The sequence below is a fragment of the Nicotiana tabacum genome, chromosome 7 (assembly GCF_000715075.1).
Source record: "Nicotiana tabacum cultivar K326 chromosome 7, ASM71507v2, whole genome shotgun sequence".
Taxonomy (NCBI): Eukaryota; Viridiplantae; Streptophyta; class Magnoliopsida; order Solanales; family Solanaceae; genus Nicotiana; species Nicotiana tabacum.
This window is the reverse complement of record NC_134086.1, coordinates 14,171,817-14,243,700: the sequence shown is the minus strand read 5'-3', so window position 1 is coordinate 14,243,700 and position 71,884 is coordinate 14,171,817. Positions and strand designations below refer to the sequence as shown.

Sequence of the window (71,884 nt, the reverse complement as noted above, 5' to 3'; positions counted from 1 at the left end):
GAAACCCCGGACTACACATCATTGTGCTATATTGAGGTGACGCACCCGCTAGATGAAGAGTGTGGGGTTGTGCACCATTGGGGATTGTGACTTAGTCCATCCCGAATGGCTGTTTTACCGCGTATTTGATTGAAAATTGTTTGCTATCATCATGTTTTGGGCTGAATGTCATATTTGGGTCTCGTGCCAACTATTTGGACCCTTAGGGGATTTTTACTGATATTTCCTCACTGTTTTGACATTATACTTGTACTTAGTCATGCTATATTCTACTGCTTTCATAACTCAGCCATGTTTACTCTGTTTTAACACATTAAATGATATTTTGGGTTGAGCATCATGTCTTATTGTTGCCCGAGTGCTTTATGAGATTCCGATTGAGTAAGGCCGAGGGCCTATGTTGTGAGGATATACTGATTTATGATTATGAGTTCGAGGGCCTGAGATTTGTACGCCACGAGGTAGCTTGTTGATATGAGGCCGAGAGCCTATTGATTATGCCACAAGATGGCTTAATATTGCGCTTGGGCCGTAAGGGGCCACTCCCGGAGTCTACACACCCCCAGTGAGTGCGAGTACCCATTGTGATATGAGATATAGCCCGAGGAGCTGGTATTTTTCCATGATATTGCCCGAGGGGCAGATTCTATTGACATTGTGCCCGAGGGGCAGATTTTTATGTGTTTATCTGTTCTAGCTGCTTTTCATTTAATTGTTTAACTGTTAAAAAGGTGCTTTAAAGAAACTTATTCTGAACTAAGATGTCTTTATATGTTTTCACTGTTTCATTGCTTTTACTGGTTTTATACGGCTTCTTTATAGCATGTTGATGTGCTTTTACGTGATTTCTTATCGCTCAGCCTTCATTTATTGTTATTACTCACTGAGTTGGAGTACTCACTCTACTCCCTGAACCCTGTGTGCATATTCAGGCGCTTTAGGTCCCACTAGCGAGTGTTGATTCTTCCAGCTCAGGCAGATTCGGAGATTCACTAGGTAGCTGCTCGGCGTTCGCAGCCCAGTGCTTCTCCCTTATCTTATTTTCTCTTATTTTAGCTCTATAATAGACTATGTAGACTCTTTTTGCTCTTAATCGATTTGTAGATGCTCATGACTGGTGACACCCCAATGTTGGGCTATGTCTATTCCGCAAATTGCATTATTCACCTTTATTTTGGGATTACTATTATGCTAAAGACTTAATTTGTATTATTTTAATGGCTTAAAATGAATTGGGTGTGTGTCGGCTGGCCTTGTCTTCACAAGAGGCGCCATCATGACCGGGTCTGGGTTTAGGGTCGTGATAGCTCTTGAACCGCATCTACGGTTGTGCAGATACGTCCAAGCTCCCGCACCTGCAATCTTCATGCCTAGCTCCTTTTCTCGTTTCTGCGATGGCATTGCTGCATTTGCGGCTCCGCACCTGCACTCAACACTCCGCAGGTGCGGTCATACTAGAACCAGAAAATCTTCAACAATGTAACATGGAATGAAAATGATCCGAACCTCGTCTGAAATTCACCCGAGTCACTCGGGACCCCGTCCAAATATACCAACAAGTCCCATAACATAGCACGGACCTACTCAAGGCCTCAAAACACACATAACATCATCGAAATGATGAATCACACCTCAATTCAAAATCATTGAACTTTGAAGCTTCAACTTCCACAACCGATGCCGAAACCTATCAAATTGCTTCCGTTTGACCACAAATTTTGCACATAAGTCATATTTGACATTACGGACCTGCTCCAACTTCTAGAATCAGAAATCGACCCTGATATCAAAAAGTCCACTTCCGGTCAAACTTTCTAAAATTCTAACTTTTGTCATTTCAAGCCAAATTCTACTACAGACTTCCAAATCACAATCCGAATGCGCTCCTAAGTCCAAAATCCCTCAACGGAGCTAATGGAACCATCAAAAATCCAATCCGAGGTCAAATTTTAAAAAGTCAAACTTGGTCACACCTTTCAAATTTAAAGCTTCTAGCTGAGAATCATTCTTCCAAATCAATTTCGAATAACCTGAAAATCAAAACCGACGATCCACATACATCATACGGAGCTACTCATGCCCTCAAACAATCAAGCGAAATGCAAATGCTCAAAACGACCAGTCAGGTCGTTACACTTTTACTCTAAAAACAATTTGTATATGTTTATTATATTATGAATATGATAACTTTAGTTAATAAATTTTTTCTTTTCAATAACTTATTTAATAATGGTAATGTTCGTAGGACAATCAACCAATGCGGCGTTTAAATGTACTAAAGATTTCGATTGCACAATTAACTGCATATGAATCCCAAAATGTGACTTGACTACTCATGAGTGCATCTGTGCAATACCTCCAACAGCTAATAATGGAGCAGAAAGAGTTCACAAGACATATCGAGATTGATTTATGTTTGTTATTGTGCAAATTGAACCATGGTTTTTGTTTCTTTCCTTTTCATAAAAAATAAGGTTCAATAAAGGCCCCTTAATTTCATATTGATATGTTGGAAAGGAAATATTTCAAAATATTTTCTTGTTCTTTTTTCAATAATGTTGTAATTATATTTTTTCTGAGCCGAGTATTTCTTGGAAACAACCTTTCTATCTTCCATTTAGGGAAGTAATCTAGCTTTCTTCTCTATATTCCATTTATGAGGAGGTTGTCCCCAGAAAAAACAGCGACAACGTCCTCCAATTAATTAGGTCACTATTTGAACATTAAGTACAAGATCATCGTTGACCCAATTAGATCTCTTATTATCCCCTTTAAATCTTGAAAAAGAAAAAAAATAGAAGCTTAGTAATTGGTACTTCTTTTTGGGTTTTTTTTTGGTAAAAATAGCACGGTATAGCCAGTTTTCGGACTGGTCATTCAAAAATAGCCAGCGTTTACCAAGTCAATGAAAATTAGCCACTATTTTGCTGCAGCAGAGACCAGTCCAGCAAAATATACTGAAGTTCGGTGCACCTGTGTATGAACTCCAGCATATTATGTTGGACCGGTATACTTTACTGGCCCTAGTATAATATACTGGAGACTGGAGTACCGGTGCTCCAAACTCCAGTATATTATGCTGGACCGGTATACTTGCTAGAACTCCAGTATATTATGCTAGAGTTCTAGTGTACTTATGATAGAACTACATCATATTATGCTGGAGTTCCAGCATACTTATCTTAGAACTCCAGTATAATATGCTAGAGTTCAAGTATACTTATGCTGGAACTCCAGCATAATATACTGACGTATTTTCCGGGTTTTGAATAGTGTTTTCGTTCAGATTTATCTTTATATGAAAAGTGTCTACTTTTGAAACTGGACTATTTTTGAACGACCAGTTGTAAATCTGGCTATTTTTGAATTTCTCCCTTTTTTTGCACTACATAGCCCAAAAAAAGTTATAATGTTGTCACACCAAATATAGATAATGTTGTTTTGTATTTCTTCTGGTGATTTTTTGTATTTCATAAGGGGAGAAGAAAAATCGCATTTCCGGTGATTTTTTTTAAATATTGACACTAAATATCACACCAATACATACTAAAAGAATATGATAATTAATACTTTCTCTTCTCCCCTTATGAAGAATAGATCTAAATAACCGCCCATCCAAGGGTTTAGACTAAAACATGTAAAATATGTGTATAATCCATATGAAATGCGATTGAAATGCGATCATGGACTCCCTCATGTTTCATGAAATGTTTAAAAGAGTGCTACTGTAAACGTTGATTTATTTACAAGAGTTCGTAATGTGAATTGAACTCTGACTTTTGTTTACTGATCTTTTTGAATTTGTTACTAGCACAATGCAATTTATTCTCAATTAACCTCTACCCGATTATGTTTTAGAGATTTGAAGCACCTCTATTTTGAGAGCTCCTAATTAACCTTAAAAGACGAGTTATTTAGTATTTAAAAGAAGCGATCAAAAGTTGTCAACGGTATCTAAAGGGCATAAAATTGAAAATTTATATAACTTTGTATACATGGATTCATACTGTTGAAGCAATAGAATAAATAATTCACAAAAATGTAGAACCTATATGCAGATCACAGGTTCGAGTCATGGAAGAAGCCAATTACATTAGAGTAGGTTATTTATATTACATGCCCTTCATCGAACTGTGCGTGAACACGAAATACTTTGAGTATCGGAATACCTTTTTTAAGAAAGTAGCTCAGCTAGCTATTGTTACTTGCTATAAGGTGACTCAAAATTTAGAGGTAAAATAAGGTTGCATATATTGCTTCAATCAGAAAGGCTGTCCCTCCCACATACCATTATGAGTTAAGAAACCATGCTTTTATGCATAATCAATCCTTAATTTACGGACAAGAGGTTAGTCAGACGGTCAACACCCCATCTACAACCCCAGGGTCATGGGTTCGAGTTACCAAAGGAACAATAATTTTGACAAAGGAGAATCAAAGGGGAGGAGAATAAAAAAGAAGACCTCAATTCACGCATGTTTGTCGTACCATCATAAATCTGTTGATGCTTCTAACAGGCACAACAGAACCATCACAATCGCTTGAAAAATTTGAGAAATTAGTATATATATTTATATTCCATAGCTATATGCTAACTTCAAACTAACTTTTTATATTCCATAGCTAGTTCCAATTTCAGACCTTTGAGGTAAAGTTTTCAAATTTCAACCCAAAGATCTGAAGTTGTAAACTAATTGAAGTTAGACTTTAACAATTCCAACTTCAGACCTGAAGGACTGAAGTTTCAAACTTCATACCCTGAATTTTCATGGTCAGTCCCTGAAAACTTCAGCCTAAAGGTCTGAAGTTGTATTCTAGTTGAGAATCGAAATTAGACCCTTTGGCAATTCCAACTTCAGACCTGAAGGACTGAAGTTTGAAATTTCATACCCTAAATTTTCAACTTCAGTTCCACAGGTATGAGTTTGATTTTATGGAAGCTAAACTTTAAAAAGTTTACGAAGTTGGCTATCATATAAATAGGAATAGAGAAATGGCTATTTGTGCAGTTCCTTGGGTAAAATTCAAAAATGGCCACCTTTACCATCATAGTCACTTGAAAATTTTGAGTAATTAACTATATATTTTTATTTATTCCTAAAGCTCATAATTTGGTACATGAATTATGAATGGAGGAAGCTTTTGTAGCTATATGTTAACTTCAAACTCGAAAGGGTGAAGTTAGACTTAGCTAGTTCCCAACTTCACACTTTTGAGGTGAAGTTTTCAAATTTCAGCCCAAAGGTCTGAAGTTAGACTTTAACAATTCCAACTTCAAACCTGAAGGACTGAAATTTCAAACTTCATACCCGAGATTTTCAACGTCATCCCCTGAAAACTTCAGCCTAAAGGTCTGAAGTTGTATTCTAATTTAGAACTGAAATTAGACCCTTTGGCAATTCCAACTTCAGACCTTAAGGACTAAAGTTTGAAACTTCATACCCCAAATTTTCAACTTCAGTTCCACAGGTATGAGTTTGATTCTATGACGGCTAAACTTTAAAAAGTTTACGAAGTTGGCTATCATTTTAATAGGAATAGAGAAATGGCTATTTGTGCACTTCCCTGGGTAAAATTAAAAAATAGCCACCTTTCATCTACGTAATTGAAAAATAACCATGGTATATTTGACCATCTTAATTTTATTAGAAATGAATTTGAATTTAAATTACCTGTCAAATATCAAGGAAAATTAAGTGACTCACTTTCCAAAATAGTTCTTACAAGAGAAGATTATGTTACCTTAGTCTCTTAGCTTTAATTTCTTTAATTTTCTACACTATTATGGGAAGGTAAGTTGTTTGACTTTTTTCATATTAGAATTTATTTTGTTACTATATCTCCATCAATTGAAAGTTTGGTGCATGTCTTTTTCTTTCCTATAGGCTATAAATACATTGTTAAAGCAACAATTAAGACATCAACATAACAATCATATAGTTATTGTAGTGCTACCAAAATACTTCGAAGAGAATGGAGAAGGCAATACTCCTTAAGATTTTTTTGGTCTCTTTTGTGCTTATTTTGTTAGGTACGCAATTTAGATCAACTTATCTATATTATATATATTACGTAAAAGTTCATATTCAACCAGGTTATAGCCACACTTTGTTTACAGATTTGAGGCAATGCACTTTTTTGTCAGAAGTGCTTTCAAAAAAGTACTTATTTTGATCAAGCTTCCAAAATACGCTTATTTTGAAAAGTATATTTTGTCAGACTTTAATATAAATAATTTTTTTATCTGAAAAATTAGCACTTTTAACTTCCCAAAAAATTGACGAAACATGCTATTAGTAATTAAAAGATATCGCTCATACTTCAAAGATCAAGTGTCTAGTTTTATTTTTGCATTATATTAGCCAAAATGTTATAAATATATAGATACTAAATTTCTTTTCTTCTACAAATAATTATTTTTTTTTTGAGTATTGATGGTATGTATTGTACTACATGTATTTTCTTTTTCTAGCAAATTGTACCCTAAAAAGTATAGCAATTTGTGTCTTTTTATATGTTGAAATATGATAACCCTAGTTAATTTTTTTCTTTTTAATAACTTAATATTCAACAATGTCATTGTTGCTAGGACATTCAAGCAATGGGATATTTTTTTGCTCTAACGATGCCGATTGCGCTGGAATTATGAAATGCATAGACACCGCAGATCCCAAATGCGACCTAACTACAAAAGCGTGCTTCTGTCCAAAATCTCCAGCAGCTAATAATGGAGCAAAAAGAGTTCAGAAGACTGACCAAAACTGATTTATATGTTTTGTATTTTTCATTTGGTAATAAGGATCAATATAATAAAAGTCCCTAGCTTATTTCCATTTTTTTTGTTTCCCATCCGGTGTCCGGTTCCCGCATTGGAGCCCGACTGTATATGGATTCGGGCTACGTAGGGCCACATTCGGGGGGGAGAGGGGGGGAAGCGCTCCCTACCAAGGATTTTTCCATACCTAGGGCTCGAAGTCGAGACCTCTGGTTAAGGGAAGAACAGTCTTATCCACTGCACCACATCCTTTGGTGGCGCTTATTTCCATTTTGATATATGATGGAAAGGGATATTTTCCCTTAGAATTTATTACTTGCATAATGCATTTTTCCTTCTATGAATTTCTTCGAGCCAATTATGTTTAAGGGATTTAAGGAACTTAATTTTTAAAGAATTCCTATTTGAGGACTAAATTAAATTTGACTTTTTTTGGTTTCCCACATTGAAGACCGATTATATCCGAATTCACCCTGCATAGGCCCCATTCAGGGAGAAGCGCTCCCTACCAAGGACTTTCCATATTCAGGGCTCGAACTCGAGACCTCTGGTTAAGAGAAATGCAGCCTCATTCGCTGCACCACATCCTTTGGTGGTAAATTAAACAGGATTCAATAGATCGAATGGACACATATGATTCAAGAAATGATAGCTTTGACTTTCTCTAAGTATTATTGCATTTGGGGTTTTCGCACCACATGTGTTCTTTGAATTTGATTAATCACGAGTTGAGAGTCACTTTTCAAGTCGATGTGTAACACCGAGTCCCTTGGCTAATTCAAGCTTCAAACCACAACTTCATACTCTGTGATGTTTTAACTTCAACACCACACTGGAGGGGGTAATTTGTGTGGTGTCCAATTTTTCGCTTAAATTGATTATGGAAGGACATGGTTCTTCTAAGTGTTCCTTAACCTACTATTGCAAAAAATAGTAAATGCGGAAAGTAAAGAACACAAGTATTTTATGTGGAAAACACATGGCTCAAAAGGTGAAAAAATAACGATCTACTTCCTAGTAGGATTTTTCCAAGCTCTTCACTAAATCACTGAGTCAAAAATTGCATTTATAAAACACTTTTGTAAACCTAGGACTAACTCTAATCTCGTTATAGCAAACAGCATCTAACTGTTGCGACAACTTCAAGTTAACTCTAACTTGAATACTCTGAGTACCTATTACAATTGCCCCTAGATAAAGCTGAAAGGTACAATATGTAAACACTTACTATAATTGAACTAGAATAAAAGACAACACTTGGAATTGATTCTTCTATCTGGTTCACGTAGCTTCAGGTTTGCACACTTGAATCACACACGAACTGCTTGCAAAAAGCCTTGTTATTTTGCTCTCAATTCACGTTTAACTTCTGCATTTTTGTGCATACCTGTAAAGTGAGAACATCCTGCAATTTATAGAGGTTGTAGATGAAGTCTAGTTGATTTCAACTTCTAACTCCTTCCCTATCTTGGATAGTGTTCTCTTTGATTAAGGAGTCCTTCTCCTTATCAATTATGCAACCTTTTCGATCAAGAGATATCAATTATACCAAGTTAAGCTTATCTCTGTCACGTGCATTCTATATGCTCGAATCTACCCGTTTCTATGCACCACAAGGGATGGACCTGGTTCATGTCTGAGCTTCCTTTGTCAATCTTCAAAATTAACCTTCACTTGGGCCAACACTTTGCTTCATTTTTAGTGATAGAGTGACATTTCTCCACTTCTTGGGATAGTGCGGAAAGCATTATTTCGAGTTCAGAACCTTTAATATTAGATGACCCGTCTGTATAGAGGATCCAGGTTCCGGGAATATGAGTCCTAGAAGCGCTTCTTTTTTCGGCCTCAGGTAGTATACACGTACAGAAGTCAGCTACAAAATCCGCTAAAACATGTGACTTGATGGCAGTATGGAGTTGATATATGATATGGTGATCACTAAGTTTCAACTAACCATTTGGCAAGCCGCCCCGAGAACTCCGGTTTATGGAGCCCCGAGAGCAGTTGCTCGTAACAGCAAATACTATCCAAGTCTTCAGGTAGCGAGAAAGAATCAAATATCTTTTCACCAAATATCAAAAGTTTTAACTTTTTAATTTTTTTTGTTAGTTTTATTGTTCTATAATTAAATCAGTGATAGAAATGTTGTATGATGATTAATAGCATACGCTTAGATTAATGAGAAAATATCACTTTATACCCATTAAGTCAAAACTATTTACCCTTTAATACTCAAGCTTAAGCTATTTATTTTTCCTACCTATGCAGCCTAAATTATTTACCCGACCCACCCATTTTTTCATTTGAAGTACAGAATGTTAAAAACATTCGACTTTTTTTTGCAAGATTTTTTGGTAGTGGACTTGAATGGATCTATTTCTTCTCTACCAGATCGATCTTCATTAAGATGGTCAACCCAAGCTATTGATCTACCTCCTTTCCTTATTATTTTTGTGTGTGTATGAAGACCCATAATTGTTGAGCTTGAAGCTTCTAAATTTGAAATTTTATTTTGAAGATTTATTGTTTGATTTGATGTGGGTGCTATATAATATTGCTTATAGTACCTTCGAGTAAGTTTCCCAAATCTGAATTTTTATGTGTGTTTGAATATCCACTATTGTTGGCTTGAAGTTCAATTTTTATTTTTGAAGATATCTTATTTGATCCAAAGTGGATGTTATTAAATATTGCTTATATTACCTTCTGAAAGTTTATACTGAAATTTGATCACATTTGAAGTTGATTTGAGATGATTGAGATCGAATTTTTCCGCTGAAAATCGAAGAAGAACACAGTTACCTAATAGTATACTGTTATGGTATACAATATGTTGTAGGAGTATGTAGCTATATTGTAACAATATACTATTATAGTATACAATGTACTACAACGTTATACTATTGAAGAAGAACACAGTTACCTAACAATATACCATTACAATATACAATATACTGTAGGAGTATATAGCTATAATGCAACTGTATACTATTATAGTATATAATATACTGTAACGGTATATTGTAATAATGTGCAATATACTACAACAGTATGCTGTAATAATATATGATATACCATTATAGTATACTATTTTAATGTAATAGTGTAATGTTGAATGAAAAACATAAAATATCATTTTCATATATTGTATGCTATTTTGGTATATAATATATAATTCAATAATATATAGTTTATTACAATAATGTATTATTATAATATACAATATGATGTTATAATTTATTACATGGCAATCACGTGTTGATTCTTAAAATATGATTATGTAATTTATGGTGCTCAGCAGCAGTCAGTGTGATATTCAGTGAATTAGATCAAGTGACAACTGATATTATTTTAATTTAATAATAAAATTTAAAAAATGAGAAAAAAGACAAAAGGTATATTATACTAGTTATATAAAAAAAGGTAAACAGAAATTAGATTATGAAGAGAAAAGAATATAAAAAAAGAAGTTAAATGAAATTAGAAAAGGAAAAATAAAAAAAATAAGAAGAAAACGAGAAAAAAGAAAAGGAGAAAAGAAAGAAAAAAGGAAAAAGGAAAAGAAACATAGAAATAAAAAAGAATTGGAGAAAAAAGAGAAAATTTGCCATAAAAACTGCTATGGGTAAAAAATGTAATTAGTTTGTGGGTAGAAAAATAAATGGATAGACAAGGGTAAATAGTTCTATTTTTATGGATAGTTGTGTCATTCTCCCTAGATTAATCATAGTGGGCTCTATATGTGCAAGTTTTTATTTTATAATAATTTGTTATTTGATTTTTGTTTCAATGTACATTAACAAAAAAAATAAGGATTTATTTTAATAAAAGTTCTAATATAATTCTTTTGTAAAACTAATGCTGTAGGTGGTCGTTGCTAAAATGGGAGGAAATGTTTTTAATAGTAGAACAAAGGAAGTTGTGTACTAATAATAACAACTTAATGTGCTCAAACAAATAAGATAACTATCTTTTATGATTAATTTTCTTTAATATTAATCGCGAATCGCTCGAGCTGTGACACTAGTTAAAAGTTTTAGTTGTTAATCTAGTTGGCTGAACATTATTCTTCTTTTTACAGATAGGCATGAGCATAGGGATAAAATAACAAAATTATTCAATACTTACTAAAGGAGGTTTCTGATTGCATATTTCAACAATAAATGAGTTTATATACTAGAAATGAACTTGAATTTAGATTACTTAGCAAAGGCAAAGGCAAAGGCAAATTAATAAGTAACTCACTTCCCAAATATTCCCTGCTAGAAAAGATTGTCTTACCTTTGTCTTATATTTAATTTCCTTAATTAGATACACTATTTATGGAAGCCCATAAAGTTGTTTGATTTTTTCACTATTTCTGCATCAATTAAAAGCTTAGTCGTTGGTGCAGTTCTTTTGCTTCCTATAAATACATTGCTAAATGCAACAATTAAAATTGCAAAAAGATATCTATATTATATTAAAAGGAGAGTAGTATGCATTGTGGTTAAGCCAAGTGGCAAGCTAAAATGAAACAACTTGGCAATTTTAGGACAACATTAATAACTAGAAATTATATATAGAAACATAATTAATGGAAGTAGTTTAATGAATCTTATACTAATCTAAATAGATCTTAGACAAATCTAATTTATATATCTTTAATTAAATTTATATGTATATTTGTATCTATATCTATATCTATATCTATATTTATAATTATATATTGATCTACTCATAGATTTTTTTCTATATTAGCTAGAAATATGGAGGTAAAAAATTAATTAAATCTATAATAGAAAAAAATAAAAATATATAAAGACGTAAATTGAGATAACCTATAACTATTTATACTTTGGAGTAAGTTAAATTATAAAATAAAACTATTACTTAAGATATTAAGGATTTATTGAGTTTAAAAATTAAATAATTTCAAGCAGCAAAATAAGATCTTACATAAAGTATACAAATTATTTATAAGGTAAGAGAAAAATTAAATAATTAACAAAAGATATTTTAATAACAAGAATAATAAATTGATATTAATACTAATAAATAGTGCAAACGAATATTTTATACATAATTATTACTAAAACATTTAGATATAATGTGTTTGAACAATTAAGAAAATATTTTTCTATGATTATATTTGAATTAAGTTCAGTTAGTTTAAATTTGAAAGCATAACATAATTTTTTGAAAATATAGTCCAATTAAGAAAATAGAATGATAAAAATTATTTGAATTTGAGATGAGAAAGTTTTTAAAGTTTTATCTATATTATATTAGAATGAGTGTGGTAAAAATAGATACTAAATTCAAACAGGCTAATAAAAATTCACGTGACAATGTAATAATATTAGGTATTGAATAATATAAAATAAAAAATAAAGAATAAATAGAGAAAAAAATAAAATTCAGATTTTTTATCATAGAAAAAGGGTAAAACTTATTTAAATTTGAGATGAGAAAGCTTTTATATTATAAGAAAAAAGTCATAATATAAGTCCACATAACTCAAGTCTAATAGTTAAAATAAAAAACTAAAACAATTGAACAACAAAAATAAATTAGAGATAATGTAAGGACATTTATAAATCATAAGTTTAAAAAATAAAATAAAATAAATATACAATACTTAAAAATATTATTAAATTTTAAATAATTTAAAATTTTTGAGTAATGTTTTTAAAACAAAATAAATATTTATTTCATAATTAAAAAATTATATATTTATCTTATATTATTAAAGAAAAGTAGTCGATAATGATATTAAATAAATTTACAAGTTAACGAAAAGCCACATAAAACGTAGTAAGATTATATATTAGATTAAAAAAATAGTAAAATTATATTAAATTATTAGAAATTAAAAGAAAAAAACTATTTGAATTTGAGATTAGAAAGTTCTTAAAAACTATGATGTAAATGCTCAAATTATGGATAATACCACGAAATTGAATCTTACTTATGAAAAATAAAACAATAATAAAAAATCAAAATTTTAAATTACAAAATAAATTTCTAATATAGGTAATTTTACAAAAATTAAATTTGTATCTTAAACTAAAAAAGAAAGAAAATTTATGTAAAGAAATAAAATGACAGTGAAAATATTATTACAACATTTAGATATAATATGTTCAAACAATTAAGAAAATATTTTTTATCGATTAATATCTGAATCGAGTGCATTTAGTTTGAGTTTGAATGCATAGCATAATTTTTTAAAAATGCAGTCCATTTTAGAAAATAGAATGATAAGAATTATTTGAATTTGAGATAAGATTATTTTTTTAAAAAAATATTACGTAAAGAACTAAAATGACAGTAAAAATATTACTACAATATTTAGAAGTAATGTGTTCAAACAATTAAGAAATTTTTTTCTATGATTAAATAAAATTTTAAAAATACAAAATAAATTTCTAATATTGGTAATCTTACTAATGAAAATTAAAAATTAAATTGTATCTTATAGCTAAAAAAGAAAGAAAATTTAACTGCATCTAATACAAAATTAATTATAAGAAGAACTCAATACATTTGGAACATGATAATCAAATAACTTATGTATTAATATTTTAGACTAATTAAAAGTTACAATTTAAAACAAAATATGACATTATTTTGGCTCTAGGTAAAACATTAATATAAAAACTAATTAACATTTGTAGTAGGGAAGAAAATGTACATAAAAAAAATAGAGGTTGTGTGAGGATACTTATACTTTAAATTAATTTAAAAATATATAAAATAAAATAATTAAATTATATTTAAAATATTATTGATAAATTTAAATAATTAAAATATTATGATTAAATATTAAATAATACAATAACTATAAGAAAAGAACAAAAAAAAGATTTATGTAAAAGTGATGTGATGAATAAGATATATTTGACTTCCAGATAAAAATAAAGTGATGATAAGAATTTTGTTAAGATAATATTATCTAATGTGCTCGAACAAGATATATCACAATATGGCATGTTTAGTATTCTTTAATATCGACAGCGGAACGAAATACAAGTACCAAAATCAAGGGGTTAGGTTGCTACAAATATATATTAAAAAGATTGGTTGTTTACTACGAGATTTGAACAATAATTTCATATCATATTTCATAATTAAATTCTCATGTTATATAATTTTTATCTGAGAGGTTTATATTTTAAGATTATTTGTACATGATTCAAATAACCTACATCGCAATTTGAAATGATTTGTCCGCGCATCGCACGGGTACTGATACTAGTTAATAATAATAGTCATATAGTTACAATAGTGCTACCACAAAAACTTGGACGAGAATGGAGAAGGCAACATTTCTAAAGATTTTCTTGGTCTCCTTTTTGCTTTTTTGTTAGGTAAGCAATTTCAATCTACAAGCCAAATTGTTATGATAAATACATAGATATAGTTATCTTTTCTTCTATGAATACAGTTTTTTTTAATATTAATGCTTAATATTGCACAAATACATGGTAAAAGAACTTGGTAATTAACATATTTTTACCTAAAAACTTGTGTTCGAGTAAAGTTTAGCAATGTGTGAAAAGGAGGGGATCTTCACACAAATACGTTTCAGATTCACTATTTACTTTTCTTAGCCGGTATATATAGATTATACCCTGATTATACATATATTATACATGAATTATACATAGATTATACACTCACCAATTATTTTTAGCTTCTTGATGATTTTTTCTTTTCATTAACTTATTCAACAATGTCAATGGTGTTAGGACAAGGAAGCAATGGGGCGTTTGTATGAAGGGGTTCCAATATGTTCCTTGACTACACATAAGTGCACATGTTTTAAACCTCCATCAGCTAATAATGGACCAAAAACTGTTCACAAGACATATCAAGAATGATTTTATGTTTGTTACTGTGCAAATTGAACCATGAATTAGACATAGTTTGACTCGAGCTCAAGTGTTAAATAGCTGCCACCTTTAGTTCATGTGTCTAAATGAAAAATCTTGGCAAGTTTGAACGGTCGTATATGTATTTAACCTTTTCTTTTTTCATTAGTAATAAGGTTCACTAAAGGTCCCTTATTTTCATTTTGATGTTGGAAGAGTGTTTTGCCCCTTTAAATTTGTTACTTGCACAATGCATTTTACCTGAATTGGATCTCTAATTTTAGAGAACTCTTATTCTCTTAAGAGACAAACTATTTAGTATTAAAATAAATGGGACTGAACAACGCGTCGGAGCAGATACAGATGATTCAAATGGTCAACCTCAGCTAGTTTGGAATTGAGCGGCGCTATCATTGGTTATTGATTAACTCTTTCAAACATATATGTAGCCACCCATGACCTTGGCTTTTTAGAGAATCCCGCTCCTGTGTCGTAGGACTTAGCACATTGGAAAGTTGACTATGGGATGATGCAAGGATGCCATGACACAGTGATGTAGTTAATTAATCAGGAGGAAAATGGGAGGGATAATGCATGATTATATAAAAGACAACATCTGAAATTTTTGCTAATTTCATATGCATTGATGTATACATTTGCAACACCTTAAGCAAATGTCTATGTTATAGCTTTAAGTTCCAATATACAACAACAACAACGATCCCAGGGAATCCCACAAAGTGGAATCTGGGGAGGGTAGTATGTACACAAACCTTACCCTTATCCTGTGAAGGTAGAAAAACTGTTTTCGAGAGACCCTCGGCCCAAAAAAAGCATAGTCAAGTTCCAGTATGGTGGACTTATTATTCCTATGATTGAGATAAGCCTGCAATTTCCTTGAGTGGCTTCCACATGAACTTTCTCCTGTACATGCCATAAATAGAATTGTCATGTACAACAAACAACAACAACAAAGTCAGTATAATCCCACAAGTGGGGTCTAGGGAAGGTGGTAAGTACGCAAACCTTATCCCTACAATGAATGTAGAGAGGTTGTTTTCAGTAAACCCTCGGCACGAGGAAAGATGAAAATAGAGCAGTAGTAACAAGCAATAACGAAAACAAGAAAACTAGAATTGTCATGCGGTGAATCAAAATATAAAAGAGCTCCTATACATACAAAAATAAACATGAACATTCTTTGTTAAAATTCTTGTCCTGACTCTTGAATCTACAGCCTAAGAATGATAACAAAAGTATTCTGCATTGACCATAGGAGCCTAAAGCGAAGTAAATCCATGTAGCTTTTGCATAAAATGTTGTTTCAACGACGAAGTAGATGAAAAGGGAAGCCTTACCAGTTACCACACTCTGCGATGACCTTTACTTTAGGACGAAGCGAAGGAAGTAAAGCAAGAAACTGCAGCTCTGCCTTTGATAATACCTGATTAGTTTAAGTCAAGAAGTTAACAGATCTAGCCAAAATACAGCTAACAAACTAATCAGACTATGCACATTTTAAGATGTAAATTTAACCTTGGCTTCGATTATCCAAACCACTAGTCCTTTGGCATTTGGAGGAAGTAGAGAAAGCCTATAATCAACTTCTGGAGGAAAATACCATCTAGCTATTGGTTGCTTCCCAACATGCGCCTGCAACATCATAATTGCAAGTGCGAGTCAATCATATACCGCAAGCTTGTATTTAAGAATAAGCATATTGCGCGCGAATTGCTTTAACTTACAGGGCAGACAGGGTGAAACTTAGTAAGAGTGGTTTCAGGATCACCGAGGCCACGAGCAGAAAGATCCAAGAAATGATATCCTTGGTATTTAAGACGTGTAAGGTAGCGCCCTTCATAACCACCTTCGTGTGGAGAATAAATTGCTAAGGCTTTGTGTTCTTCAACATCAGATAACCATTGACCTAAATCCAACTTAATGAGATCTCCACCTATGAAGTCCTCAAGTTCAATGTTACATCTAACTACTGCTTTCTTTTGTCTTCCAAGTCTTCTCATTGTCATAGTCTTCGACGTGCTATTTAACTGTACTCGTTGCTTCTGCAGACCGTAAGACAGTATTGCCCCTTGATAGCAGGCTGCAATTGCCATTTTAGTTCAAATTTTCATAGTACAAGGGGGGAAGAACAAAGGCACCATAATGAAAACCACCATATTTACTTATGACTTTGTAAAAAATAAGGCTTTGGTTTCTTTGTCATAAATAAATGATTGACATGTATATTTACAACCATCTCTTGTTCCCTGCCTACATAATTTTTTTGGAATTGAGTCGTTGTCAATTTAAGAGTTAAAAAGACTGAACCACAATTGAAGCAAAGGCATCAGTAGGTTTAGTGGTGAAAATGCAGCACATAATATAGGCGCACGTCAATAGTTCGAACCTTGTTGCACACAAAAAGCCTTGTATTTAAGTGGAAAAGGGTACCCATTCTCTACTGAATTTTGAACCATAAGCCACTGGCCCTCAGAATTTCTTGATTATCAGGAAAAAAAAAAGAAGCTACTGTACTAGTACCCCATTGTAACTGTGGTCTGTGGGTTGACACTTGACTGTGTGCCTATCATCTTACCATTGTGCCCGCCGAAATGATCAACTAGTACATTTGATTGAGACAGGACAATAGAATACAATAATGCTGATGAAAGCAATAAATAGACGTCGAAATTTACATTATTAGGCTTATTATATCTACAACCACGAACAAACAACAACCACAACGTATCCCATATAATCCATAAGTGGGGTCTTGGAAGGGTGGGGTATACACATACCTTACTCCTACCTCGTGTGAGGTAGAAAAGCTATTTCTGGTAGACCCAATCTAGTGGCGAAACCAAAAAATTCAACAAGGGTGTTCAAACTTTGAATACGTTTTGCCAGTATGCTATACAAAGGTGTTCGAAGTCTATTTTCTGATTACTAACAAGTACTAATACTTTACTCTATGCACAGTATAATTTTTCAGCTAAGGATGTTCAGTTGACCATCCTTAGCCACATATAGCTTCGTCTCCGACCTCGAGCATAATAGAACAATGTATATACTGTAACAGAAGTGTATATAGAGCAATTGAAGATGGGGTTCAGGGGAATGACCTGAAGAGGAACATGGTTGCTCCTCAGTGGATAATGTGACATTTGGACGGTGGCGAAAAGAGCCATTATTCTTGATCAAGAACCTGCTGCTGAAGGCATAGGAGAGAGTTGAGGCAGCAGTTGCCATTGTTGTGGAATTAGTGGCAGTAGCTACAATAGCCACTAGTGAGAAAATGGACCATAAAACTGGAAACAAGAGTACAAGACTACTATCTTTTTAGCTATGAGAAGCAGCCTTCCAATACTCTTGTCTTGACTAAGATGTCTACTTTCTTCCTTACCACTCAATATATATAGATGATAAATTTCCAGGGAAATGAATTTTTTTTCTAAAAAAAAATAAAAAATTTACTCCCCATCCTTCTGTTTTATGAGTATATATCTACTCGATAAATGGATGAGAAAGTTTGAGAGGGATGGAAAATACTGAAAGAAAAAAAAATTCTTCCATTTATGTGTATAAACTTGACTTGATATGACCATTACGATAAGTGATCAAATATTAATTTGAACAAATTATACTGAACAATTTTATTTTATGACTCGATTCAAGATATAACATAATTTAAATTTACATAATTTTTGAAGCAGTATAGACGGTAATAATTCAAATAGCTAACTCCAACTTGTTTGAGATTGAAATATGGTTGTCATTTGTACAGGGCCGGCCTAAGGGCCAAGCAAGTAAAACACTTGCTTAGGGCCCCTTATTTGTAGGGGCCCCAAAATTTTCTACATTTAATGTATTTTGTCCCTTTTTTTTAACAATATTAAGTATTTGAAAAGAAAAAAATGCAAGTTCCAAGGAAAAGAGGCCGTTGGAGAACAATTGGGAAAGGAATATATTTTTGCGATGGAAAATTTTGGAAGATAATGTATCCAGCCTAACTCTTAAACCATTATCACAAACGCGTTGGGAAAGTCGCATTGAAAGTGTTAAAGCAATACGATTTCAAACTCCACAAATAAGAAATGCTTTATTGAAATTAGTAGAAGCTAGTTAGGATCCAAAAACTAAAAGTGAAGCTAGTTGTTTAGCAACCTGTGAGCTTGAAAATTTTGAATTTTTACTGGGTATGACTATTTGGTATGATATACTATTTGCAGTTAATTCAGTTAGCAAACATTTACAATCAAAAGATATGCATATTGATGTTGCCATAGATTAACTTAGGGGTTTGATTTCTTTTTTCAAAAAATATAGAGAAGAAGGATTTGCAACTACCATGATTTCTGCTAAGGAAATTGCCTCAGCGGAAAGAAACTTTTCAAAATTAAAACTAATAAAATCTTACTTAAGATCAATAATGTCTCAAGAGAGATTAAATGGATTAGCTATATTATCAATTGAAAAGGAATTATTAGAAGAAACCGATTATAAACAAATTATTAATAATATTGCATCTCAAAAAGCTAGAAAAATAAATTTCAAATAAAATTATGAGTTTTCTTCTGCAACAAAAATTTTAGGGCCCCTCAATGAAATTCGGCTTTAGGCCACAAATATCATTGAGCCGCCCCTGCATTTGTACTTAATTAAAGATATAACACAGTTACCAACATTAACCTCTTATATTATTAAAATAAAATGTCATATTACTGTCAATGATTCATTATTCTTTTCAGTTACAAGTGAAATATAAGGACGATATAAGGACAAAATGATTTTCAAGCTTTTATTAAGAAAAGAGAGCGTGTTTAGGTCTGTCTTTAATTTTTGTATTATTGATTTTGGTTTGAGATTTATTTTGCATTGTCGTAAAAATAGCACGGTATAGCCAGTTTTCGGACTGATCATTTAAAAATAGCCAGCATTTACTAAGTCAATGAAAAATAGCCACTATTTTGCTGCAACAGAGACCGGTCCAGCATAATATACTGGAGTTCGGTGTACCTGTGTATGAACTCCAACATATTATGCTGGACCGGTATACTTTGCTGGCTCCAGTATAATATACTGGAGACTGGGGCACCGGTGCTCCAAACTCCATTATATTATGCTGGACCGGTATACTTGCTGGAACTCCAGTATATTATGCTGGAGTTCTAGTGTACTTATGTTGGAACTCCATCATATTATGCTGGAGTTCCAGCATACTTATCTTGGAACTCTAGTATAATATGCTGGAGTTCAAGTATATTTATGCTGGAACTCCAGCATAATATACTGGCGTATTTTCCGGGTTTTGAACATTGTTTTCGCTCAAATTTATCTTTACATGAAATTGGCTAAATTTCAATTACTTTTGAAATTGGGCTATTTTTGAACGACCAATTGTAAATCTGGATATTTTTGAATTTCTCCCTGCATTGTCACTTATATCATGATCAATTAATGGATTAATAATTGAATTATATTAGTTTAGTTGAGTGTTGGCTTGCCTAGCAAGCAGATTGGGCGCCATCATAAGTATTGGTAAGATTTCGAATTGTGACAAAGGAGCCGTTGTCCATACTCAATTTTATCCTCCTAATATTATATTCAACTTTCTTTAGTTGCTTATATTTTTATATCTTTAGTAGTACTAATGTAATAGTAATACTATTTACATGGCATTTATCATCTTATCACTTCATATTTGGAATAGCAATTTTACCATTTATTATTACTGTATTAACATTTCTAGTCCAAAAACAAAAAATATATAGAATCTTCGTCCATGGGAATATATATATTATCCTCCCCTTATCTTTAACAATTAACAAAGCAAATAATTGGCAAATTATTCAGATTGGAAAAGAAAGAATCTTGGTATTCCTCACTTTACAGCACCAAGATTCACCCCACTGGAGCTGCTAACACTGTTACTCTGCCTCCCTTTTATTATAACTGTGGTTTCCCTGCAGCTTGGCCGCTCCTCAACTAATTCCGAGTATTTATTTCCTACTCAGTTGACAGTTCTCATTGCTCTGTTCATCTCTCTCCCAAATTGTCTTTTTCAAGCAGCTACACTTCAGACCCCTTCTTGTAAATCCTCTCTCTTTATCTCTGTTATTCTCAATATGTTACCTTATGCATATATATATATTGTTATATTAGACAGTAGATTGCATTTGCTTAGTGTATTAATGATGTTGATTAAGTCTGCAAGTTTACTGTTTGCTCAATTACCTGTATTTGTCTCTCTTTAGATTGTGTTTGCTTAGTGTATTGAGAGTTTCTTCATCGTATCTAGTGGTGGTAAAATGGATTAAAAAATAATTTTACATTCATATTATACACTAAAAAATAGGTCGTATAATGAACTTTTTAAAACTTAGTCAAATATAGATAATATCAATAGTATCTACTTAAAAAAAATGGATACTTAATGGATAACCAATGAGTTTAACTTTTACATCTGGAAAGACTCAAATTGGGTGTTCCTCATATTTGGGACACTAGAAATTCTCCCCAAAAGTAATCACATTTAAGAAGCCATGGATAATATGTGTATCCATATTATACACCGATTAACCTATTTTCTATCTGTATTAAATATGGGCGGAACGGATATTTTATCCATTTTTGCATTATCCATATTCAACCCGCTCATATCTGCTTGACCCCACCCATTTGCCACCCCTAATGTATCCCATTTGGTTGATTTATACTTGATACTTGATCAAGAAACATGTTTAAATGGTTCGAGAATGCCGAGGTCTTGTCAAAGCCTCTTCAATCATTGAATCATTGTTCAGCGCTTTCTCTCGCATGCCTCTGTGGTCAATGGGAGCAGCAAAAGATCAAACCCCACCCCACTCGGCTCAAGCCGAGGAGTTCCAGTTCTTAAGATTTGGAAATCCTAGTGCGCTATTGCACCTGCTAGAAAGAACAGTTGAACTGCCATTGGCCCGGGTTCAGCCTTTACTTTGAATTAGACGTAGGCTTTAATGGGGCTTCTTCCTAAATATCAATTACCAATAGATTTCAGACTGATGCAAGGCTTGAATAGACAGGAAGAGATGGCTAAAGGAGCCCAAGCCCCGGAAGACAAGTGAGTCTTAATAACATACTATTATGAATTAATTAAGAAGAGTGTTTTTGGGTTGTCATGAGCTCCTATTGTATATTGGGGGTCATGATAAGGTGCTGTAATCAGGAAAATTAAGTACAGTTTCTTTGTTTCAAGTATCGTTTTTGCGTTTTTTTTTGTTTCCCACGGTTTCCAATACCCCCTTTGGGGCCTCGACTAATTTGGATTACCGTGTGAGGTCCATTAAAGGGGGAAACGCGCCTTATCAGGAATTTTTTCCATTATTGTTTCAATTATTGATCGCCGCGTTGATTGCATGCCTATACATTGTGGTGTTTCTCTCTTTTTTTCATGATTGTAAGCTAAAAAATGACTTGATGCTATCAGTTTTTCTACATTGATTGGTCCTTTGTTGTATACCAATTTCTAGACGACGTTTGTCCTCTTGCTCGGCAATGGAAAATGCTGATTCCAGCCCTCTCAAAAGATTCCCCCTGGGTTTGGATGAAACTACTGAAGAAGAATACGCTTCTCAGTCTACTTTGCTCCAAGATTTTGCTAGCATCCCTACCATTGACAAGGCATGGACTTTCACATCTACCAGTGGTATGAATTCTTTTTCTTTTCTATCATTCTCCTTTTTATATCTTTAAAAAACTTTGATGATAAAAATGACAATATAGAATCTGAGGATAAAGAATATCTATTCGTGAATTATTGTTTTTCGACTTTTAAGAGAGAAGAATTGTTGTTCTTCAAAGCTGCTAAATGACCCTCTTTTGTTTTTTGCTGCACAAAAAGGTTCCCAGTGTATGTTCTCAGTTAGCCAGCCAAATCTCCTTGCCAACAAAAACAGGAAATACATATTATCTAGTCATATTTCGAAGGGAAGTACAAATGATGTAAGCTTTCAATGGGATGCCTTCCCTATTGAGACGTCTAGTGGGTCGATAATGGTTCCATCACCTTCAGGTTCAAAGCTTCTTGTTGTTAGAAATCCTGAAAATGATTCTCCAACCAAATTCGAGATTTGGGGTCCATCTCGAGTCGAGAAGGAGTTCCATGTCCCGCTCTCTGCCCATGGCTCGGTGTATTCGGATGGATGGTAAAATATCTTACCTACTAAAGGACTCTGATTTTTCACTTCACCATCATATGGTGTTAGTTAGAATTTGACAATGCAGGTTTGAGGGAATTTCTTGGAATGATGATGAGAACTTTATTGCATACGTTGCTGAGGAGCCGGCTCCCTCTAAGTCAGTGTTTACTCATTTAGGGTACAAGAAAGGGAATTCTACAGATAAGGAATGTGGTAGCTGGAAAGGTCAAGGTGATTGGGAAGAGGATTGGGGGGAAACTTACCCTGGAAAAAGAGAACCTGCTATTTTCGTTATCGATGTTAACAGGTATGATAACTTATATTGTCTGCTTATATCAGTCTACACCAACAACAACAACTATACTTCAGTCCCAAATAAGTTGGAGTCGGCGATATGAATCCTCATTCCTTTCATTAAGCTCAACTCATATCGTCATCATTACCAAAATAAATGCTTATATCAGTGTAAAGGGTAAATATTTGATTTCTTTGGACAAATATAAATTTGTGCAGTGGAGAAGTACATCCTGTTGAAGGAACAAGGAAGCTTAGTGTTGGACAAGTTGTGTGGGCTCCAGCTTCTGGAGGCTTGCAACAATATCTGGTTTTTGTTGGGTGGCCATCAGATACTAGAAAGTTGGGCATTAAGTATTGCTATAATAGGCCGTGTGCCTTGTACGCGGTTAGATCTCCATTTTCAAAATCAGAAGATCACAAATCTGGGTATGTAACTGGCTAGCTTCTAAGATAAATATGTTTTGGATCAGCTGCAACTGCTCCTGTGTGAATATAGTGCACAGTCGACCGAGCTAGGGAGAATTTCCTTATTTTTCATGTATTCTCCTACATGTTTTGATGGCATTTAACAATTTCAGAACTAATGCAAGTGAAGAAGCATTTCCTGTTAAGCTGACACAAAGAATAAGTAGTGCATTCTTTCCTCGTTTCAGGTATGTCTGCTTATACAGATTCTAGAAAGACGAGACATGTAGATGAATAAGTAATTCTGAAGTTAGTGAATGCATGTTGCTACTTAGTCGCATATCGCTTTTATTTGATTATTATTGGGAGTCAACAATAGCTTCATAAAGGATCTGTCATTATCTTGGATAATTTCTAAACTTAAGTTTTTGAAAAAGTTAAACTAGCTATGAATTTTCCAGCCCAGATGGAAAGGCCCTTGTGTTTCTGTCTGCAAAAAGCTCCGTAGACTCTTGGGTACATTCTGCAACTCAATCACTTCATAGAATTGCTTGGTCGCTAGATGTAAAGCCAAGTCCAGATGCTGATATTGTTGATGTGGTATGCTACTGTCTCTGTTTTGTTAACTTGTATCAGTACTTTGAGGCTGGTCAGTAATCGTTCATTATTACTTTCATTATAAAGTTGATACTCTTATTAATATTGAAAAAATCTCCCATATGCTAGTTAGTTCATTGTTACTATTGTTCATTTTTCGTTCTTATGTGACTACTGCAGGTTCCTGTTGTGATGTGCCCTGAAGACGGCTGTTTCCCTGGCCTTTACTGTTTTAATCTTCTAACTAAACCTTGGCTTTCTGATGGATATACCATGATTTTATCTTCTGTCTGGGGAAGCACTGAAGTTATACTTTCAGTGAATGTGTTGAGGTAACTATGGCTAATGTGACTCTATTTTTCACTAACATTATGGTGTCATGGATTTCTTTGAATTTTCTCTGCACTAATGATTGCCTGTTAATCAATAGTGGAAAGGTGTCAAGCATTAGCCCAGAAAATTCGAACTTTTCTTGGAGCGTGCTTGCACTAGATGGCAATAACATAGTTGCTGGTAAGACTCGCATCTATTTTGCACAAAGTGTTTATCTTTGTATTATTCATATACTTGTTTATTCTGATCAATCCAATTTGAATAAAGCTGATATTTATCTGTTTCAAAGTCTGTAGCAGTCCCACTGATGTTCCTGAAATCAAGTACGGTAGCCTTGTCGTAAAATCATCTGCGGAGGCCTCATGGAGTTGGCTAGATATTTCAAGTCCCATATATAGATGCTCTGAAAAGGTTCTCTTTCTTTTGTTTGTTCATTAACTAATGTATCATGCTGATTGTTCTGCTCGGTGTTTACTTGTGAGAATAACATTTCTGATATCCATATCCATCTATGATGCTCACAGGTTATTTCTCTGCTGTCATCCCGCCAATTTAGTATTATTAAAATTCCAGTCAGAGATGACTCCGGGAACCTTACAAAAGGTACTAATTCGTCATGATCCGAATAAAGACTTGCTTATAGATGTGCACATGGGTGTTTTAAGTTTTGAGGAGAGATCCTTTTATCAACTTCTTGCTTTAACCTTATGCACTTATGTCCAGATGAAAAGACATTGTACTATCCTACACTTTTAACTGACATATAGCATATACATCTTGATTAACTGACACATTAGTGTCAGAGAACTACAAAGAAAGAATGTTTTTACAGCAATATTGAATATTAATCAATAGTGTTATTTAACTATGTTAAGCAACCTCCACTTCCAACCAAGAGGTTGTGAGTTCGAGTCTCCCCAAGAGCAAGGTGGGAAGTTCCTGGAGGGAAGGATGCCGAGGGTCTATTTGGAAACAGCCTCTCTACCCCAGGGTAGGGGTAAGGTCTGCGTACACACTACAGCCTCTCTACCCCAGGGTAGGGGTAAGGTCTGCGTACACACTACCCTCCCCAGACCCCACTAAGTGGGATTATACTGGGTTGTTGTTGTTGTTGTTGTTGTTGTAGTGTTATTTAACTATGTGTTAGGATGAGCGAATGAACTGTTGATGGTTCTGTCTAGTTTTCTTGGTCACTCATTGCAAATGTTTGATGAGGGTTAGTAATTCCTTTGGAGCTTGCGCGGGAGGTTTATCATATGAAACTCTGCATGCTTATGAGCTTTTGTGCGATTTGCCAAGTCAATTTCCAGATTAGTGATCTATAATAATTTTCTGTAACTGTAATCACGACCGAGTTTAATTCTTTTCAGGTGCCGGCAACCCATATGAGGCTATCTTCGTATCCTCCAAGTCTAAGAGCCATAATCTGTGCGATCCGCTAATCGTTGTCCTTCATGGGGGTCCCCACTTCATTTCATTGTCAAGCTTCTCCAAGTCCTTAGCTTTCCTTTCCTCAATTGGTTATAGCTTGTTGATTGTTAATTATAGGTGAGAATCTTTCATGCCTCTTGGCTTCTGAAGGATGCTGAAATTTATTTGAGTATGATGAAATACTAGTAGTAATGCATATGAAATAGCTTGATGAATGTTCAACCCCATAAATTGAAAAGCAAAGCTCATAAAAAATAAAAACTCCTAAGGTTTCAGAATTTCCTCAAGATATCGAGGGAAATTGCTGTTCAATCTAATTATCAACTTGTAATACCTATTCCTATTTGGTTCGACTTTCGAGAATGAGACCTTTTCCTTGTAGGCAATCCTGACCAGACAAATACTAAAGTAATTGCTACTCTCTCGTTTGAGGCAATCCAAGCCAGACAAAGTGCATATATGGATTTGCTACTGTTCTAGAAACATTTAATTGATGTACTTTGTGTTAGACTAAGCAACAGTTATCACCTTGATTAAGTTTCCTTCCTTTTTATTACCTTATCTTAGAGGCTCCTTGGGATTTGGTGAAGAAGCACTGCAATCTCTTCCAGGGAAAATTGGATCACAAGTACTCTTCTGCGATCCTTATCTTTTGCATACAGTTTCTAGCTTATTACGGATTTGGAGCTGGAAAATTTTCTTCCTTGTTTTTAACTTTTGATATATAAATGTGTGCAGGATGTTAATGATGTGCTAGCTGCTATAGATCATGTCGTTAATATGGGACTCGCAGATCCAGCTAAAATAGCTGTGCTTGGTGGTTCCCATGGTGGATTCTTGACAACGCACTTGATCGGCCAGGTCCACTAGTTCTACAAATATTGGCTTAACTATGGGTTCTACAATCTATTCATTTGCTACTGTTTATTCAGGCGCCAGATAAATTTGCTGCAGCAGCTACAAGGAATCCCGTTTGCAGCCTCCCGTTGATGGTTGGTACAGCTGATATCCCTGATTGGTGCTATGCGGAGACATTTGGAAAACAGGGAAAATCGATGTATACTGAAGCTCCTTCATCTGAACACCTTGCTGTCTTTCACAGCAAATCACCGATATCACACATCTCCAAGGTCTGCTGTAAGCCTGTAACCAACAAAATGTTGATTTTGAAAAGCTTTCCATTTTACACAACCGTGTTTCCCATTATAGAGTAAAACTTGAAATATTATGTTTTCAAGATTTCAGGGATAACTGGTAATAGTTGTAGAAGAAGTAAATCATGTACCTAGGGATGCAATTTTCTGGATCCTATATTTCTGAAATCATTCCTTACATCTTTGTTATTCTAATGTTGCAGGTCAAAACTCCTATACTCTTCCTGTTAGGTGCCAAGGACCTCCGTGTACCAATATGTACAGGATTGCAAGTAAGATTTAATATCATCTTCTTCGTACTTCTTTTATTAATACATGTTTACATTTCATTCTCAACATGATATTGACTGGTTTATATTATCATGTATAGTCGAGGGTCTATTAGAAACAACCTCTCTACCTTCACTAGGTAGGGGTAAGGTCTGCGTGCACACTACCCTCCCCAGACCCTACCTGTTGGATTATACTGGGTTTGTTGTTGTACATTGCAAGGATCATTCATTTGCTTTAATGTACCTGCATTGAACGGGTGTGTCATGAGTGTGGGTTTTATGCAGATTCTTGAAGATACACAAAAAATTAGCGAAAACCTGAACACACCATATTAGATACTTACACAGACCCATACCAGATAGTTGAGTCCATGTAACATTGATTCCCACAAGGATGATATATTTTTCATTTTTCACCATGAACCAATTCCTAGTATGATTATATCATTTAGAAGAAGGGGAGCCTTGACGTAACTGGTAAAGTTGTTGCCATGTGACCAAGAGGTCATGAGTTCGAGCCGTGGAAACAGCCTCTTGCAGAAATGCAAAGTAAGGCTGCGTACAATAGACCCTTATGGTCCGGCTCTTCCCTGGACCCCACGCATAGCGGGAGTTTAGTACACCGGGCTGCCTTTTATGTTGTATCATTTAGAAGAACATCCCCTGGCTGGCTCTACTTTAAGACAAGTGATGCTATTCTTTTTGTATTTATCACTAATCTTTTTTAAAAAGGACTTTTCTTGAACAAGTCAGTCTCAATCAATTAACTATGTAATAACTTCTGCTCCGAATATCAATTTAGAAACATGAATAAGTGAATTGTGGTTAGTCCATGTTATAAGATGTATAATTTCAGAAAGTAAATGCTTTTCCTTTCGTTGCACGCAGTATGCACGTGCATTGAAGGAGAAAGGAACTGAGGTCAAAGTGCTGGTATTTCGTGAGGACAATCACGCAATTGATAGGTAGGATAGTCCTGAACCAATTTATATGCATCCGTGGTAATGCTGAGTTTCATGTTTGTTTTCACTTCCGACTGGAAACGGAACCTGTTTCTGTCTTTGCAGACCACAGTCTGATTTTGAAAGCTTTCTTAATATTGGAGTGTGGTTTAAGAAGCATTGCAAATAGACATATATTCTTCATATCTTGGCAGAGATTTCATACATTCCTCCACTCTCACTTGCAAGAAGAAGATGAAGTGATTTGCAGGTCAAATTTCAGAACTGCCCCTCAATAAGAACGACGATTATACTCCTCTCGTTGACGTTCAAGCTCGCATCTGAGTTGAAGATATGAACACTCTAATAACATGTTTTACCTAGGGAAAATTGTCATATATATTTGACCTCTGCAGTGACTGGCCATTCAGCACTCATTGTCAAACTCAAAATGACAGTTGCTTTCGTTGTACAGTTCAATAAATCGTCAAAAGGACGTTTTCTTCATTTATGGGAGCAACATTTGTTAAAAGTTTCTTACGTTGTAGTATTTCTTATACGCAAAAACAGATTGTATAAATTTCCAACTGTACTGCACATATATAGACAGGAGTGGTAAGATTTCATAAATACTAATATTTGATGATATTATCTCCAATTTCTATTTAAAAAAATATATGATTTCACAACTTTTTAACAACATAATACAAGGCATTTTTAACTTAATATGGTTTTGTTTTTAGTCTTATCAAGTGAAAAATGAAAAGTGTCATACTATTTGATTCAGCTGTATAGTTTTTTCTTTCTTGCTAGTTTTGCTCACAAAAGAGTTGTACATGTTTCTTGTTTGCCCTAAATCTCAGTTGAAGCAAAATACTGACATTTAAGTTCTAGCCGCAAAAAAGATTCATGAGTCATGATAAATTAAGTATAAAGAATTTTGATTTTCTTAGAAATAGTATTTGTTTTTTCCTTCTCTCTAATAAATTAATCTAATCTGATTTACCTTGAAAATTCATGATTTTGGGTATCAAAGAGATTAGGATAGAGGAAGTAGTTTAATAAAAACATATTTAGTGTTATGTAAATGAGAGAAGGGTTACTTTATACAAATGAGTCAAGATAATATCTTGATGCATAACTTATTGAATAGAGACTAAAAGGGCAACACTGTGCACAAAATATCCATGTTCACACGGGGTCGAGGAAAGGGTCGTACCTCAAGGAGGTGTTATGTAGATAACCTACCTTGATGCAAGCAGTAGTGACAGATTTCACGACTTGAACCCGTTCAATTATTTTTATCTTAAAACATCAAATGCATCTTAAATAAAAAAGAACTTTCCAAGATGTAAGGAATATTTCCAAAATTGAGTTAAAAACCTATACTAAGTTATGACACAATGACTCAATGAGAATGATGAGACACCATGAGAAGAAATGAATAAAGAAAAGTCACTTATAGATGCTCTTTGGCAAGTGGGACATAATAAACAGACAAAACAAAAAGATTGAACTTTAGTGACAAAGTGATCACTTCTGCTGCTACTCTACTCTTCTCCTTTCCTCCGTTTTAATTCCAATTCTCCTCAAGCTATTATCAGCTAGACCCTTTTTCATTTTCCATGTAAGCTTTCTTGGTTTATCTTCATCTGCATGTGTAAGTATGAATATCATATATACTGTGTGTCTGTATTCTGATTTTCACTGTTCCTTGAGCCGAGGGTTTATCGGAAACAACCTCTCTACCTTCACAAGTTAGGGACAAGGTCTGCGTACACATTACCCTCCCGATACCCCACTTGTGGGATTACACTGGGTTTGTCGTTATTGTTGTTGTTGTTGTGTGTATGTATATGCATAATTTTGTCATTTTTTTCTCCATCATCTTTGAATTCTCTTTTTTTGTTGGTGTAGTTTCTGTTAGCCAAGATTTATTTTTTTATGTTCAGAATGAGCTGAATAGTCCTAAAATGCTACAGTTAGAATGCTGCAAAAGAAAGAAGGTTGAAGGAATTGATTCTTTTTCTTTGTTAACAGTAGGTATCAAGAGTAATGAAAGTGAGGAGTGATCAGATTGTTTTTCAATTATTAGGTCTTAATAATTTGGTGAACAATAGAAAATATAAATCCAATAATGCCTATCCATCTCTTGTAGATCTCTAAAGCAAATTATCATTTAATTGTAGTTCTTGTTATTTTAGTTCTGCCTAACCGTAATTGAATTTTGTCAGTTTACTTGCAAATGGAAAATTCAGGAGCAAGCCTTTTCAAAGAAATTCCTGTTGGTTTAGATGCATTTTCGGAGGAAGAATACTTTTCTCAGTCTACATTACTCAAAGAATTTACTGAAATCCCCACAATTGAGAAGGCGTGGACTTTAAAATCTAATACCGGTATTGCTACTTTGATTCTCTCTAGTTCTTCTAAGAAATAAATATGTACAAAAGATGATTTGTGATGTTCTTTGGTTGTTTCGCAGTGTTAGGAGGCTCACAGATTATGTTCTCAATTAGCCAACCTAATCTCCTGGAAAACAAGAAAAGGAGACATGTATCATATAGTCACATTGCCAAAGAAAGAGATGATTCTGTACAATTTCATTGGGCTGCTTTCCCTATTGAGATGGGGACAGCATCTTTGATGGTTCCCTCTCCATCAGGTTCAAAGCTTCTTGTTGTTCGAACTGCTGAAAATGACTCTCCTACTCGCTTTGAGATTTGGAGTTCATCTCAGGTGGAAAGGGAGTTTCATGTTCCTTCGTCTATGCACGGATCTGTATATTCAGATGGATGGTAACTTTATTCGCTATCCAAAAAAGTACTGTATCCTGTGGTGATAGCATTAGCAATCATTAGTTGTTATTTCTATCGGTTGCCTGTCTCAGGTTCGAGGGAATTTCCTGGAATTCTGATGAAACTTTTATTGCTTATGTTGCCGAGGAGCCTGTTTCTGCAAAACCGACATTTACATGTCTTGGCGGCAAGAAAGGGAATTGTCCAGATAAAGATTGTAATAGCTGGAAAGGTCAAGGGGATTGGGAAGAGGGTTGGGGCGAAGCATATGCGGGGAAAACACTACCTAAGCTTTTCGTAATCAACATTAACAGGTTAATATAGCTGATATCTGTTTAAGTAGTTTTGGAAAACTTTATTCATTTAAACTTGATGAGGGAACCCTTTAACGCAACTTTCTGCAGTGGAGAGGTACATGCTGTAGATGGCATCGAGAAGTCAGTGAGTGTTGGGCAAGTTATTTGGGCTCCATCGGTGAAGGACTCACTACAATATCTAGTGTTCGTAGGATGGCCATCGGGGACGAGAAAGTTTGGTATCAAATACTGCACTAATAGGCCATGTTCTTTGTATGCTGTTAGAGTTACTTCTTTTAGATCAGAACCAGAACAATCTGCGTAGGTTGCTTGCTCTAAAGAAGCCTTCTTTTTTCAAAGATTTCGACATCATGCTTAAGCTTAAACATTCATTCCTATTTCCACTGAATCTACTAAGTATTTATTGATAAATTTTCTTTGATGTTCTTGTAATTTCATTTTTTTTCCTTCTTCAGAACGAATGCAAACCTATTGGCGGTTGTGCTGACAGAAAGCATAAGTGGTGCGTTCTTCCCTCGCTTTAGGTATGTCTACTTGTTATAATTACTGGCTCTCAACAACTCCTACCAAGAAAAGAAGAAAGCAAAAGGGAAGAGTAACAATTAAAAAGTAAATAGTATTAACAAATAGGTAAGAAACAAAAAGAAAACAATTCAGAAGTTCACTTCAGAGGCTCATGCATTTTATTTCCCTGGCTTAATTTTTCTTTAATAGATAAAAAGGTGATATGATTGCATAGCCTAGCGGCAAATATCAATCGTAAACTCTAATTAAATAACTTTTTCAAACTATAACATAAAATCTAACAACCTCATTCTTGTTTTTCTCACTTCTCAGCCCAGATGGAAAGTTTCTGGTGTTTTTATCTTCAAAATGTGCTGTAGATTCTGGAGCGCATAATGCAACAGATTCACTCCATAGAATTGATTGGTCCATTGATGCAGAGCCATGTCCGCATAACAAAATTGTTGATGTGGTAGTATTTTTCTGCTTTGCTCACAAACTTATACGAGCGGCTGAACATTGGCGCTCACAACTCTTGTTGAATTGAACACACTGATGGAATAATGATTTCACCTTTTCCATTTGCTGAGTTCGTAATTTGTTGTTTCACTTGATCAAGCTTATTACATAGACCACTTCTTCTTATTGGTGTTCAATGACATCTATAGGTTCCAGTTGTGATGTGTGCTGAAGATGGAAGCTTCCCTGGGTTATACTGTTCTAATATTCTTAGTAACCCGTGGCTTTCTGATGGTCGCACTATGATTTTATCATCTGCCTGGGGCAGCACCCTAGTTGTACTGGCCGTGGATGTCTTGAGGTAAAGACGGAAGCCATTCTATCTCCATTGTACTCAAATGTTGTGTATCTTCCTCTGTGTTCGACCACATGCTCGTTTACTTTCAGCGGAGATGTATCACGTATCAGCCCTAGCACATCAGAGTTTTCATGGGACGTCCTTACTCTGGATTGTGACAATATAATTGCAGGTAAGAGTCAATGTCGACTCGGGAATCTTAGTAGCTCAATTGGTTGTGTACCTGAACTTTCACCTTATTGGTGAGAGTTCGATTCCGGACCTTGTAATCCACTCCCTAATTACCCCTTCCCCCCTACCCCCTATGTAAATAAAATAACAACGTCGACTTTTTAACTGACAACAATAACTTTGCCTCAATGCCAACCAGGTTGTGAGTCGGCTATATGACTCTTTACTAGACATGTTGCTCCATTTAAGCTGACATTTTAACGTGTCAAAGAAAGAGTCGGGGTTGACACCTGAAATCTTCGGTTTGATATGCTTGAAATGGTTTTGCCTAATCAAAAACCAAGAGATTCTTCTGATGTTTTTTATATCTTTGAAGTATGTAGCAGTCCAGTTGATGTTCCTGAAATCAAGTATGGTTATCTTGTCGGGAATGCTTGCGATAACACTAAATGGAATTGGCTAGATATCTCAAGCCCCATAACCAAATGCTCCGAAAAGGTGAATATAATGTCCACATTGTTTAAACCATTTGGGCTAGGCTACCACGAATAAAGACTAGCACAGTCCTAATTACTTTCTTGCGATTCTTCAAAGGTGAGGTCTTTGCTGTCATCCAAGGAGTTCTGTATAATGCCGATACCTGTTAGAGATTTCTGTGAGAACCTTACAAAAGGTATGTGACATTATGCATGTCAAGAATGTTTAGTGGGTGTAATCTCTCTTTTTAACCAACAGATGTAATATTTATTTTCAGCACACATTTTGTGTTTCTCTGCTTCTAATTTAGTGCATGTATCTAATTCATGGTAGGTGCAAACAAACCGTATGAAGCTATTTTTGCGTCGTCCAAATCAAAGAAGCATGATGCATGTGACCCGCTAATCGTAGTCCTTCATGGGGGTCCTCACTGTGTTTCATTGTCAAGCTTCTCAAAATCTTCAGCTTTCCTTTGCTCGCTTGGATTTAGCTTGCTTCTTGTAAGTTACAGGTAAGTTAAATAGTACCATAATACTTTTTGGCATCCATAATTCTTGCCAGGAAATGGCAAACGAGATGGGCTTTTCGGTGTACCATAACTTGTGCTGAACAAGCAGAAGGTGCTTGATATAATAACTTAGTCCTAAATTTCACATTCTAATAAACTTGTAAAGAGAGATTCTTTATAGGTACCATTTATCTTTGCAGTGAATTGAGCATTTGCCTTAAGTACTGTACTTTGAAAAGTTAGTTATCAAAACAGTATTTGATATATTTGTACAAGTGGTTGATCAGAGTTGCTGATTCTAGAATTTCTCACATTACATTAATATTATTTTCTTGATTTTATAGTTTGAGGTCTCTGGCTTTATGAGGAAATTCAAGGCAGAACACATTACTCTTTCAGCTAGTTAGAACTCAGAAAACCTGATAACCTCTCATCTCACGAATTTAGCATTATTCTGATTACATTACAAAATCAATCCCTTATTGAGTTCTTTTCAGAGGTTCCTTGGGATTTGGTGAGGAAGCACTGCAATCTCTTCCAGGGAGAGCGGGTACGCAGGTGCTTTTTCGTCCAAGCTTCTTTATGACAGCCCATTGATGCTCTCTCCAATCATATTTTTATCCATAATGAGGACATTTCTTTTAAATTTCATTCAATTGTATCACATTTCCACAGGATGTTAATGATGTACTCGCTGCCATAGACCATGTCACTAGTATGGGACTTGCAGATCCATCCAAAATTGCTGCTGTTGGTATTTCTCATGGTGGATTTTTGACGACACACTTGATAGGCCAGGTTGTTAGTTCCACAACCTACCTGTTTTCACTATACCTATATTCACATCTACTAAATGTTTGCGTGTGGCCATAAGATCAAACATTCTGATACTTCGTCGTAAGGTGATAGGAAAAGTTAAAAACTTATTCTATTTCTTGCTCATGCACTTCATGCAGGCACCGGACAAGTTTGCTGCTGCAGCTGCTAGGAACCCAGTGTGCAACCTTGCTCTAATGGTTGGTACAACTGATATACCTGATTGGTGCTATTTTGAGGCATTTGGAAGTGAAGCAATATCAAACTTCACAGCAGCACCTTCAGCTGAACATCTTGCTCTATTCTACGACAAGTCCCCCATTTCACATGTATCCAAGGTCTGCTTCATCAGCTATGTTGCTGTTATTGTCGAATAAGGCTACTAGCACTAGGTTTTATTGCACAGGAGCGTAGAACTTGGCAACTGAAAAATGCAAAGATTATACTCATCATTTTACATCTGGTTCTTTCTACTTCTCATTGACATCCAAACAAAAAGAAACTGGAAATGGGAGGGGGGAAAATTACAGTTAATTCCTTTTAGACATATAATTTGCTGGTGCATATTGGAATTTACATGGCACTAGATTGTCTTATCGATGCTTCTATACTCACGTGGAGGTAATCTTTCAGGTCAAAGCTCCGACGCTCATGGTATTAGGTGCTCAAGACCTTCGCGTGCCCATTACTGATGGATTACAAGTATGTACATTGCTTTTTCTTTTTCTTTTTTTGACATAAAATCGTAATAACAATGGAAATCATCGCTTCCTTGGCTCCTTTTTGTCGCTTGAGTTCTCCAATTTTATCCGAGTCTTAACAAGAGAGCATACATTCTCCTATTCATTGGGACTTTCAATAAAAAAAATTATTCAGCTTATTTGACCATCTTGTGACAATGAAGTTAAGTTTTCATACAAATATGAAAACACTTCCTACAGTGCTATCGCGCTCTCTTTCATTCTAATGGAGGAACCTTAGTACGTCTTGCCTGCAAGTTCGGTGTTTGATAAAAACGTTGTATCACAGTAAACGTGTTTTGTTCTTCTGTGTCTGATGCAGTATGCGCAAGCATTAAAGGAGAACGGAGCAGAAGTTAAGGTGATGATGTTTCCTGATGATATACACGAGCTCGATAGGTAATTGTGTTCCTTCCCTCTAAATTTGAGCACTAGTTTACTTCCCTCACCTGAGGTGATCAATAACAGTTTTCCACTTATCCATCAGTGTAATTAAATTTCATGTTATGCTATGTAGTGAGATCTAATGCCATGTGTTTACTTTTTTGGCAGACCAAGAACAGACTTTGAAAGTTTTCTTAACGTTGGAGTGTGGTTTAAGAAGTACTGCTCATAGATTGCCGCATAAATCAGTGTTTCTGCAACAAGAATAAAGGATAGCCCAGTGCACAGGGCATTCCGCGTTCACGCAGGATTTAGGGAAGGGTTGCACCCGAAAGGGTGTAATGTAGACAGCCTACCCTAATGCAAGCATTAATTGCTACTTATACACCTCAAACCCGTGACCTATAGGTCACACGGAGATAACTTTACCATTGCTCCCCGCTCCCCTTCCTTTCTGCAACAAAATGTTCAGAGACTCACGGCCTGCTCTTCCAAGAAAATGAAGGTCATAATTGACTCAAATTCATCATGATCATACTACTATACTAAATTGCTTGTAATTCTCTATATAGCACTTGAAAATGTCTCTTATTGATCAAATGCATAGTGCACTTTTTCAGGGATAAGTGCTCCTTTTTTTAATAAACCATAAAGTATTTGAAATTCCTTTTTTCCCCTTTTTGCTTATGGCCATTAAATTTTTCCCGAAATTCCAGCAGTAACAAAAATTGGAGACTGAAATTATGTACTCCTTGCTCCGTCTCAAATTATCTGTGTTAATTTTTAAAAAAATAATTGTCTTAAATTATTTGCCATTTTAGAAGTTCAAGATAAAATTAATTATTTTTTTCCATTACCCTTAATAGTAATTGTTCTTGAAGATGGAGATAGTGATAGGAACAAACTTGTTGTTGTATGCGAAAGAAAGAAAAGTAGACAAAACAAAAGAAAGAAAAGTCAAAGAGAGAAAAAAATGATAGGCGGAAGAATTCATCTTTGAATTCTTTTCTTATGACGTAAGTGCTTATGTCTGCATTTCTTAGGACGTAAGTGCTTATGTCGCCATTTCTTATGACGTAAGTGCTTACATCAGCATTCTTATGACGTAAGCGCTTACGTTAGCAAGGCATTCAAATGCCTATTAAAGGGGTATGCATTTTATTTGCAGATCATCTCTCAATTTCTTCTTTCTTTTCAATTAAAAAAGAAATATTCTTTGTGTGACCGTGAAATAGGCAAAAATTATCGTACCACGTAAATCTTGTCTTGTGCAATTTATTGTTTTTCTCTTTTAAATATTTTTTCCCTTCTATTAGCCTAACATGCTTCCCAACAACTGGTATCAGAGCACAGACAGTAATTATGATAGAAAAGTACGGTATTGGTGCAGGTACTATTCACAAGAATAGTGCTACACTATTGATCATCGTTATAGTATTGTTTACCAGTAGTGATTATTGTCTACCTTATACGGTTGGGATATTTTTTCTTACATGGAATAATATTCGTCGTTACTATTCACAAGCATTATTCACATAAAAATTATAAAAAAGGCATCGGAAGAAGGAAGGTTAAGATTGGCAAGTTCAATAGCAAAGATTTTGGATTCTGGAAAATGCGAATAGAGGATTATTTGTACCAGAAAAAATTACACTTACCTCTAACCGAGGTAAAACCAGAAAATATGGCCAAAGCGGATTGGGATATATTAGATCGCCAAGATCTTGGTGTGATTCGTTTGATACTAACATGAAATGTGGCGTTTAACATCATTAACGAGAAGACCATTGCAGACCTGATGAAGGCGTTATCAAATATGTACGAGAAGTCATCTACTTCAAATAAAGTCTATTTGATGCGTCGATTATTCAACTTTAAAATGACAGAAGGTGGATCTGTCACGGAACATATCAATGAATTTAATATAATATTAACTCAGTTGAATTCTGTTAATATAACATTTGATAACGAAGTCAGAGCATTGATTCTACTATTATATCTACCGGAGAGTTTGTCTGCAATGGTAACTGCAGTTAGGGCTGTTCATTTGGATTGGATATCCGAAATCCAAATCGATCCATTCAATTTCGGATTTTGGATTTTGGATTGTGTTTATTAAAATTTCGAATTTTGGATTGGTATATTTTAATCCATCCGATCCGAAATCCAAAATTATTAGGCAATGTATAAATATGACACTTTAATTTCGGGTAGTCAGTACTTCCTTTACATCTTTCTCCAAGTTATTACCTTTACAATTGCTAAATTTAGCTATATTGGCACCATAGTACTCTCATAATTGCATAAACATGAATTTTTCTTAATGTCTTGCCTCTTTTACAAAGAAAATATACATATTAGTTTGTAACTTTGAGGCATAATAATATTCGAAATTCGATCCGATCCAAACTTTAAAATCCGATCTAATCCGAAATAATTCGGATCGGATTCAGATTACATTTTCTAGAATCCGAAATCTGAGATGTACTAAATCTGATCCGATCCGATCCGTACACAGCCCTAACTGCAGTTAGCAATTCATCGGGAACTACGAAACTCAAATTAAATGATATTAGAGACTTGGTTCTAAGCGAAGATATTCACCGAAGAGAATCAAGTGATTCCCAAGGATTTGCTTTTAATATCGAAAGTAGGGGAGAAGCAACCAAAGAGGACAAAGTCATGATCATGGCAGATCAAAGTCAAGGAGAAGAGGGCAATCAAAAAATCGCAAGGACATTACTTGTTGGAATTACGATAAAAAGGGTAACTACAGTAGTCAATATAGATAACCAAATAAGAAGAAGGAAGAAAATTCAGCAAATGTAATTGCTGAACAAGTTGGTGATGCACTAATTTGTTGTGCAGACATCCAAACGAATCTTGGATTGTGGACTCAGATGTATCCTTTCACTCTACATCATGCAAAGAATTATTGCATAATTATATTGCTGGAAAATTCAGGAAAGTTTATCTAGCAAACGGCGAACCTTTGGACATTGTCGCGAAATGTGAAGTTCATATAAAGACTTCATAAGGCACGCTATGGAAATTACAAAATGTACGACATGTTCCTGGCCTCAAGAAATATTTGATATCTATGGGTCATATTGACAGTAAAGGATATACAACAACATTCGGTAACGGATCGTGGAAGATAACTAAAGAAAATTTGGATGTGGCACGAGGCTTCAAGAAGGGAACACTATATGTAACTGCAATACAGAGGGATACTATAGCAACAATTGATCATGGTCGTGATACAACATTGTGGCACTGGAGGCTCGGGCATATGAGTGAGAAGTGAATGAAGTTGTTGGAATTCAAAGAAAACTTGCCAAACCTAAAGCATGTTGAATTAGGTTTGTACGAAGATTGCATTTACGGAAAACAAAAGAGATTTAGTTTCTCAAAGGCGGGAAGCACGCCAAAAAAAGAGAAGCTAAAACTAGTGCATACAGATGTGTGGGGACCAGCTCCTATAACTTCTCTGGGAGGCTCACACTATTATGTCACCTCCATTGATGATTCCACGAGAAAGGTATGGGTTTATTTTCTGATATTCTTGTTACCTTTAAAAGATGGAAAGCTGAAATTAAAAATCAGACAAGCCTAAAGTTAAAATGTCTGAAGTCTAACAATGGAGGAGAGTATGATAGTCAACAGTTCAAAGCATTCTGCCCTGAAAATAGGATCAGAATGATCAAGACAGTTCCTGGAACACCGGAACAAAATGGCGTTGCTGAGAAAATGAACAGAACCCTGAATGAACGAGCTAGAAGTATGAGAATACATCCTGGATTGCAGAAATATTTTTGGGACAAGGCTGTTAACATGACAGCTTACCTCAAAAACAGGGGACCCTCTGTACCGCTGAATTTTGAAATTTCTAAAGAGGTATGGATAGGAAAGGAGGTAACTTTATCACATCTGAATTTTTTTGGTTATGTTGTTTATGTGCATGTAAACTCTAATGATAGAGATAAGCTTGTTCCTAAACCCAATAAATGTTTCTTTATTAGCTATGGTGATGATAATTTTGGTTATTGATTTTAGGATGATCAGAATAGAAAGATCTTAAGACAAAGGAATGTCACATTCAATGAAAATGTGATGTACAAGGACAAGCTTGGAGTAGAACCAACTAGCACCAGCAGACAGACATTCGAAACAGTTGAGTTAGAAGATATCTCAGAAAATGAAGTGGCTAGAGAGATTACAACTTATTCTAAAATTGAAGATGCAAAACCAGAAGCTGAACCTGGATCAGAATCAGAACCAGAACCAGAGATAGAATCAAATGGAGAACCACATCTGGAGCCAAGACTTGAATCAAATTCGGAGTCAGTTACTCCTAAACCTACATTGAGGAGATCTAATAGAGTCACAAATGCTCCAGATAGGTTAACTCTCTCTCTCTCTCTCTCTCTCTCCACTATTTACTTCCGACTGATGCTGGAGAACCAGAGAATTTTGTTGAAGCAATGCAAGTGATAAACTCTTATAAGTGGAAGCTAGCCATGAAAGAAGAAATGAATTCTCTTCAAAAGAATAAAATATGGATACTTACAGAGTTACCAAAAGGAAAGAAGGCATTGAAAAACAAATGGGTGTAGAGGGTCAAGGAAGAGCATAACGATAAGAAAAGATATAAAGCACGATTAGTAGTAAAAGACTTTCAGCAGAAGAAAGGAATTGACTACACCGAGTTCTTCTCTCCTGGAGTCAAATTAACTACTATCATGTTGGTGCTAAGTATTGTAGCTGCAGAATATTTGCATTTGCAGCAGCTAGATATTAAAACTGTTTTCTTGCATGATGACCTTGAAGAAGACATCAACATGAAGCAACCAGAAGGTTTTCAAGTTTTTTGGTAAAGAAAACCTTGTGTGTAAGTTGAAGAAGAGTTTGTATGGTTTAAAACAAGCTCCCCTACAATGGTACACGAAATTTGATAGATTCATGCATAATAATGGTTTCACACGATGTGATGTCACACCCCAGCCTAAGTGAGGTGTGGCTAGCACTCGGTGTCGTACTGGCCCGAGCGAACCACTTTGCAACTCTTGAATGCAGGACGTAACCCAGAACATACATAGGCTAACATGGCTGCAACTTGTACTATATCATAGGCAGCCAAGCATTATATCAACTAACCATCATACTCAAAACATCAATGCATGTTCGGGCCGAGGAGGTCAGTATGAGTATCAATACCGGACAACCCAGAAAGAACACATAAATGAGGGCCGACAAGGCCACTAACATACTGTACATAATGAACTTGTGTCTACAAAGTGTCACGACCCCAATTCGCCCTCCGTGAACTATCGTGACGGCATCTAGTCTCTACGACTAGGTAAGCCTAACAAATGCGGAAAATAAACTAACTTGCAGAATAAATAATCAAAAGCCGAAAATAACTGAAGGAAACAATATTTAAATGTCGCTCGACATATACACATAACTTCTCGAAATCTGATACACTATCCCAAAACCCGAAAACTCACGGATCCACAAGCTGAGAAAAATACTACATAGCTCTAATCTCCAAAATGTCTAACAAGTACAAGGTACAGAAGGGCTAAATTCTAAAATGCAGGAATAAAAAGAGACTCCTCGGTTTGCGGATGCGGCAGATATACCTCGAAGTCCCGTAGAATTGCCTTGCCTCAAGAATGGTAAGCCTGAGTAGAGGTACCTGGGTCTGCATATGAAAAACATGCGTAAAAAGGGCATGAGTACACCACAACGGTACTCAGTAAGTGTCAAGCCTAACCTCGGTCGGGTAGTGACGAGGAAGTTCAGCGCCTTACTAAGGTTAAATAAAATATAAGGGTTAACAGTGTGAGATAAAACAGTATAATTAAGTGCAACAGTAAGAAATAACATAGAATTGAAAGAGCAACGACAACTAGAACAGAGACAAACAAACCACGGAAGAAATACAACTCAACACATAGATTACAACCGGGGCACCTTCCAGGATACCGTCCTGTAGTCCCAATTACAACTATCCAGTGGATCTCCCGGGATACCGTCCCGTTGTCCATCATATATATGTCTGAGGGATCTCCCGGGATCCCGTCCCGTAGTCCAACTATCAATGCGCAGGGATCTACCGGAATCCCGATCCGTAGTCCCAAATGTAAATACCTAGTATTGAGGGAATCTACCGGGTGCATTCCCGTAGTTCCATATAACTTTGCAAGGGGATCTACCGAGAATCTAACCCGTAGTCCCAAAGTAAACAGACAAGTGGGAGTTGCTGGAATCTCACATCCGTAGTCCCAATGTAAATACACAGTAGCAGCAAGAAAATATTCAGAGAAAAGGAAATTTCATATTAAGGCAACAAATAATTCTAGCCTAGCATGCTGCACAGAGTTCAGGTAAACAGATTGAGCAACTAAAGCAATTAAATCACTTAGACATGCTTTCCTAAGCTAACAACAGGCTTAATAATACAAGTAATAAAAACAGGAGAAGAAACATACTAATAAGTACTTAAAGAAAATCGGATTTCTAATAATTTGCACAAGTACGCACTCGTCACCTCACGTACAAGGCATTTCAATTACCAAATATATCAATCCTAAGGGGAAGGTCCCCCACACAAGGTTAGACAAGCCACTTACCTCGAACCGGCTCAAAATCAACCCGAGACCATGTTCTTGCCACAAGTACTCGACTCCAAATGGTCCAAATATATTCAATTCAATTTCATAATGTAAATAACACTTCAAGCAATTGATTCTACAATTTAATTCTAAGCTAATACGCGAAATTAGGTAAAATGACCAAAATGCCCCTCGGGCCCACGTCTTGGAATCGGGCGAAATTTATATTTCAGAAACCTCGTACTCTCACGAGTCTATACATAACAAGAACACTGAAATCGAACTCAAATCCTCATTTAAAGGTCTTTTAAACTCAAGCCCTAATTATCCATTTTTCCCAAATTTTTCACCACTAATTAGGTCCTTAATCACATAAAAAACGAGTTATGAAGTCAAAAATGTTACCTCCAAGTGATTCCCCTTGAATCCCTCTTCAACCCTCTTCAAAAAGCTTCAAAATTGCCTAACCATAGAGGAACCTAGGCTAAAATTCGCAAAATAAACCTTTTAAAATATTCTGCTCAGGCATTTAATTCCTTCTTCACGAACACGGTCAAACTCTCGCGTTTGCGAAGCACAAAAATGACATTGACCAAAAGTACTCTTACGCGAAAGCGAAAAGGCCTTCGCGATCGCGATGCTTTACCCAGCTAACATCGTGAACGTGTTCCTCTCATCGCGAACGCGATGAGTAAATTCTACTGAGCCAAATTTCCTCCTTTGCGAACGCGAAGCCCAATCGTGAACGCGGTTCACAAGTATCCAGCCCTTCGCGAATGCGGAGCTCCCATCGCAAACGCGAAGGCTTAACATTTGCCTTCCTCAACTGACTCTTCGCGAACGCGAGGGTCCACTCGCGAACGCGAAGGGTAAAATTCCTCTGCAACAGCTGAACAAAATCTGCAACTTTTTAACAACTAAAAATGATCCGTTGAGCATCCGAATCACACCCGATGCCCCCAGGACCTTAACCAAAGGCATCAACATATCCTAAAACCTTATTCAAACTTGTACAAATCTTCAAAATACCTCAAACGACATCAGATCAACCAAAACACATCGGATTCAAGCCTAAGCTTTCCAAAATCTTTCGAATTACGTTTTTGATCAAAAACCCAACCAAACCACCTCCGAATGACCTGAAATTTTGCACATACATCCCAAATGACATAACGGAACTACTGCAACTCTCAGAATTTCATTTCGACCCTCGGATCAAAATCTCGCTATCGAACCGGAAACTTCAAAAATTCAACCTTCGACATTTCAAGCCTAAATTAGCTACGGACCTCCAAACCACAATCCAGGCACGCTCCTAACCTCGAAATCACCCAACGGAGCTAACAGAACCATCAGATTTCCATTTCGAGGCTGTCTTCACACTATTCCGACTACGGTCAACTTTCCAACATTTAAGGACTAAGTGTCCCAAAACTCTCCGAAACTCAAAATCGAACATCCCGGCAAATCAAAATAGAAGAAATAAACTTGGGGAAAGCAGTTAATAGGGGATCGGGGCGTTAATTCTTAAGACGACTGGCCGGGTCGTCACATCATCCTACACTTAAACATTCGTTTGTCCTCAAACGAGCATAGAGACATACCTGAAGTAGTGAAAAGATGAGGGTAACGGCTGCGCATATCCTGCTCGGTCTCCCAGGTCGCCTCTTCAACTGGCTGACCCTGCCACTGAACCTTCACTGATGTAATGTTCTTTGACCTCAACTTTCTGAACTGCCTATCCAATATTGCCACTGGCTCCTCAACATAGGATAGATCCTTGTCCAACTGGACTGAACTGAAATCCAACACGTGCGACGGATCACCGTGATACCTCCGGAGCATCGAAACATGAAATACCCGATGAACTCCTGCCAAGCTAGGAGGTAAGGCAAGTTCATAAGCAACCTCCCCAACACGCCTCAATATCTCAAAAGGGCTAATAAACCTTGGACTCAACTTCCCTTTCTTCCCAAATCTTATAACGCCCTTCATAAGCGAAAACCGAAGCAGAACCCGCTCTCCAACCATATAGGAAATATCACGAACCTTCCGGTCCACGTAACTCTTCTGTTTGGACTGGGATGTACGGAGTCTATCCTGAATCACCTTAACCTTCTCCAAAGCATCCTGAACCAAATCTGTGCCCAATAGTCTAGCCTCACCTGGCTCAAACCATCCCACGGGAGACCTACACCGCCTACCATATAAAGCCTCATACGGCGCCATTTGAATGATAACTGTTGTTGTAAGCAAACTCCGCCAATGGCAAGAACTGATCCCAAGACCCTCCAAACTCAATCACACACGCACGAAGCATATCCTCAAGAATCTGAATAATGCGCTCGGACTGTCCGTCCGTCTGAGGGTGAAGTGTTGTACTCAACTCTACCCGAGTACCCAACTCACACTGAACGGCCCTCCAAAACCGTGATGTGAATTGAGTAGCTCTATCTGAAATAATGGAAACTGGAATACCATGCATACAAACAATCTCCCGGATATAAATCTCCACCAACCGCTTCGAAGAATAGGTAGTACACATAGGAATGAAATGAGCGGACTTGGTCAGCCGATCCACAAATACCCAAATAGCATCAAACTTCTTCAAAGTACGTGGGAGTCCAACTACAAAGTCCATGGTGCTCCACTCCTACTTCCACTCCGGAATCTCTATCTGTTGAAGCAACCCACCCCACCTCTGGTGCTCATACTTCACCTGCTGACAATTGAGGCACCGAGCTACAAATCCAACTATATCTTTCTTCATCCGCCTCCACCAATACTACTGCCTCAAATCCTGATACATCTTCGTGGCACCCGGATGGATGAAATACCGCGAACTATGGGCCTCTTCCAGAATCAACTCTCGAAGCCCATCAACATTGGGTACACAAATCCGACCCTGCATCCTCAATACCCCATCGTCACTAATAGTCACATCTCTGGCATCGCTGTGCTGAACCTTGTCCTTGAGGACAAGCAAATGAGGGTCATCATACTGCCACTCCCTGATACGATCAAATAAAGAAGATCGAGAAACCATGCAAGCTAGAACCCAACTGGGCTCCGAAAGACCAATCTCACAAACTAGCTGGCTAAGGCCTGAACATCTATCGCCATAGGCCTCTCTGATGCTGGTAAATATGCCAAACTCCCCAAACTCTCTGCCCAGCGACTCAAAGCATCGGCCACCACATTGGCCTTGCCCGGGTGATACAAAATAGCGATGTCATAATCCTTCAGCAACTCCAACCACCTCATATGGCGCAAATTTAGGTCCTTTTGCTTGAACAAATGCTGCAAGCTCCAATGGTCAGTATAAATCTCACAGGGAACCCCATATAAATAATGGCGCCAAATCTTCAGGGCGTGAACAATGGCTGCTAACTCAAGGTCATGAACGGGGTAATTCTTCTCATGAATCTTCAACTGTCTGGACACGTAGGCAATCACCCTACCGTCCTGCATCAACACCGCTCCGAGGCCAATCCTTGAGGCATCACAATAGACCGTATAAGACCCCGAACCTGAAGGCAACACCAAAACCGGGGCTGTAGTCAAAACTGTCTTGAGCTTTTGAAAGCTCGCCTTACACTCCTCCGTCCACTGAAATGGAGCACCCTTCTAGGTCAACCTAGTCATAGGGGCTACAATCGATGAAAACCCCTCCACAAAACGACGGTAGTAACCCGCTAAACCAAGGAAACTGCGGATCTCTATAGCTGAGGATGGTCTGGGCCAACTTTGCACGACCTTTATCTTTTTCGGATCCACTTGAATACCCTCACTCGATACCACGTGACCTAAGAATGACACTAAATCCAACCAAAACTTACATTTCGAGAACTTAGCATATAACTTCTTCTCTCTCAGAGTCTGAAGCACAGTCCTCAGGTGTTGCTCATGATCTTCCCGACTCCGAGAATACACCAGAATAGCATCAATAAAGACAATGATGAACGAGTCAAGATACGACCGGAATACACTGTGCATCAAATGGATAAAGGCTGCTGGGGCATTGGTCAGCCCAAATGACATGACAAGGAACTCGTAATGACCATACCGAGTCTTGAAAGCAATCTTCGGGATATCTGGCTCCCGAAACTTCAACTGATGGTAACTTAAGCGCAAGTCAATCTTAGAAAACACTCGTGCACCCTGAAGCTGGTCAAACAGATCATCAATACGAGGCAAAGGATAATGGTTCTTCACTGTAACCTTTTTCAACTAGCGATAATCAATACACATACGTATAAAACCATCCTTTTTCTTCACAAACAAGACAGGAGCACCCCAAGGTGATACACTGGGCTGAATAAAACCCTTATCAAGCAATTCCTGTAATTGATCCTTCAATTCATGAGAAGCCATACCATACGGAGGAATAGAAATGGGCTGAGTGTCCGGCAACAGATCAATACCAAAATCAATATCTCTATCAGGCGGCATGCCTGGAAGATCAGCTAGAAACACATCAGGAAAATCCCGTACTACTGGGACTGAGTCAACTGAAGGGGTGTCAATACTGACATCTCTCACATAAGCTAAATACGCGTCACACCCCTTCTCAACCATACGCTGAGCCTTAAGGAAAGAAATAACTCTACTGGGAGTGTGATCTAAAGTACCCCTCCACTCAACATGCGGTACACCTAGCATAGCCAGCGTTACGATTTTGGTGTGACAATCAAGAATAGCATAATGGGGCGACAACCAGTCCCTGCCCAAGATAATATCAAAGTCTACCGTGCTGAGCAGAAATAAATCGGCTCTGGTCTCAAAACCACTAAGAGCAACCAAACACGACCGATAAATGCGGTCCACAATAAGGGAATCTCCCACGAGAGTAGAAACATAAACAGGGGAACTAAAAGAATCCTGAGGTGCACCCAAATGCGGAGCAAAATAAGAAGACACATAAGAATAAGTGGAGCCTGGATCGAATAAAACTGATGCATCTCTGTGACAAACCAGTATAATACCTGTGATGACAGAATCAGAGGCAACAGCCTCGGTACGGGCAGGAAGGGCATGGTATCTGGCCTGGCCTCCCCCTCTAGGGCAACCTATACCTCCCCGACCTCCACCTCTAGCTGGCTGAGCAGGTGGGTTAGTAACTGGAGCTGTAATCATAGCCTGAGAACTCTGCGGGACACACTGTCGTTAAAAAGTCTGTGGAGGTGCACCCCTCCCAAGTCTGGGGCAATCCCTCACTATATGGCATGTGTCACCACACTCAAAACAAGCTCTGAAAGGACGTGGTGGCTGTGACTGGATGGGGCCAGGTCTGCTGGACTGACCTCTGAAAGCACCCCACGCAGGAGGTGCGCTGAAACCGGAGGTGCATAATAAGGCTCATGAGGCCTAGGAGGAGCTGGAGCACTACTGGCTGCTGGAAGAGCTGAATGAACAGGGCGACTCATATAACCCCTACCATGACGACCTGCAGCTGGGGTACGGGCACCAGAATAATGGCCCGACTCTTGAGACCTCTTGGCCTCCCTCTCCTCTGTCTCCCTAGCATGCATACCCTCAATCCTCCTAGCAATGCTCACCACCTACTGATAAGAAATATCCATCTCCAACTCACGAGCCATGAAAAAGTCAAAGAGAGAAGAAAAATGAAACGCGAAAGAATTCATCTTTGAATACTTTTCTTATGACGTAAGTGCTTATGTCGGCATTTCTTATGATTTAAGTGCTTATGTCGGCATTTCTTATGACGTAAGTGCTTACGTCGGCATTTCTTATGACGTCAGTGCTTACGTCGGCATTCTTATGACGTAAGCGCTTACATTGGCAGGGTATTCAAATACCTATAAAAAGGGTCTGCATTTTCATTTGCAGATCATCCCTCAACTTCTTCTTTCTCTTCAATTAAAAAAGAGTTATTCTTTGTGTGGTCGTGGAGTAGGCAAAAATTGTTGAACCACGTAAATTTTGTCTTGTGCAATTTATTGCTTTTCTCTTTTAAATATTAGCATGACATGCTTCCCAACAGATAGCATATAAATAGAGTAAATATTCAATGAAGAGATATTATATCTTAAGACAACGAAGGGTAAAATAATCTAAAATCCATTCTAATTAATATTTTCTCAAGGTGCGTAAAAAAAAAATACCACAAATAATTTCAGGAGGGATGGAGTAATAGATAGATATCGAAAGGGTCTTCTTCGGAAAAAGAAAAGAGCGATTGAATCAATATTTCCTTTATTGTAATTCGTACTACACATCTATGTTGGAACGTAATTACAGATAATATTTTTTCCACGACTTCTAATTATTTTGAGAGTTCATATTCATTTAACGTTCTTCAGACTATTTTATTCATTTTAATATTTTTCAAAAGAATTGAGTAATATATAAGTCAAATTAAAAGAAAATCCACATAAACCCAAGACAAAGTTTTTTTTACAAAAACCAATAAAAAATCGCCGTCTGTGGGGATCGAACCCACGACCACGTGGTTAAAAGCCACGCGCTCTACCACTGAGCTAAGACGGCTTGCTCGTAGTGCATGATTATATGTTTTAATATATATAAATAACATTCTCCGTCTTAATTTTTTTTCTTGCTTAGCCATTCTGTTCATCTTCTTTCGTTCACTTTCTTTACACCAATTCGTTCTGAAGTTCCTAATGTGCTTCATGTCTTAAAACATTTACTGAAATTTTAATCAACTGACAGGTTGAAGAAATGTTTGTGAAGTTACAGTATGTTGATACCAGCAATTGCTTCCACATACTAAACTCAACTAAATCCATTCCAAGTATAGGAATTTCAATTCCAACCACCAAGAAATACAAGGAGCAGAACCAATTGCATGACCCAAATGGAAAAATTGAGAAAAGCAAGAATCTTGGGTTCAAATTCAGGCCTGGAGTTGGCTATGACAGTGATGTAAAAGAGAAGCTGGACTATCAAATTGGCAAAAACTCGCGTACTCATGTTTGGAAAAATGGTGTTTTGAAGACCCAAAATGGTTTCTTGAAGAAACCGGCTGATAAAACCGAGACTGAGGGGAAAATTGATGGTGAAAAAGTGCAAACCGAATGTTCGACGAAATGGGCCAATGAAACCCATGTTGTGAAGACCCGAAATGGTTTCTCGAAGAAACCAGTTGAAACAAGTGAGAGTGAGGAGAAAATTGGTGGTGAATTGAGCACTGGGAATGTGATGGAAAAAGCGCAGACAGAATGTTCGACGACATGGGTCAATGTAACTCATGCTGTGAAAAATGGCGGTTTAAAGACCCAAAATGGTTTTTTGAGGAAACCAGTTGAAAGAAGTGAGAATAAGAACAAAATTAGTGGTCAGTTGAGCTCGGGGAATGTGGCGGAGAAAGTGCAGACTAAGTGTTCGACAAAATGGGCCAGATATGGAGGCTGCATTCCTGTTATGCTGGAAGCTTTGGAGACGGTTAGTGATTTGGATGAGGCATTAAAGCCATGGGAAAAGAGTTTGACTAAAAAAGAAAGGACTATTATATTGAAGGAACAGGTGGAGTGGCAACGAGCAATGGAGATTTTTGAGTGGTTTAAGAGAAGAGGATGCCATGAATTGAATGTTATACATTATAATATTATGCTTAGGATTCTGGGTAAAGCACGGAGGTGGGGCGAGATTGAGAGGTTGTGGGGTGAAATGAGGGTAAAGAGAGTTGAGCCAATAAATTCAACTTATGGGACTCTGATCGATGTCTACAGCAAGGGTGGGCGTAGGGAGCAGGCAATGAAGTGGTTGAAGTTGATGAATGAACGAGGTATGGTACCGGATGAGGTGACAATGGGAATTGTCGTTCAGATGTATAAAATGGCGGGGGAGTTTAAGATGGCAGAAGAATTTTTAAAAAAGTGGTCTTTATGCAAATGTCTGGTGGAGGAACGCGTAAATGGTGCGACAAGAAGTGGTATTAGGGTCAATGGTTCTTCTGGTTCAAGTGTTTGTTTGAGCTCACATACCTATAATAATTTAATTGACACTTATGGGAAGGCAGGGCAAGTGAAAGAAGCATATGACACTTTTCACGAGATGTTGAAGGAAGGGATCCTGCCAACAACAGTTACTTTCAATACAATGATACACATGTGTGGTAATAATGGCCGAATGGAAGAAGTTGCTTCCTTGATGAGGAAGATGGAGGAACTTCAGTGCCATCCTGATACAAGAACATATAATATTCTTATTTCCCTTCATGCCAAGCACGACAACATAGGAATGGCTGCCACCTACTTTAAACTTATGAAGGATGCTTCTCTAGAGCCCGATGCCGTGACTTATCGCACTCTTTTGTATGCATTTTCAATAAGGAATATGGTAATTGAAGCAGAGAAGCTCATTTTGGAGATGGATAAGAAAGATCTAGAGATTGATGAATTCACTCAGTCAGCTTTGACTAGGATGTATCTAGAAGCTGGGATGGTAGAGAAGTCTTGGTCCTGGTTCCAAAGGTTTCATCTTGCTGGAAAAATGGCCTCTGAATGCTACTCTGCCAACATTGATGCCTTCGGCGAACGTGGCCATATTTTGGAAGCTGAGAGAGTTTTTAACTGCTGCAAGGAGGGAAAAAGACTTACTGTCCTTGAGTTCAATGTAATGATCAAAGCATATGGAATTAGCAAGAAGTACGATGAGGCGTGTTATTTGTTTGATAGCATGGAGAAACATGGCTTATCTCCTGATAGATGCAGCTTTAGTTCGCTCATTCAAATGCTTGCTGCTGCAGATCTGCCACTGAGGGCAGCATCTTACGTGAGGAAAATGCAGGAGGCGGGATTAGTTGATGATTGTATCCCTTATTGTGCTGTGATATCTAGTTTTGCTAAAGTAGGTCAGCTGGAAATGGCTGTAAGATTATTTGACGAAATGATTGCATTTGATGTCAAGCCTGATGTTGTTGTTTATGGTGTACTGATAAATGCCTTTGCCGACATAGGAAGTGTTAAAGAAGCTACAAAATACTTGATTGAAATGAGAAACTCTGGTTTAGAGACAAATGTTGTTATATATACTTCCTTGATTAAGTTATACACCAAAGTCGGGTATTTGAGAGAAGCCGAAGAAACATACAAAATGCTTCAGTCGTTTGAGGCAGGGGCTGATGTATATTCTTCGAATTGCATGATTGACTTGTACAGCGAGCGCTCGATGGTTGGACAAGCAGAAGAGATTTTTGAGAACCTAAAGAGAAAGGGAAATGCAAATGAGTTTTCTTACGCGATGATGCTGTGTATGTACAAGAGAACCGGAATGTTTAAGGAAGCCATTCAAATTGCCCGTAAAATGAGAGAACTCGGACTTCTGACTGACTTGTTAAGTTGCAACAATGTGCTTGGATTGTATGCAACTGATGGGAGGTTTAGAGAAGCTTTGGCGACTTACAACGATATGCTTTCTTCTTCCATCCAACCTGATGATTCAACATTCAAGTCACTTGGAATTGTTCTTCTTAAATGTGGTGTTCCAAAGGAGGCTGTTGGGAAGCTGGAATTTATGAGGAAAAAGGATCCTCAGAGTGGCATGCAAAAATGGAGCTCAACGTTATCTTCTGTAATCGGTGTGCTTGATACTGACAGTCCTGATAGAGAAGATGCCTAGCTCTTCCTATAGATACTAGTATACCATGTAACTTCAACTTTCAATGCTTATTGAATACTTGCATTGAAAAGATGGATTGTTACTTCTGTCTTGCCCATTTTGAAACTGGAATTAGAAACAGATTACAGTTGGAGTGAAATTGAAATTGTGAATTTGCTGTCTAGTTCTCATCTTGTCGAACTTTTGGCATTTTAAATCATCTTGTTCTAGATTGTCATTGCCTTTGATGTTTATATTTGTGAAAGATTGGAAGTAAGCATAATTTATTTATTGAATTCATGGCAGACTACCTAGAAGTAAGGACTATTCCTGGTATTTTCAAGAGCAATCGATCAACTATCAGTTGACTGTGCCTCAACCCCATATGTCCCCTTAGACTACATTAGAAATGCTTCTTCCTTTGACATAAAGGAGCAATTGTGGTAATTTCTTGAGGGTGATCCCAATTTTACCTACTATAACTAAATCTGTTCCCAGGAACATTTTTAAAATGTTGAGTTAATTATAAACACCAATAAAAAGGGGTGCAGCTGATTACTCTGCGAAAGCAGTATCAGTCAACTAATGATAATAACTCTAACTGGTCTTTACTCAATGAGACATACGGCTTTATAGAATGGGATTCTAGTTGTTGAGGTCATGGTCTATCTTCATTTAGTTCTAAATTTAACAGTTGTATGAAGCTTTTGCAATTCCTTATTTACAGGTTGCTTCTCTTGGAGGAGGACTATCACTTGAAGCCCATTTATTAAGCAGGTACCATTTGTAATGTTTTCTCCACTTCCATATTTCTGCTTAACAAACATTGTTTGATGGGATGCTACGAGGCTGAGATGGTTCAGGCATGTGAAGAGGCGAGACATAGCTGTCCCGGTTAGGATGTGTGAGAGGTTGACCATGGCGGGTTTGAGGAAGGTAGGGTTAGGCCTAAGAAGTTCTGAGGTGAGGTGATTAGGCAGGACATGTCACTGCTTCCGCTTACCGAGGAGATGACCCTCGATAGGAAGGCGTGAAGGACGAGTATTAGGATTATAGGTTGACAGATAGTCGCGAGTCTCTCCTAGGCTTGTCATAAAACTAGCCCCATTGTTGTATTTGCTTATTCCTGGTTCGTTATTAGTACATGTTGTGTTATTCGCTTTCATTACCCTATTACCTTGTTGCTATTGTTTGTTGTTTCGATTCATTGTTCCTTGAACTCTACCGGAAACAGGCTCTCTATCTTCATAAGGTAGGGGTAAGGTATGCGTACACACTACCCTCCCCAGACCCTACTTGTGGGAATACACTGGGTTTGTTGTTGTTGTTGTTGTTGTTGTTGTTGTTGTTGTTGTTGTTGTTGTCGTCATCTGATGGTATGCTACGGGAAGCAAGAAGCACTTTTCCAGAGAGAGGTAGCTTGAGGAACTGTGAATACAAGTAGTAAAGACACATTGTTACTTAACTGTGTCACTGATGCGTCAAAGACTGTTGCTTGCCAAACTTATTAATACTAATGGTATGCATCAAAAACTTAACAAACACTATCTGATGGTATGTAAGTGGTTCAATTCTCGACGCTAATTTGAACCTGCTTTAAGAATAAGGAGCTGCCTTTCAATGGTGTGAACTGTATGAACTAATGGAAGCTTACAGTAATCTACTAGTTGAGAATTGTTAGTTGCTGAAGTCTGTTAGGTAATTAAAACTCAGTTTCTGCAGCAGTTTGAGCCAAAACTTTGACTTGTTTGGAGTGCTACTGCCTGAGAAACAAGACTGCAAAATGACGACTAGTGCTAATCAACGTCTAACTCATTTTCAGAAAACAGATTTACCATAACTTTATTATTGCCTCCACTAAACAATAATCAATAGGTTAAGCATTTCTTTTTGACATATTAAGGGCAGCGGAAGGGCCGGACCACACGGGTATATTGTACGCAACCTTACCCTACATTTCTGCAAGAGGATGTTTCCACGGCTCAAACCCGTGACCTCCTGGTCACATGGTAAAGTTGGACATGACATTATTAAACTGGGATAGGATTATCATCAATACAGAAGCATCAGAGGAATCCAAATCCCTTTTTTCAGGTCATTATATTTTTTTCATTAACAGGAAAACTACATTACATTATGTGCTAGTGGAGATACTTTTAGATGCTATCTTGTAAGTGGTTTAAGCCTGTCTAGCATGTGTAGATATTTTCTTTGCCAGCTCTATACATTTAATTATTAAGTGCATCTTTCTCTAGTGTTTTTTGCTGCAGCAGTGTAATGTCTTTGAAATAGCACCTTGTTGATTAAGCTGCTGGATCCAACAACCAGCTCAACAGCTGCTAGTATTTGTTGTGTGGTGAAATGGAGATCTATGCTTTTTCTGCACTGTACAAGATTTTATCTCCAATTGGTTCTTTTCTGCAACTTGTTTATTTATGTTTGCAGCAAATTATACTTGGGTGAAACTTTGGTTGACAAAAGTTAATACTACTATATTTATGTATGTCAAATATTTGGTTCTTGGTCTTTCATTGCATCAACCTTATTGGGACTACTTGGTGGGGGGAGGGGGACCAAAAGAGATTTTTACTGTTGCTTAAGCAACTTTTGATGGCAGCCATGAGTTTTCTGTCCAGGGGCGGATCTACCGTGTCAATTACGGGTTCACGTGAATCCAATAACTTTTGTCCCGTCACTATATGTATGTTAAGAAATCCTCTAAATATGTCCCATCCCTATATGTATGTTAAGAAATCCTCTAAATATGTGAATTTTGTTATTATTGTATATATTAACTTGAGAGGTTGCTGCAAGAACCTACAAACTTCAAATTCTGTGTTGTTTCTGTCTGCTGTCATTTGTGCTGTCAAATTGGTGACTTACCTTGTTTTTTGCCACTGCCATGTTTCAGACTTGATTCAAAGAAACTGAAGCAGGGAAAACACTAAGAAACTCATGAAGACGTTGAAAATTTTGATTTTTTGAACCGTTTATAGAACTTACTTAGCTTGCACTGAGATTGGAAATCATTATCTAATTTGTCATTTTCAGTGTCTTCTAAAAGAATGGAATTCCACAGCCACCCACCCATTTAAAACTATTTTCTGAAAGATTTACAAACCAAATTTGATTATCGAGCCGTGGGAGCAGCCACTGCTCGCATCGGGCTACCTAACCTTGAAAAAATTATAGAGATATATTTCATGATCCATGGGTCTAGCACTAGATTCAAATCAAATGGAAATATTAAAAAGAAACGATTAAAAAATATGTGCAACTAAACCAAAAATATGATTTCCATTTCAATTTACAGAATCCAAAAAAGACTAACAAGAACTACATTTTAGCTCCCTAATTACTGCCTAATGCCTAAATTGCCTATACACCCTGGAAGATCAAGTATCAAAGACACCTACCACTATGTAATGCCGCTTCCATCCGCCGCCATCTGCCACCACAAAGGGAACTCAAACTTTGCCGCCGGCCGCTGGCCACTGGCCACTGCCATGTTCCACCACCACCACCACCACCAATCCTCTTCAAGATCCATCATTGTACCATGAAACAACAATATCTTTCAACCCAATTTTCAATTCCTCCCATTGACAATCCTCAAATTCTGTTCCACCATTCACAACCTTAAACTCCACCAACCATAACTCCTTTGCCACCTCCAACATTTCCACCAACAAAACCACTCTCCCTTTCACCAACCCAATTCCCCCACTCTTCCTTCTTTCCACTCTATACCCTCCATCTTTCCCAATCTTCATCACTTTCTCCCCAACCTCAATCACCCCCACATTCGTCGTAAACCTCATTTCTTTCTTATTCAATCCCATTTCAAACAACCCCGACAAATCCAACCCCGAATTCATCGATATAATATCAAACGCATTCATTCTCCCCATATGTTTACTACTTTCCTTCTCCAAAATCCCCTCACCAAATTGCTTAATCTCTTCTTGTTTCATTGATGAAGATCTTTTAAACCATGAAGTATTCATCAACTCCTCAATACTGTATCTCGTATCCGGGTTCGGGTCAAGCAACCGGTTTATTACTTTCCGAGCCGGCTTTGAAATCCAATCGGGAAACTTAAATTCACGGCGATGTATAGCTTTATACATGTTAGGTAAATTTGAATCATCAAATGGTAAACAACCGGCGAGAAATACGAAGAGAATAACCCCACATGACCATGCATCTGCGTTAGCTCCGTCGTATCCTTTTCTGTAAACTACTTCAGGTGCAGTATACGCCGGAGTTCCACAAGCGGTGTGGAGGAGACCGTTACGTAGTTGCTCCGGCAAGGCGGAGAGTCCGAAGTCGGAGATTTTAAGGTGACCGTCTTTGTCTAGGAGGAGATTTTGAGGTTTAATATCGCGGTGAGCGACGCCGTTTTGGTGGCAGAAGTGTAGGGCGGAGACAAGCTGGTGGAAATAAAACCGAGCGGTTGATTCAGAAAACCGGCCGCCACGGCGGTTGAGCTTCGTAAAAAGTTCTCCGCCGTGTGCGAGTTCCATTACGAAGTAGATTTTGGTTTTTGTAGCCATGACTTCGTGGAGTTTAAGGATGTTTGGGTGGTGATTAAGTCGGCGCATGGCGGAGACTTCTCGGATTATACGAGGTTCCATAGAAGCATCAAAAGTAGTTGTTGAACCGGTTTTGTTTATAACTTTAATGGCGACTTCTGTATTATTGTCATCTAAACAACGGCCGAGGTAGACTTTAGCAAAGCTGCCACGGCCTAAAAGACGACCGAGTTGGTATTTATTGAGAATTATTGTACCGGTTCCGCTACCGTCGGAGCTGGTGGTTCTTTTGATTTTGACGGTGGAAGGTGGTGGTTGGGGGTGTTTTACATCCATACCTACGGCGGCGGATGGTGGGTGGAGGCGGAGCGAAGGGAGGAGGAAGATTAGTAAGTGGCAGGGCAAGAAAGAAAGAGGGGATGAATGTTGCTTTTATAGGAAGGATTAGTGTTGAGTGAGGTATATGGCTGGATCTTATCTGTCAGTGTTCTGGTTTTGGACTCTTTTGATTTTTGTTTTTTTACTAAAATTCTTTCAATTTTGCACAACTATTTTTGGTGTGTATGTACAAGTAGAGAAAATGATCATATAATTGAAGAAAAGAGAACAAGTTCTACTAACATATTTTGCAAATGTACAAAACTTTGTATTTGAAATACTTACTCGTAATTAATAATTATTACGATAAGAAAATATATTATTCTTCTGTTTCAATTTACGTAACATACTTTCTTTTTTAGTTTATTCCAAAATAACAATAAAAAATATATTTGAAAATAATCTAATTTTAATTTTTTAATTTTTACTCATTTTTTCTTTCATGAGAAGTTTTTATAGTCACATAAATATTATAGCCCCATAAGTTTTTACTGTTTAAACTTCTAAGACTACAAGTTTCAAAAGTTTTTTTTCTTAAGTTGTATCCCGGGTCAAACTATATCACTTAAATTGAAATGGATGGTGAAAGTGAAACTATATATTAAATAAATATGATTAAGTAAACAATTATGTGAAAATACATATCATTCATCTATTAATTTAGTTTTATGTACAAACTGGATGCCGATGAATTCTTACTATAACTATTTACTCACTTCATTCCATTTTATGTGACACTATTTTGAATAAGAATTATCATGGGCTTTTTTCACTTTTAACCTGTGCCAAAAATTATTTATATTCGATACAGAAAAAGTGTATAAAGTTTATATAATTTTTGTATATAATATACAGAATGTATATTCTATTATTTTGAAATTGGTTATACAGTTTCATTTTCGGAATTATTCATTTGTAAGAGGAGGACCGCTTATTAAAGTTGGCTCAGGTATAAAGAGATTAAGATAATTTGTCTTCATTAACCTGCCAAACTTCTTCCTAAGCTAAAATTAAGAGAATAAGCGATGAATCATGCTTTGTATGAAGACGGCAATAGACACGCAATTAGAAGAAAGATTAGTTGTATAGTATGATTAGTTCTGGTGGAATATCTAATCTGTCTTTATTTTGGTTTTGGACTTGTTACCTTTTTTGTTTTTACCAAAATTTTCAAGATTCTACAACCATAATTAGGAGAGTACAAGTATAACTAAAATGGTCGTTCTATATATATCCCAAAATAGTAAGTAACAAAAATATTTTTCGTTTGAACTACCAGGGAGATAATTGTTTTTTCAAACTTCGTAACTAATTAAACTTACTTTTTTTATATTTATAAAAGGTGCAATTTACATATCGTATATTTAAGTAGCTAGTATTAGTATTCCTTTTCTTTCTTACGTCATAGAACATTTGTTTTTCATTCTAACATCTTCCTTCGTAATATTAGATGATAAAAGCTCAAGGCAATATGATGATAAAAGTTCCTAATTAGAAGAAAAAAAAGAGTAATCAATAGCTAATGCATTGTCTTACAAGAAATCTATGGCTAATATTATTTGAGTAAATGATCATTCGTGCCGAATTTTTTAAATATTTTGCACAATATATTGCTCTGTCACTTGACTATAGAAAGGGCCAACAGTAAAATTATGATTAAATAAAACGTTAACTTGTATGATTTTTCCCCAAAAAGAATCTTTTTTTGGGATTACACGGATCGTTACTTAATGAAAAATTAATGAACAAAGATGCACCATATAATTGACGATGCCAAAACCTCTTGATTAATTATGTAGCATATTTTCAAAGATTCTAGTCAAAGTTCAACGAATTCACTACATGAAATAAGGTTTTCAGGGATGACACTCTTTGGTGATTCTTGTTGCACCACCAAAAATGAGTGCCTATAAGTTGCCTTTTCAAAGGTGACCTACTTTAAATCTATTTTGTGGCACATTTATTTACTATTTGTCTCGAGTTTAGTCTTCACAAAAACTGATTTATTTTATTATTAGCTTTTGTAACGGCTACGTCCATCACAAAAAGTAAACAAATGCATAGATTTTAGGTAAGTCGTTTCACGAAATAGCAACATATAGGCATTAAAATTTGGTGGCGGTTGTAGAGATCGCCATAGAAATACGATCACCACATAACGTCGTCACTAAAAACCTTGTTGCTTCTAGTGATGGGAGCTAGCAACATGTCTTTTCTTAGTCAAAATAATTTTATGAGTAATAAAGGTGTAAATTATTAAAATTTATGTAAAAGAACAAGGTGTAAAATTGTAATGGACATTAAAGTAGATGCAAAGATTTGTTTATTAGGTTAATGCGATAGTTAGTTAGAGTTGGACCTACAACAGATAATTTGATTAAGTTTGTTATGATGCATTTACTAAAATGGCAAATATTTTAGCAAAGAATATTAAAAGTAAATATGCATATATATTATTGTGGGAAAAAATACATGTAAATTACTAAAAGAAAATATTAATCATAGGAGTAAAATATTGTACATACATTTAATGTTAGATAAAAAAACTGTAGTAACAATATTTTGGAGAGTAAAGTTTTATGTCAAATATGTGAAAGAAAATTTATTGACGATGTAGTTCTAAATATTATGAATTTCTATATAGTTAAACTAAGAAAAAAAATAAGTTTTAATAATTAAATTTTATTTGATTTTAAAATTTTAGATAATAGAATTAATTAAATTATAGCTTTGACTAATATGAAAGCTATTTTAAAGGATAAAAAATGCAAATAAAATTTTGCTAAAGAGCTTCTTGCTTTTAATATAGTATCAATAGATGGAAAGTACGCGTTGCATCTTATTGTACGTTCACTGGGTGTTACCTCGTATTAATGAGAATAATTTTTTAAAAATAACATAAATATTATTCAAAAGATGTATTTACATTATAATATAAGAATTAACAAAAAATTATTAGTTTTAAATGATAATTGTGTTAATCATGTTTAGAAATTTGATCTATTCTAGTAGTTTTTCCTTTAGTTTGTTCTAATACTTGCTTTATTATATACAAATATCAGAGGAATAACATTTGATTGAAAGGTGAAACTATATTTTGTGTCTACCCGCTTTAAAAAATTTAAAACTATAATAATTAAGATCCTTGAACATAAAATTGATGTTCGAAGCTAAAAGTATAATTTCAAGGCATATGGCCTATGTGCCTTGGAACTTGGAAGTCCTAATTTGAATTTGTAATATATGGATTTTAAGCTTCTAAATTTAAAAACGTGATTTTCTTTTACAAATAAGGCATAGTACATAATCAGAATAGAAAAAAATTTAATACATAAATTTAATTAATTTTGACGTCCTAAATATTTAAGAAACAATTAAAGTCCTAAATATTCAAAAATAATTAAATAACTATTTTGTTCAATGCAATTTTTTTGACACTTTCTAAAGTAAAATTGTGTAAGTTTCGATGATAAAAATAGTAGAACGGTAAAGCTTCTTTTATAGAAGCATTACATATATAATTGAAACAGGAAAAGATTTATGTAAAGTAAAATTATATATAGTTAAAATAAATAAAGATTTTTTTAAAAAAATAGAGACTCCTAAAACAAAAAGGAGTTCAAAGTGCTTATTTTTACCTAATAGCTTATAAAAAATTAATCTAAAATGAGTACAAAGTAATCGAATCTTTCCTAGTATAAAACGAAAGTGCTTGAAATTTAATTGAGTCAAAATTTTATTTAAAAAGCCCCCTAAAACTAAAAGGAGTTACAAAGTGATCACTTTCCTAGGATAAATCGTGTTTAAAATTTAATATTGCTAAATTTAAGTGGAGGTAGAAAGTGAAAAACCATCATAAGTCTAAAATTAAATGGAATTTGAAAGTGACGACAATTTTATTAAAAGATCATTTTAAACATATAAGTGGTACAAAGTATCAGAAATTTTCCTAGTGGTAATTGAAAGTTCATACAATTTAATACTACTAAATCTACATGGATTTGAAAAGGCACGGGTTGTAGATCTAAAAGGAATAGAAAAATTAAAGTCCCAAATAGTAGGAGAATAATTAAATGAGTATTCTTAAATATTAAGAAATCTATTAAACAAAATATCTTTAATTATTAGAGAAATAATTAAATGACTGTTTTATCTAGTGTGAACTTTATATTTAGAGGGTAAAAAAGACGAACAACATTCGTTTAGGGCCTTCGTGTTTTTTAGTTCCAATGAATAAATTATTTTTAAAAATTTCATAAGGTAAAATCTTAATTGATTTTAGAGTATTAAATATTAGGACTTCCTACGTAGTTCAAATAAAAAAATTATAACTAAAATTTTAGTTATTTGCAAAATCTTAAAATTTTAAGAAAAATAATTTAATATAGTTTTATCCAGTATAAGAACTATTAAAAACAACTAAAAACGGAGAAAAAGGTCAATAAGAGCACGAAAAAATAGTAAAAGAAATAACTTGACTAAAGGTTAAAGCATACAGTCTAATACAAAAAGGATTCTATTCAACCAAGCTTTACAATCCAGATCAGCAAAATAAGATGTATTGGTTAAATACGTGCATGCAAAATTTAACTACTAATATAAATACATGAATGCAAAATTCAACTGCTAGTAAAAAAATTGCTCAAAGAAAGAAAACTTAAAACCTTTAATTTTGTAGTTGTTGCTCCAACAAGGCAAAATTATGATGATGAAAAGGTGAAATTGTAACTTCTTTTAATAGAATTACAGATGTATATAAAATTGGGTGAAAATTTTATTAAAAAAAAGACTCTTATAAGTTTTCAAAGAGCTCGTCTTCATCTAATATAGTTATAAAAAATTCAGTGTCAAAAATTTATATCAAAACTTTCCTAGTGTGTGCATGAATTAGTCAAATTTTAAGAACTTTTCAAGTGTGAAATTATAATACTCCTAAATATTAACATAGTTGAAAGTATCAAAAGTTTTCTAGTAGGTGAATTAGTTAAAATTTTATTAACTAAAGAAAAATTGAAACCTTCCTATTGTATGTAAATTGGACAAATTTTTATTAACTAAAAAAGATCCTCCTGAATTAGAAAGAAAAATTTAATAATACTCCTAAATATAGAGTTGGACGAAAACTTTCTATTGTGTAGAGAACGAAAATGTTTCCTAGTATGTGTGTCAATTATAAGTATTATAGGAATAGTAATTAAATAACTATTCCTAAATAGTAGGGAATTAATTAAATGACTATTTTAAATATTAGGGAAATAATCAAATGACTATTTTGTCTAATGTGAACTCTATTTTAAAAAGGGTAAAAAAAGGCGAACGACATTTCGCTAAGGGTCTTCGTGCTTTTAATATAGTACTAGTTTTAGTGTACGTGCGTTGCACGTGTGTATCACGTCAATCCATAAAGATTACGTAAATATTATTAAATATTATTTTGAGCTATAAAATAAATAAATATATAAATAAGGGTAAGTTTTTTACAATGTTGAAGTTAATCGATTTAGCAAGCTTAATAAAAGAATAACTTTCGGCCCACCTACCTCAGACATTTTATTTACGTTTTACCTCCAATTCACCAAGTTAAGTGATTATCTTCTGTCTTGTGCGATTAATTAGCGGAATTTGTTATAAAGAAAGTAATAATAAGATTATAATAATAATTTATTCATCTTTTATATTTTGTTAGAATTAACGTTGAAAGTATCTTTATATTTTGTTAGAATTAAGAACTATGGTCGGTTGAATTATCTATATATTTTGTTAGAATTAAGAAGAATATTGAGAAAATTGTACATTATTTTAGTTACATAAATATTGAGAAATTGTTAGAAGTTAGAACTATGGTCAGTTGAATTATCTATATATTTTGTTAGAATTAAGAAGAATATTGAGAAAATTGTACATTATTTTAGTTACATAAATTTTGAGATTTATAATCGTGCTATGAATAATTGTTTCCGCTCTTCGTGATTTATAATCGTGCTATGAATAATCGTGATTTATAAAGATCTAGCTCTTCGTGATTTGTAATTCTTAATTCTCATAACTACAGTCATGTACTTTTTCTAATCTCTTCGTGATTTATACATTGTTTCCGCTAGAATATCTATTTAACTGTTCTAACATTGACTTCCATTTGCTCATGTTCTGGCCTTTGATATGCAACTGCAAGGCTATTTCTCGAACTCTTTCTACATATATAATACACTGGTTCTGAAATCTTCTTTTGTTCCTCTCCATCTATGTGTAATAAATTGTTGCTGCAAATAGAAATGTGAGAACTTGAGCTCGTGGTCTGCTGCTGTTTGTCCTCTTGATCAGCCATTTTAATTCCTGTTCCCAGCTTCCAACATTGTGTTTTTCTTTCAACCAACCTACTAATGCAGCCCATATTGATCTAGCATAAGCACATTCAAAGAAAAGGTGATCCAACGTCTCTTCTTTCTGGCTAGTGCATAACACATTCCTTCGGCACATCAATCTTCCATTTTGCCAGTCTATCCACTGTTGCTAACCTTTGGTTGAGAGTTAGCCATAGAATAAATAGATGCCTTGATATAGTAACATCTCCCAGCACAAGATTCTTCCATGTAACTTTCTAAAATTGAGACCTTGCTGCTATATACATTGTCTTGATGCTAAACTTCCCTTGCTTGGTCTACATAAATAAAAGAATAAGTGAATATTTTAATTTATATAAGGTAAAGATTTAATTAATTTTAATATCCTACGTATTAGGATTTCTTATATAGCACTTCAAAGTTTTAGTTGATTTAAAACTCCTAGATATTAGAAGAAAATTTAAATGATTATTTTGTCGAGTGTAAACTTTATTTTAAAGGGTAAAAAAAAGCGGCCAACATTTCGCTAAGGTTAGGGTAGGAGCTTTTGATAAGTACATAAGTTTAAAAAATCACATAGATATTACTCCTCGTGTTCCACTTTAATTGATTTTTTTATTGTTTGATATTAAAAAATTCATCTTTGAACATTAATTAACAATAAAATTGACCATATTAATCTTAGGACCATATTAAGCTTAATTTGTTCAAATACAACAAATACTACAAAGGCAATTTTCAAAAAAAAAAAATTAATTCCTTCTTGATACCTGAAAAAATTATATATTATGGACTACTAAAAAGGCCAAAAAATTAATTAAATTGGACCGGAGGGAGTATCAAATAATGCATTTGAGTTATAAAAGTTTAAAAAATTATAAGTTCCTAAAAATAATGAATGTTGACCCTATCCAGCTATAGCTCAATAAAATGAAGTAATCATATCCCATTAAATTCTACAAATGCCTTATTGTGATTTTGAGGACTTTATGAGAATCTTTAAGAAAATTGTACTGAAAATAAATAATATAAATATATTTTTCAAACTATTATTTAATGATTTGATGAATAATATATATCAAGAAATTTAATCTTTGATCTTTAGAGTTTTGGAAATGAGAAGTTTAGCTTATAGCTCTTAAATATTAATTTGATACATGACAATACAAAATCTAAAATTGACTAACGTTTAGTTAACAATTTAGAACAAATAATTAATATATAAAAAAATGGACCGGTCATTTGCTGGAATAAATGCAAACAAAGAAAAAGTTAATTTATGACAACTCAAATAGAATACAACTTATCTTTTACTATTTCATATTTATTACTTCAAATTTGCATTTTATCAATCTGACCCTCATACTATATTATATTGATTTTTTTATTTCTTTCACTATCAGTGCTCTTTCTGTAAAAATAAATTTATGTACCCTAATAAAGAGTTTGTAAACTTGAAAATGTATTTTTATTTTATGATAAATTTGAAAAAGAATTTAATAGGATTCTTTAGCTAGTTAGTTATATAATTTAGATACTTAATTATTTATTCTCAATATAAATGAAAATAATTCATACTATAAGTAGATACTATGAATCTTTATATGTTCCAAAGGATTAAAAAACTAATATGATCATATTTTACTTTTGAATCTTTATATGTAGAATAATTAGTGTTGTTGACTCTGGTCAACTACTTTTATGAACTCTCTTTTTCCTTACCTCTTTTATATCTTTTATATTTTTAAATTTTGTTATTTATTTTAATTATTGAATTTTATATTTAAATATTATATAAAAATATTTTTTGGGTTAAAAAGTAGCACAAATTTGATATGCAAGTGTATTATGGTTCATATATATATAGACACACACATGCAAAGAATTACAGTAATGTTATATTATCCAAATAAATAAATAATTTATATTAGATAATTAAAATATTAAATGATTTTAAAGTCCTATATTAAGACTTCTTACGTAGTTAATTAATGAATGATTTGATAAATAATATTACAATGAATTTCAAAAAGGGATAACTCTCTAAAGTATTAACCATTATATTACGTCTAAAATTAATAGATTACAATTATGTTACATCTTCTCTAAATAAATAAATAATTTATATTAGATAATTAAAATACTAATTTATTTAAAATTCATGTTTAAAATTTCTTACATGATTCAAAGGATAACAAATTTTTAGTTGATTTTGAAAATGGGATAAATTTTTAAAGTGTTAGCCACTGTTCTACGCATAAACTTTGTACCACTATCCATCATAATAGTGTGCTTGGTAATATATTTGTTGTTATACATACTTTTACAACTTCTGCAAAATCTAAATATGGAAAAATAATATTATTCATTTAAAGTTCTAAATATTAGGATTTCTTACCTAGTTCAAAAAAGGAAAAATTTAATAACTAAAATTTTATTTGATTTAGAAGTCCTAAATATAGGAAAACAACTAAATTACAATTTTATCCAATATGAAATTAGTTTTTAAAGGGTAAAAAAAGCAAACAATATATCGCTAAGGGGCTTCGTGCTTTTAATATAGTATATATATGAATAGATTGATCAAAATTCTTAATATTTGCCATCTTAAGTATGAAATATTTGACTGTAGCGTAGAAGGAATTACAATGGTGTTTGGATTTTTTTTTTGTCAAACGTGAGAAATTCTCTTTTAAGTTTTAATCCAAAATCTCAAGGCATAATTTTTTATTACTAAACGAAAATTAAATTGGATGTAAATTAAGAACAGGAAAGAAGGTAGCCTCAAAAATTTTAGAATCTTCTGACTAAGAAAGAAAACCTGCAGATTAGTCACATAAATCCATATTGAACTACATTAGGCTTTAAATGTGTAACATCTTTTAATCCAAAATCAGCATATTCTTTTACTCCTAAAAAGTTGAATTGGATGGTCAATAAGAAAAGAAAAAGACATTAATGAAAAATAATTCTTCCAAAACCCATATAAAAGCATTTAAAACAAAAGCAAAAACAAACTAAAACAAGAAAAAACTCTAAAGATAACAGCAATATTCTATAGAACGATTGGAAAAAGTATAAAGAACTCACCTACTAAGGAGCAATCACATGTCGTTGGCAAAGTACTACAAATTAGCAAGTTTTTTTATACTGTCAAGTCAAATAATATGGAAGGAATAAAAATTATATTACATAATTCAAATAAGGAAAGAATTTATGTAAAGAAAATCATAGTTGATTTTGAATTCCTAAAATATTTAGATTTTCTATATGGTTTAAATAAGGAAAGAATTAATAGTTAATAATTTAATTGATTTTAAACTAATAATTAAATTACTAATTTATCCACTGTGGAATCTATTTTTAATGGGTAAAAAAGACGAATGACATTTCGCTAAGGGCCTTCGTGCTTTTAATATAATATAGATATAGATAGATAATCCAACACATGTTCAAATTTTCAATCAAATCTCTTCGCAACTTTTCTTTTCAAATCTGATACTATATGCTTTTTTATCAAGAATGTACTGCTTTTTTCCCAAAACTTGACCGGAAAAAAACTATAGTTGTATAAATCATTCTCATTTCGACGGTACGTAATTTTTCAAGATTTTTTAAACCTGTCACTTCTCCTTTTCATTGATTTAAAATCAATAAGTACACATATCTTTTGGTTTAAATAATTAATTTCCTTTTTTTTTCTCATTGTCCCACCCAATTGAAACGTGATGACAGATAAGAAGATTATGCAAATTGAAAACGAACACGTTTGCAAAGTGACGAGCAGAACCACCTTTGCATGACATATAGTACAAGATATGTTATATAGAACAAATCAACTTGTGCATCCTTTTGTATATGGGATATAGTACAAGATATGTATAAGTGTAGATGCACAAGCATTTGCTTAAATATTTGGTTTTACTCTAATTTTAACATGTAATACGAAATACTGTTAAAACGAAAAAGAATTTGAAAACTCATCAGTTATATAGTTCAAATAAAATCAGAGACCACAATATATAGTTGGATTGGAAATTGGGTGGTCAAACAGAGAATTGAAAAGATCAAAATATAGATAACAGATTAAATATAATTTAATACTAATAATTGTATAATTACTTCTAATAACGATTGGAAAAATGAAATGAAGAGCTTTCATTGGATTTGTGAAGAAAAATAAAAAGAGTGGGCAGAAACTGTTTCTCGTTAGAATGCTAATACTCACTCATCAGCTTTATTTTACACATTTTCTTCTTTAAGTCATTAAAGCTGCTTATTTTGTCCAATTAAATTGAATCACTTCCTCTCCCTTATTTAATATTCATAATTAATGTATATAATGAAAGATGTAATTCAATTCCAAAATTTCCTCATCTTCCGTTATTTAAACTCACAACAGTAATTATGTAGGAAAAGCATTTTAATAATGAAAATTGTACTAAAATTAGGACAAAAGTCCAAAAAAACAAGAAAAAAGATAAATAAGAATTCCCACCTTTATATTTATATATAGATGTGGCCATTTGAAACGGTTATTCTAGAAAAATAAACCATACTAAAACCTTGTCTACATTCATAGAGGTAGAATAACTGTTTATGATCAATGACCACGTTTTGAAAGAATAAATAGCTTTGTTTTCTTTCTTTGAAAGAGTGTAAATTTAATATTTTCCAAGTAAAGTGATCCAGTTTAATCTTACCCTAAAGATAGACATATACACAATTTGAATTGGGCGGTATAAATTGCATCTATGGAACACAGTAAATAATAAATGTATAAAATTGCATATTTTAAGAAACAACTAGAGCTAATTAGATGTCTCCAATTACAGCCTTGAAAGTGAAAAAAATAATTATACGCTTCCCTTTATATGAGTTTATGCAGGCTGAATTTGAATCGGTCAGGTTAATGAATTCAAATATCAAACGGTGTTAAATAAAAAACTAAAAAAAAAAAAAAAAGTTGAATCTAGTGATAAGGTGGGGTTGAGGACTTGCACACTCGATGAGCTCTTTGGCTTTCGCAAAAATGGAGCGTTCAAACTCCATCAGTCGTCTTTTCTTTCCCCTCCGGCCCGGTTCGAACTGACCCGATGTAATAAAATAAAGGGAAAAATGCCAGTTATGTCCATTTAGAAGTAGTTTATTATAAAATATTATTAATATTAGTCAAATATTATCAATATTAGCCAATTAGCTATTTGTAGAAAAAAAGGGTCAAATTTTTGCAGTTTGGTGTTTTATTGAGTCCTTTCCCTATCCTGGCTTGCTGGAGGTCGGACCAGTTCAGGCCTGTGCAAAAACATTAAACATATATCTGCTAGAAGACCTAGATCAGGTCTCCGTTTTGTGTGTTTTGCACCATCTTGTATCACAATGAGAACTTCCTGCACAACTTCTTCAATTGCAGTTTTTGATGGAATTGTATTATTCTGTTGGTTCGTGCTTCTCATGTCCAAAGTCTATTTTTTTAGTGGTGTTATTAGAATAGATTGAGTACATTTTAAAGAGCTTGAATCTCAATTTTGAGATAATTTGGTGAAATTTTGAGGTTGTTTGAATTGAAAATTCGAAGTAGAAGATGAACATGAAAAAAATAATAGGTGTATCACACTGTGTATCATATTTGTATCAAATGTGTATTACATGTATATCAATATATACATGCGTGTGAGATACATGCAGTGGCGGAGGCAGGATCTCCACGAAGGGGGTTCAAAAAAAATTTTGTATCTAGTGGGAATTGAACTCATGACCTTATGTAGATTTTGAACCCCCTTGACCACTAAACTACACTTTTGGATTGTGTTAAGGGGGTTCAAAACTTAATATATAGAGGTAAAAAACAGATTTTGCCTTATATATACAGTGTATTTTTTCGGCGAAGGGGGTTCGGGTGAACCCCCTTGCGCCCCCCTAAATCCGCCCCTGGATACATGCGTGATACATGTGTAACAGAAGAATTTTTAAAACTCGATTTTAACTACGAATTTGATACAAAATCAGTCCGAATCACCTTCAATCTTTCTCAAATTGTGTATATTGACTCATCTATATGTTTTTAATGAATCTCAACCATACCCATTGAAAAAAAATCCTTTTTTTCTTAGATTTTTGGAATCTTGTATATATATTTATATATATATTGTATTTCCTCTCCTTATTTGTTGCCTCATCCATGAAATTTTCTTTCCCTCTTGCATCTAATGTTGCTAATCACGCTTAAAAATATGGAATGAGATTTTGTGTATGATTTTTGGAGAGAAAGAACCTTATTTCTTTGGGTTTTCAATTTTTCCATGTGATTGGTTAATTTTAATAAGTTTATAATGAATAGTTAGAGGTTGGTACTTTTTTAGGACATTTTTGCAAGATTCCTTAAAATAAATTAAAAAAGGTCTCGTCAGGTAGGCGTAACGGTCCCCATATGGCTATTCTAATGTATTTTCTGTCAAGTTATATATGCACATTTTGGTTTTTTATATTTCAGGACTATTGACATTTGGCTTTGCTGCAGCCAGCAACTTGTAGCATACCCATGTGGCTAAATTGTTGAATGCACGGCACAACCATTGGCTCTTTTTCACTGAACAATTATGTGGGAGCCTTACTGCCAGATCAAAGCATATAGTAGAATCTAATTTCCTTTCTTTTTCTTTTACTCTTTTTGTTTCTTTTTCTCTTTAAATTTATAAACTGATGGAATAACTTATTCTTTTGCTTCAGTCCGGAACTCACTTTAAGAGCCGATTAATTTGAATTCACACTGAAAATTATACCACCTAGGGGTAAAGCACTTTCTTCTAAAGGCAACTCCATATTTAAAGTTTGAATCCGAGTGTTTACTTTGAAAATAGTAATTATAATTAAATTTGATTTTGTGGTTCTAAAAATACGTAATTTATTTTAATGTTAGTTGTTAAGCGATAGATGCTAAGTGAGAGTCAGAAAAATGAGATAAGAGCTTGAGGACAATATGTTATGCAAACCGAATGGCTGTGAATCGAGGTCTCAAGCTGACCTACGCTGGGCCTCGAGGTCGAGCTAAAGTGTCGCACTCGGGATGGTCGATGAAGAACTAACAGTTTTAAGGACTTTGATGATTGCTCTTTATGATCAATTTTGAGTAATAAATGAAGAACAATCAATAAAACACAATAAATGTAAGCAATAAAATCAAAGGAGCGACAATAGAATATGTTTAAGTTGAAGAGCAAAGAATGTTCTTGTTCTTGTATTGAATATCGTATGTGTTACAAAATGATAAGGGTCCCCTTTATATAGGAGGGGGAATCCCAACATAGTACATGTGTATTTATTATGAAGATATGCGGCTGGTACAACCATTTAATGTCACAGTACGGACTTGTACTATTCTTGTAGACCTGGTCAGCTCTAACCATGTGCCTTGGGAATTTCCCGCTTGTCCATCATAGCCACCGATTTGCACTGCCCCGAGGTCTAACATAGGGAACCCTCGGAGTCGAACCTTGAGTTGTGCCTCGAGCCTTCTAGAGACGGGCTATGGAGTGTCATAATGATCATAAAATCGGACTCTCCGATTTTAGCCGTATACAGATAGTCCCCGCGTTTCTTAGAGTAAAAATGATAAGAAACGGTCTTGAATTCTTGCCTCTTCGATACTTCCATCATGACGTCAGCCCGTTAGAGCATTAAATGACATGACTCAAAGGTTGCGCAGAGGCCGCTGTCAGCACGATTATTGAGAAGCCTACGAACCGTTATTAGTCCGACTCCGCTTCTCAAACATTGCCCAAACAGCTTCTATAAATACCTCAACTGTTTTTCATTTATACTTTTACAATATCTTCAAGTTTTCAGAGCTAAGTTCATCTTTTGCATTCATCTCCCCTCTGTGCTTGCCTCTTCATTTTATTTCTTAGAAACTTTGCTATAGTTATGGCTAAAACCTCCAAAATGGTACCCCAGAAAGAGGGCACCACTTCTTCATCATGCCTGTCCAAGGGCAAATCAAAAATAACTCCAAGTATTGAGCAATGTATCCCTGGCCACTTCGATACGGTCTCCAATTTTACCATTGAAAACCCACCTTCTACACCGGTACATTAGTGTGGTGACCAACACGAAGAGAGTAAAGATAGACTGCCGATGGGGGGAGGCAGTGCAAGTAGAGATCCCCAAAGCTGAGGAAAGCATAGTAGCACATAAAGCTGGCTTCCTCAGCGTATACACATACCCTTTCACTCTAGGCCCTGTAGATTCTTCTTCCCCACCGATAGATCCGATGATTCTTGATTTTTGTCATCAGTACTGAGTGACACTCGATCAGATCTATCCTTATTTCTGGAGGATTGTTTACAGGCTCAGATATTTCTCTAACCGAATCGAGGAAATGCCCTCGACCACTTGATCAGATTGTACAACCCCCGTCTCTTCCGAGGGGTTTAATCAAGCTTTACCATCGATCTGCCAAGACATTCTTTGCGAGCATCGATGAGGACAAAGACCGGGGATGGATGAGCCGGTATGTCAGAGTAAGAACCTCGGACATCATCCCTACTGATAGGATGCCATTCCTGGAGGAACGGAACATGAAACGTACGTGTCCCTACATCGAGCACATTTTATTGCCCCTTCTTCTTCTGAAATGATCTTCTTTTGATTATGTAACCACCT

At 35.1% G+C, this 71,884-nt stretch overlaps 5 protein-coding genes and 1 non-coding gene across 13 annotated transcripts; 3 read left to right on the top strand and 3 right to left on the bottom strand.

The window, feature by feature from the left end:
• Positions 1-15,253: 15,253 nt before the first annotated feature.
• LOC107760205 (NAD(P)H-quinone oxidoreductase subunit N, chloroplastic) lies at positions 15,254-18,018 on the bottom strand. Its single transcript, XM_016578216.2, has 5 exons — positions 17,754-18,018; positions 16,377-16,732; positions 16,168-16,284; positions 15,990-16,075; positions 15,254-15,555 (listed from the first exon to the last, which is right to left on the bottom strand). Exons 1-5 carry the CDS (start codon positions 17,878-17,880, stop codon positions 15,501-15,503), a joined length of 741 nt encoding a protein of 246 aa, XP_016433702.1. The 5' UTR covers positions 17,881-18,018; the 3' UTR covers positions 15,254-15,500.
• A 2,432-nt stretch (positions 18,019-20,450) lies between these two features.
• Positions 20,451-28,896, top strand: LOC107760206 (acylamino-acid-releasing enzyme). Of its 4 annotated transcripts, none has more exons than XM_016578218.2 (18): positions 20,451-20,721; positions 22,140-22,315; positions 22,511-22,814; positions 22,894-23,115; positions 23,322-23,531; positions 23,684-23,758; positions 23,972-24,110; positions 24,288-24,439; positions 24,538-24,620; positions 24,730-24,851; positions 24,965-25,043; positions 25,811-25,988; positions 26,439-26,499; positions 26,610-26,732; positions 26,804-27,001; positions 27,229-27,297; positions 28,186-28,262; positions 28,365-28,896. In XM_016578218.2, the coding sequence occupies exons 2-18, from the start codon at positions 22,165-22,167 to the stop codon at positions 28,426-28,428; spliced, it is 2,307 nt and encodes a 768-aa protein (XP_016433704.1). In that variant the 5' UTR covers positions 20,451-20,721; positions 22,140-22,164; the 3' UTR covers positions 28,429-28,896. The 4 variants fall into 4 exon arrangements, with proteins under 4 accessions (XP_016433704.1, XP_016433705.1, XP_075113061.1 ...); XM_016578219.2 differs by having other exon boundaries at positions 20,453-20,721; positions 28,454-28,749; XM_075256960.1 differs by lacking the exon at positions 20,451-20,721 and adding an exon at positions 21,552-21,730 and having other exon boundaries at positions 28,454-28,749.
• An 810-nt stretch (positions 28,897-29,706) lies between these two features.
• On the top strand, positions 29,707-36,430 carry LOC107760207 (acylamino-acid-releasing enzyme). Of its 5 annotated transcripts, none has more exons than XM_016578221.2 (18): positions 29,707-29,865; positions 30,473-30,634; positions 30,721-31,033; positions 31,126-31,347; positions 31,438-31,650; positions 31,806-31,874; positions 32,188-32,326; positions 32,523-32,674; positions 32,761-32,843; positions 33,219-33,340; positions 33,437-33,515; positions 33,653-33,830; positions 34,325-34,385; positions 34,503-34,625; positions 34,784-34,981; positions 35,277-35,345; positions 35,706-35,782; positions 35,936-36,430. In XM_016578221.2, exons 2-18 carry the CDS (start codon positions 30,484-30,486, stop codon positions 35,997-35,999), a joined length of 2,313 nt encoding a protein of 770 aa, XP_016433707.1. In that variant the 5' UTR covers positions 29,707-29,865; positions 30,473-30,483; the 3' UTR covers positions 36,000-36,430. The 5 variants fall into 5 exon arrangements, with proteins under 5 accessions (XP_016433707.1, XP_016433709.1, XP_075113059.1 ...); XM_075256958.1 differs by having other exon boundaries at positions 29,726-29,898; positions 34,325-34,377; positions 34,558-34,625; XM_016578222.2 differs by having other exon boundaries at positions 29,727-29,898; positions 34,325-34,377; positions 34,531-34,625.
• Positions 36,431-48,825: 12,395 nt separating this feature from the next.
• Positions 48,826-48,897, bottom strand: TRNAK-UUU (transfer RNA lysine (anticodon UUU)). Its single transcript has one exon. It is a non-coding gene; the product is annotated as a tRNA-Lys (tRNA).
• Positions 48,898-48,991: 94 nt separating this feature from the next.
• On the top strand, positions 48,992-52,151 carry LOC107760208 (pentatricopeptide repeat-containing protein At3g23020-like). The gene has a single exon (XM_016578224.2). It carries the CDS (start codon positions 49,090-49,092, stop codon positions 51,988-51,990), a length of 2,901 nt encoding a protein of 966 aa, XP_016433710.2. The 5' UTR covers positions 48,992-49,089; the 3' UTR covers positions 51,991-52,151.
• A 3,096-nt stretch (positions 52,152-55,247) lies between these two features.
• On the bottom strand, positions 55,248-56,931 carry LOC107760209 (CBL-interacting serine/threonine-protein kinase 7). Its single transcript, XM_016578225.2, has one exon. The coding sequence runs from the start codon at positions 56,838-56,840 to the stop codon at positions 55,509-55,511; it is 1,332 nt and encodes a 443-aa protein (XP_016433711.1). The 5' UTR covers positions 56,841-56,931; the 3' UTR covers positions 55,248-55,508.
• Positions 56,932-71,884: the final 14,953 nt, after the last annotated feature.

Coding starts and splice junctions, on each gene's coding strand:
- LOC107760207 (XM_016578220.2), top strand. Junction 31,651..31,805: donor TCAGAACCAGAACAATCTGC/GTAGGTTGCTTG, acceptor TTCCTTCTTCAG/AACGAATGCAAACCTATTGG. Junction 33,831..34,324: donor TTGCTTCTTGTAAGTTACAG/GTAAGTTAAATA, acceptor AGTTCTTTTCAG/AGGTTCCTTGGGATTTGGTG.
- LOC107760205 (XM_016578216.2), bottom strand. CDS start 17,880: ATGGCAACTGCTGCCTCAACTCTCTCCTATGCCTTCAGCAGCAGGTTC. Junction 16,285..16,376: donor AGTTTCACCCTGTCTGCCCT/GTAAGTTAAAGC, acceptor ATGATGTTGCAG/GCGCATGTTGGGAAGCAACC. Junction 16,076..16,167: donor TTTGGATAATCGAAGCCAAG/GTTAAATTTACA, acceptor TAAACTAATCAG/GTATTATCAAAGGCAGAGCT.
- LOC107760206 (XM_075256959.1), top strand. CDS start 21,627: ATGGGGCTTCTTCCTAAATATCAATTACCAATAGATTTCAGACTGATG. Junction 23,532..23,683: donor TCAGAAGATCACAAATCTGG/GTATGTAACTGG, acceptor TAACAATTTCAG/AACTAATGCAAGTGAAGAAG. Junction 26,733..26,803: donor CAACGCACTTGATCGGCCAG/GTCCACTAGTTC, acceptor CTGTTTATTCAG/GCGCCAGATAAATTTGCTGC.
- LOC107760209 (XM_016578225.2), bottom strand. CDS start 56,840: ATGGATGTAAAACACCCCCAACCACCACCTTCCACCGTCAAAATCAAA.
- LOC107760208 (XM_016578224.2), top strand. CDS start 49,090: ATGTTTGTGAAGTTACAGTATGTTGATACCAGCAATTGCTTCCACATA.